At 40.9% G+C, this 66478-nt stretch overlaps 1 protein-coding gene across 1 annotated transcript; it reads left to right on the top strand.

The window, feature by feature from the left end:
- Window positions 1–21041: 21041 nt before the first annotated feature.
- LOC124257532 (multiple epidermal growth factor-like domains protein 10) lies at window positions 21042–66464 on the top strand (the record flags this gene model as incomplete). Its single annotated transcript, XM_046691625.1, has 16 exons — window positions 21042–21363; window positions 22073–22174; window positions 33709–33957; window positions 35774–35959; window positions 36537–36674; window positions 49218–49355; window positions 50171–50266; window positions 55432–55683; window positions 57217–57402; window positions 57740–57877; window positions 59826–59963; window positions 60128–60265; window positions 61980–62117; window positions 64342–64476; window positions 66064–66201; window positions 66373–66464. Coding segments are annotated over exons 1-16 (2340 nt in total), but the record flags the coding sequence as incomplete, so codon positions are not given.
- Between the last annotated feature and the right edge of the window lie 14 nt (window positions 66465–66478).

Genomic DNA, 66478 nt, shown 5'->3' with positions numbered 1-66478 from the left:
CACTTAAAGAACGACTATTATGATACGTTGTCACAAAAGTGGTATATTACATTAAATTTGAGCAAGAGTTACCTCCCTTGAGTGCCGTTACGTTGCTTAATTAATCGTCATTAACTCACTTAAACGCAGATGTACAGTTTGAAATTGCCTTATAATACGCACAATGTTCATCAAAATATCACTTTGCGATGCTAGCTGATCGGTTGATAGTATGAGTCACTGCAATAAGTTGACGTAACAGTGTCTAAGCATCTTCGTTTTGAGCGGAATTCTCATACAGCTAAACTGTTTGAGCGGTACTCTCATACAACAAGTCAAATATCGAATTTAAACAGACAGAAAGTATTTATCTACACTTACCAGATCTTCGCTATGTTAGGAAAATGTATGAAGAGACATCAGCCCCTTGACGTGACGGCGATCGAATGTCAACGTAGCGTTGCGTAAACATATCCATTGCCGATGACTGAGATACTGTTTGCTGACAACTTATTCATATGATAAAACAGTTATGAGGCTGAAATGACTTTATATAATATTGCATATTTGCTAAACGGGATGATTAAAATCGGGCACACCCGTGCCGATTAATAAGTATTGATGGTTTCCTGATGTGTGCAAAGTGTGATGCTTTAATCCGGCGTGTAACGATTTCGGCCAAAAATGGAGCTAAACCACTGTCTTGACTATTTTTCAGAAGTCACACTGAGCGAAATGTCGTACAATCTTCAGTATGAAGAGTTTTCAGTTAGTTGATGAACAGCGCCCTTTTATCCCATTCTAACTTAAACCTCAAGTTTAACATTTTGACTTCTAAAAGACATTATAAAAACATCATAAATAATGTTAAGAGATTTGTAGGGAAAATGTATACAACAATAATTCCCCCCCCAACCCACGCTACCAGAGTACCCCTTAACTGACAGCATTCCAGTTAATGAGACGCCAATAAAAACTTAATTTTGGTACAATTTATTGCAACAGAAATTAGTTAAGACATCACCTGAAGTTGCAAAAGACATATGGAGACCAATTATGAGTTTACCGCTAGAAAATATATTTAAAAAGCTCCATTTTATAATTTCACACTCTATTGTTCTATGTAATGTTGACTAACATAAACTTAACATTAATGATACTGCTAAGTGTGAGAAGTGTGATTTAACTGATACTGTTAATCATTACACGTTTTATTGTTCATCAGTCATACCTTTTGGTAAAAGTTTATCGATTGGCAACAGCATAATTTATGTAAACATTTCAAGCCACAAAGCTACAGAGAGAATGTAATGCTTGGATGTCAGGAAACAGATTCTTTAGATAAAGCTATAATATTATAAGTCTTAAATTTGTCTTCACAGTAACAAAATGTTATGTTTACAGGTGCAATTTGTCAAAACACTCAACACTTTATCAAACAGCTAGAAGTAATAAATCGTAGTTCTTATAAATAGATATTTATAATGTTTACCACTTTTGACTTTATGTTACAGTAAAAACTGGATAAGCTTGTATTCAATGTATGTCGAATGAAGCTATGTCTGAACACGACCGTGGTTCCCTGGCAGGTGTAGGTCGACATGTAACAGTCGTGGTCGTATAGTCGTGCTAATAAAGAGTGTGTGTGCGTGCGTGCGTGCGGGCGTGTGTGTGTGTGTGTGTGTGTGTGGGGGGGGGGGTTATTTAGCTGTATACCAGGTGTTGGTGAATCCAACATAAGGACGTGCTTCTTCATGTCAAGAGATTTTTATAGTTTTATACAATATTGCTCACCACCTAAGTTTCACATGTGTACCCATTACAATATACCTCTGTCAGACTTTGAATTATTTGTATTTGGCGACCCCTGTATGTGAGTTGGATTGCACTTGTGTATCGGAGTACAGGCAATAAACATATTTTGAGCTCAGTTGTATTGTGACATTGGTTTGAAAGAAACAAAACGCATGCTTGAATACCGAAAAACACAAATGCTTTCAATCACTGTTTATTCAGATGAATTTACAGAGTCAGATGGATTTTTCTGTCCATCTTTTTCAATGACAACAACGTTTACTGAGCTCGGAACGTTTATAAATAAAACGTTCTTACTTTGTTCGGCAAAATGTCAGTTTTGGTTTCGCCTACTGTTTTACTCACATGTTCCTGGTACACCAATGATTTCCGTCCGCTTTGTTTGTTGTTATTTCAGGTTGTTTTGTTTGCCAGTATGATTCAACAAATTTCAGAACTTTGAGGACTTTTTGAGCGTAGGATCGAAGCTCCAGGAAATATTTGAGAATGGACTGTATGGTCCACACTTGATGATTTCAGACCGCCGCCATACTGCTGGAGTATTGCTGAGTGCGGCGTTAACAACAACCGCCACCACCACCACCACAACAACAACAACCAGCTTTATTGGTTAAATGTGGGTCACTGGTTCGTTGCCAAGAACTGTGAAATTGGAAGTAGTGGCATTTATGAAAAAATACTGAAAACTAGCTCATCTTGTTTTGATAAATATTATTTTTCCACGTTGACAGCTGTTACACGTGTTCGTGCTATAGTACATTCTCGAGAGAATCAACAAGTCAAGGTTACACGTTTACTTTATTGGTTTGATGAGATTAAAGTGCGATTAGTATCAACATGTGAGAGAAATTGATAAGATATGCATAAGATTTCTTGACTTTTTCATCTATTTCAAAATTTACCAAAAAATGCCATTCCCATTGCAATCTGCAATCTGATTGGTGAGGTAAATTAATAACTGCTTGAGAACTGCTTAACTGTGACGTTTGTGTGAATATTTCCTGAAGAGGAAACTGAGGAAAGTTGATTCCATGCTTTGTTAATTACACACAGGACATATTATTTAGGGTGCCCTTAACACCTTTAATTTTCTTATAGTGAGTGAGTGATTGAGTTTAGTTTTCGCCGCTTTTATCAATATTCCAGTCAGAAGAGCAAATGTGACTTGAGTCGGTGGGTGTGGTTGATGGGCACTTGGATGATAGTCAGTTGTCCTTTCTCTAGTGCTAGTAATCGATATCAACATATTTGGTGACTGGTGAGCTATGGCATCAACTCGCCATGACTCCTTGTTACGCGCAAAATGTCTGAAATGCAGTGACCGCCTACGTGGTGTAGTGGTTTGAGCGTCCGCCCGGAGAGCGGAAGGTCGCAGGTTCGATCCCCGGCCGCGTCATAATAAAACGTTAAAATATGGTACTTGTTGGTCCCTGCCTGGCACTCGACATTCACTGGCACAATAAGGACTGGTCGGTTCGGAGTCAGTATAATGTTTCTGAGTGGGGTGTTCAGCGGCGTGGCATCTTACGTCTAGGCTACAAGCAGCCACACATATACACACATGCACGTCGTCATATGAGCGAACTATTCTTAAGTACGACCGACTTTAAACCCCATTTCACCTCACCTCACCCCGGTTACAAATGCAGTATCGAGATACGTATGTATCGTATTATGAGGCACCTGTATCAATATATCCATAATGGGAAGGATGAGGACGCGATATGGATTTATCACATAATGGGAAGGACGAGGACGAGATATGGATTTATCACATAATGGGAAGGACGAGGACGAGATATAGAGAATACTACACGAGGTCTCATTACATACGAATTATACGAAACGAGTGTCCTTCCTATGGTATCTGACCGAGCGAAAGCGAGGTCAGATAACATAGGAAGGTCACGAGTTTCGTATAATTCGTATGTAATGAGACCGAGTGTGGTATTTTATTTATTACCCACGTCTTACATGCATTAAATTGACAAAATAACGTAGTTTTGTTAAAATTTTGGTTTCAAACCGAAACCGGTTTCATAAAGAGGTTGCGGAAGAGTTTTGCACTGTAGTACAATATTTGTATTACGTCACTGTAATGACGTCACTGCCTTGGTAACCGACGTCACGATGCATGTCAGTTGTCATCGCCTCGTACAGCCTCCTACAGTAAACTACTCCGTAGCACCCCGTTTCTTGGTTTGCAGTTGCTTCATTCGGCTAACATCACTGGTGGAAACATTGCGTTTACGTTTCTCGACGGGTATAATGTCTCAGTTCGGCTCACAATTAAACAGCGACACGGCAACGTTCGCGATGTTTACATTCCCACAATGCATTTAAGTTGTAGAATGAATGGATTCACGTGTTTGTTATGAATGAAAAAATAGTTACGTCAGAATGTGACCTAATTGAGAGGTCATCGGTTATCCAATCAAATTGTTAGAATCTTAGGTCAAGTCGTTACGACACAGGTCAACGCAATACGACACACGTGTGACGTACGAGATTAGTATGCAACTACCCATACGTTGACCACGTGGGTAATAAATGGATTTATCACATAATGGGAAGGACGAGGAAGAGATATTGATTTATCACATAATGGGAAGGACGAGGACGAGATATGGATTTATCACATAATGGGAAGGACGAGGACGAGATATGGATTTATCACATAATGGGTTGGATGAGGACGAGATATTGATTTATCACATAATGGGTTGGATGAGGAAGAGATATGGATTTATCACATATGTTCGACAAAACTACCCACGACAGTCACGTGTCTGATATGATAATACGCTCAGCACTTGAGATGAGAAAGTATATCAACGTAAACGTAAGTATCGCCTACTTCGTAGATCTAAGTATCTTCTTCGTAGACGTACGTACAGCTAGCTACCGTTCGGATATCGTGGGAATCGGATTATCGGGATCCGGACTACCGCGGCCTGACTGTATCATCATCGCTGATGATAAATGTTTTAGGCTGTGCTACTTACACGCTTTTGCTTTCGTAAGGAACCGCCCGTTGACACAATGATGTTAAAAATGTCACATTTGCGAGGATAGATCCACAGCGTTTGAATCTGTTTACGGATTCCCAAAATGAGGAGGAGCCCTTGATGGGCCCCCTGATATTATCTTCATGGGAAGGTTTCTATCCAGTCATCTACAAGCCTCATGTGACCACAAGTACATCTTCCAATAAGTCAACATTGGCATTCCAGGAAGAGTAGATGAGGCCACCTTTGGCCAAGAAAACATGACACCGAAAGTATTTTACCATTTACCTTGGTTTCTGGTGTTGCGTATCCTCTTCAAACCTGTTACTTAGCAGCAAGCGAAAATGTTCAACCCCAGGTTTCAGGTGACATTCCACAGTGAACGCATGCAAATGTTGTTCACCATAGAGCTGATGTCACCATGTCTAGTCTTCCATTCATATCATACATAAAGGTTTTAATCATGTATAAAGGGATGAATAGAGTATTGAAATGCACTATTGGAATATATAGAATTTTGTCATGAAAAAACCCTCAAGATATAACTAAATTAATTATGTGTATGGCAATATATAGGGTACGTTATTAATTTTTCTATGACAGTTTTGTGATTTTCAGTGACCTGTATGTAGAATGGCAATAGTGATTGGTTTAGAAAACGTCTGGTTTCAATAAATCAGTTATGTTGTTTTTTTCAAATTTGTGGGCGTATTGTGATTAGTTTCGGAATATATGTTCACACCATTGAACAGCATTACTTTGATTTCATCAAAAGTGGTAGTTTCTAGTTTTGGCACTGGGCGTTCAGTTTATGTCCAATATGGATCAAAAGCAGAAGATGGTGCACAGTCGTCGAGAGTGAAACAAGGATTACGTCGCTTATAAGAACATTCCAGCAATATCACGGCGGGGGACAGCAAAAATTGGCTTCACAAAGTGTACCTAGATAAGGGGATCGAACCCGGGTCTTCAGCATGACGAGCCAACGCTTTACCTCTTGACAACCCCGCCACTCCGTGTGTGTATATGTGTGTGTGAGAGAGAGACAGACAGACGCGGAAACGTGATGGTATGGTGAGCCATATTGTATATCAACCAACTTGGTGAACATCACTTTCTTCCGAGAGAGTGAGAGAGAGAGAGAGAGAGAGAGAGAGAGAGAGAGAGAGAGAGAGAGAGAGAGAGAGAGAGAGAGAGAGAGAGAGAGAGAGAGAGAGAGAGAGAGAGAGAGAGAGAGAGAGAGAGATGGGTTTTTCGCCGCTTTCAGAATTATTCCAGCAATAAAGAAAGAGAGAAAATATATTTTATTTACGTGTTACATGCTGTACATATCAAATACCAATAGTACTAATATGAATCAAGTATCAGGCCCTGAGGCCTACAAGACACGATATTACAAATTTATAACATTAAGATACCAGAAATCACGGTTGGGGGTTACAAGCTCTAATATAAATAATCAATTATCCACTAGCCTACCACTGTAACGTCCCAGTTCCTCCTTAACCGTTGGCTTCGTCTATCCTGATTGTTTTATATAAACAAATGTCAGCGTTGTATATTTCACACATGTTCGCCAGCATTGTCACGTGATGTCATGCCGTCGAGAGCAACCAATCAGGGCAGACTTCCGATGCACGAGTTTGTAATGCGGGTTAATTCAGATTCAACGAGTGGCAGCAGACGTGGCGCATGCTCAGCAACTGCACCGTTCTGTCAGAATATTTCAACAGGCTGGTGAGATATTATTTAAAGCTGAGATATATATTTAGACAACCATTTAACACAATGAACGGTTATTAACTATTGCATTAGGAAACGTTCTTCAGCGGGATTCTTGTCCTGTTGGAAATACGCCCAGTGCAAGTGTATGTAAACAAGTATCCCACCGTAACATGACCGTCTCCTGTTTTCGGCGATCGTACTTCTCGCGTGAATTCGCCCGAACGCGCGCGAGGTCAGGGGTCAGTATGCAAATTTCCTGAAAGGAGGTCACGTCAACTCGCTCCGTGAAAAAAGTTTTCAATAATGGAAATCAGGAAGGTAAGAAAAACAAAAAAATAGCAGTACCTAAATAATAACATGAATTATCTTAATACTTTATTTTACCTCATTATAAAGCTGTGTAAATAAGGTAAATGAGCCGACTATCAATCTTCGTTTGCATCGTCTGCTAGCCGATGATGTTTGTCAACATTATATCACGTGACTTGTGACGTAAGATGCCGCTCGATTAAAAAACTACGGAAACATTTTCGGGCCATCCTTATCCAATTTCTCCGTAACGTTAAACAATTTCTGATAGGTTTTTCTTGTATCCTTTCAGACAAATACGACTGTGCGCGGTCCGTATAGGTCCAATTACACCAGAGATGATCTAGATAATGCTTACAGACTAGTGGTAGAAGAAAATGTGTCCGCACAGAGAGCAGCAGCCAGGTGGGGGGGGGGGGGGGGGGGGGGATCCGGTTTCTACCCTTAAGGATCGTTTGTTGGGCAATATCAGCGTAGATACTGTCAAGTCGGGTCCCATGCCTCTGTTCTCCTCACAACAAGAATCCTTTTTAGCGAGCCATATCAGAGTTATGGGGGAGATTGGCTATAGTTATACGCGTCAGGAGACCGTTAATCTTGCAAGCGATTACGCTGTCAATCAAGGACACAGAGACAGAGATCATCCTTTAAGTCTCCGATGGCTGTACAGTCTCTTAGATAGATGGCCGGAATTTAAAGTACAGAAACCGCGGAAACTTGAAGCAGCGAGGGCGAGATCAGCCACCAAAGAAAACATCAGTCGGTATTTCACAGAACTCTCCAACGTCATGCAAAAGTACAACTTTCAAAGTTCACCCCAGGCAATTTTTAATATCGATGAAAAGGGACTATCAACTGATGTAACACCACCCAAAATCGTCGCCGGGATACATTGCAAACCACAGACCGTGACATCTGGGAAATCACAAACGGTAACAATGATTGCCGCTGTTAACGCAGCTGGTGGCAGCGTTCCCCCCCTTACTTTGTATTTCCTGGACATCGTATGAGAGATGAGCTGTTATCAGGAGCTACACCCGGTACTGGAGGCACAGTTTCAGAGACAGGGTGGTCTAATACGGAAGTATTCAGCACGTATATGAAAACGCACCTGGTCCGACACTTGCCATCACGCAGCGCCGACTCTCCCGTTCTCATCCTCTATGACGGACACAAGAGTCACGTTTCCCTTGGATTGATAGAATGGGCACGGGAAAATCACATCGTCCTATTTGTTCTTCCCCCTCATACAAGCCACCTCCTACAGCCACTGGACATCAGATGTTACGGGCCTTTTGAGACGACATGGATACGATCATGTCATTCATTCTTAAGAGTGAACTCTGGAAAAGCTATCGGAAAGCATGATATATGCAGCATAGCATGTCGTGTTTTCAACTCAACGTTATTTCCTGTTAACATTTTGTCATCTTTCACAAAATCCGGAATCTTCCCCCTCAACCCCGAAGTGATTGATGACTTGGCTGTAATGCCGGCCCGATCTTTCTCTAGACCGACACCCGCGGTTTCAAGTTCAACGGGTACGCTCGTACAGGACACCGACGACAGACTGGATACTGCAAGGACATTCTTGGAATGTCGGGGTGGAGAAGTTTTGAGAAATGTTCAAACATACAAGCCAAGGAACACCATCAGTAAAATCGTTGGCGGGAACAACAGATCAGGCAGTTGTTGACAGGATAGCCGAGCACAAGAAACAGCATCCAGAGAAACGGAAGGCTGATAAGGAAGTCGGCAAGGGGAAGAAGAAGTCAAGCGGCACTACATCGTTGTCCACATCGTCCCTGTTGTCTAAAGGGAATTCTGCCCAGAATAAGTCAAAAGGGAAAGGACCTGCACGAAAGAAACGCAACGCTCCGCCCCCATCAACAACCTTCTCAGACAGTTTTTCCGACAGTGCAACTGATGACGACGAAGTTTGCTGTGTGTGCGAAAAATTTACACCCGATGCATTGCATCGTTGTGACTCAATCACGTCTGTGAAATGGGCACAGTGTGACAAATGTGGTCACTGGGTTCACCTTGTCTTTTGTACAAGTGTCACCGTTTTACGTACACATGCGGCATTTTTCTGTCCACACTGTGATCACAGCCCAGTGGAAGAGTGAACTGCATTCATAAACTGTCATCAACAGTGTATATAACCTGTTTTGATTTCATCGTTATATGTGCTTGAAATTGTTGAACTGACATTTTATTTTAACTCTTAAAGATTGACAAGTGGCTAGAAGACACGAATTTGCCTTGATGAATTATATTCACATTGGAACACCATAGATATTCTGTGTATAACGTTATCGCCGAAAACTAGTGACGTAATGCCAAATATAGAACGTTACGGTCATGGCGGCATTGCTCAACCGACGAAGCCGAGAGAATCATAAGAAAGTAAGAGGAAACACCTTGGCTAACGTACTTTGTCTTGAATGTAAAATATTTTTATTACGATAGCATGGTTACATATGTACCGCGAATCGCTGTTACGTCGCCGAAAACAGGTGAAACTGGGATAATCGATCCGCGCCCACGTACACGACTGTCAATGGAGGTGGGTGGGTCAAAGTTTGACACCACTGCACTTTCATTGACTGACATTGCATCTTGCTGTTATTGTTGATACGGTGCACATGCATTTGAAGGACGCTGTTGATATGAACTCGCTGGCTGAAAACAGTCCACCTGTCAAAATGGAAAAGAGGATTTAAATCTAGTATGTAGGGTAGTAGTAGTAGTAGTAGTAGTAGTAGTAGTAGTAGTAGTAGTAGTAGTAGTAGTAGTAGTAGTAGTAGTAGTAGTAGTAGTAGTAGTAGTAGTAGTAGGATATTTATATAGCGCTAATTCCACAACACATGGCCATGCTCAAAGCGCTCAAAGCAGGTATACTATTCGCACGTGTCCCATGTATTCATATCGTCATGAACCCGTGCAGATCCGGGTTAGGATTGGTCTTCAGTAACCCATGCTTGTCGTAATATGCGACTAACGGGATCGGGTGGTCAGGCTCGCTGAATGGGTTGACACATGTCGTCGTATCCCAATTGTGTAGACTGATGTTTGATCCCTGGATTGTCTGGCCCAGATCTGATTATTTACAGACGGCCGTCATATAGCTGGAATATTGCTGAGTGCGGCGTAAAACTAAACTCACTCACTCATATCGTCATGGCATTACGGTAGGGAAAGCGGTCGGCTTATACCCACATATGCGTATATGAAACACTTCCTATGGTATCCTGAATATTTTTAACGTCTTGCAAAAGCGTAATATTTAATTTAGTAGGAAACGCCTTGAGGTTGCGCTGGAGCTCTGCTCAGCGCACTTATGTATGAGCCGTTGCTGATTGCAGTCTGTTGTATTTGTTTATTGTATAACCAACTAAAGAAGTTTGGACTATGAATTTCTTCGTCTTCGAGTGTCTGAGCTAGCTACCCTGCCGACATACACATATTGTGTGTAATATAGGTCTTCAGCAAGGGGCGGGTATGGGGGATCGTTTGACTGTTTGACGTATGTCCTGTGCTTACACTAAGGTCTCCATGAACATCAGTTGGACATTTTGGATATTCCAAAATATGTGTATTATTATCATATTATCATAGTCTCTTTATATAGCGCCGAGTTCCAGCTAGGCTGCTCACAGGCGCTTTGTTTTTCCCTCGATCATAAGATGTCAGTCTCAACGGCACTTCGTATTATCAATCTCAACTCCCTGGGGATCATACGACTCTTGCAGCCACTTTGTTATGTAGCAAATTTGACACATCCTAGAATGAACAATGGACTCTCCTCACATCCTCAGACTCTCTTCATTGCCCTGGACTCTCTTCACATATTCCCGGACTCTCATTATTGCCCTGGATTCTCCTCATACCCTGAACTCACATCAAATCCCCGGACTCACTTCATGGCTCTGATCTTTTCTCACATCCTTGGACTCGCATTATTGCCGTGGACTCTCATCACACCTAAGGACTCGTCTTATTGCTCTCGATATTCACATCCCCTCTCTTCATTACCCTGCATGGACTCCCCTAACATCCCCGGATTCTCTTCATTTCACATCACATAAACGGACTCACATCTTTGCCTTGACCACTAATCACATATCCGGACTCTCTTTCTCTCCCCCCCCCCCTCTCCCCATTTCATCCCACCGGACTATCTTTACATCCCCTATTTCATATTTGACCTACACTATCCCCGGACTTTTTACATTCCAAGACTTCATTGGCCTAGATTGAACATATACTTCTCGTATCTCCTGTACTTGAACATAGACTTCTTGTATCTCCTATACTTGAACATAGACTTCTTGCATCTCCTATACTTGAACATAGACTTCTCGTATCTCCTATACTTGAACATAGACTTCTCGTATCTCCTATACTTGAACATAGACTTCTTGCATCTCCTATACTTGAACATAGACTTCTCGTATCTCCTATACTTGAACATAGACTTCTCGTATCTCCTATACTTGAACATAGACTTCTCGTATCTCCTATACTTGAACATAGACTTCTCGTATCTCCTATACTTGAACATAGACTTCTCGTATCTCCTATACTTGAACATAGACTTCTCGTATCTCCTATACTTGAACATAGACTTCTCGTATCTCCTATACTTGAACATAGACTTCTCGTATCTCCTATACTTGAACATAGACTTCTCGTATCTCCTATACTTGAACATAGACTTCTTGCATCTCCTATACTTGAACATAGACTTCTCGTATCTCCTATACTTGAACATAGACTTCTCGTATCTCCTATACTTGAACATAGACTTCTCGTATCTCCTATACTTGAACATAGACTTCTCGTATCTCCTATACTTGAACATAGACTTCTCGTATCTCCTATACTTGAACATAGACTTCTCGTATCTCCTATACTTGAACATAGACTTACGACCGTACCAGCGCTAAGATAGCTTTGTGACACAGGACCCTGGGTTCTCTATACGTTTCTACTCTGTACTCCCTTCAATCCCAGCCTCACTTTACTCTCCCACACTCTCATTGTTGCCCCCATGTCACACTGTGGTCGAGCATAGACAAAAGCGAACTCATTGTCAGTGAAGGACTAACACAAATTGTATCTCGTTGTCGTCCGATTCAGAATGAGATTTTGTTGAAGCGTTGAAAGATAAATGAGTTTACTTTCCACTAAACCTGTACCCACAGCCTGCATACGGGACCCTGCATCCGCATCAAGGCAAATTGAAACAAGGAAAAAAGGGGTTTGTGTTGTTGTAAGTAACCGATGTCGAGCTCCTGGCGCGTGATGTGTTTATCTGCCACACCCACCACTGAGGCAGAGGGATGTGAAACAAAGCTCGTCAATCTGGTTCTCATCACAGCCATGCACCTTCAACAGGCAAACGTGAACTGCAAACGATTTAACACGTCACAATTTAATTCTGGACTCACAAAGGTCCATAAACTCTTCGCACTGTGGCCACTTTCTGACAAACATGCAGTTGTCATGAATATATATGTTGAGGATGAAAAAGGTATTGATAAAAACAATGGTTTGCTTGTTTACCAAACCAGATTCTTTGAGAATAAAAATATGTTTAAACCCCATGTACAAAACTGAAATACAACATAAACATGCACACAATAGCTAACTGTTAAGGCATATCGTGCAAAACAATGTTTTCAAGAGCACGTACACATAAATTACAATGTCTTTTAACAGACTAATATATGCACGTCTTGGGAAAGGTCAAAGTTCCTATTCCTATCTTAGTAGACAGGGTTGATCAATCACACATATACATAAATACCAATATAGTTACACACCTGTTATGCATGACAAGTAATGTTGAACAGGATAGTTTCTTTGGTTATAATGTAGCTTGAAAATTAATGTGACATTACGAAAAGACTAGTGTATACAAAACAAACAAATATATACGTATGGGGAATTGAGATGATTACTGAGACTGTAAAGCCAGTTCTACACTGCCCTAATTTATGTACGAATCAGCCCTAATCCACCGTCAGTAAACGTCATGGATCCACGTTGAGAGAAATTCCACTCCAAGGTCTATGAATGGCTCGACTTTCAGTTGGGGGTTAAATGACTGTTGGTGCACTCAATGGAAAGTACTTTTTCCAAGCAAGCGAGATCGTCAAGCTTCTATTTCAAGCATTGGGCGGTGGGGTAGCCTAGTGGTTAAAGCGTTCGCTCGTCACGCTTAAGGCCCGGGTTCGATTGCCCCCATGTGATATTGCTGGAATATTGTAAACCGGCGTAAAACCCAACTCGCTCACTCACTATTTCAAGCATTTCACATGGGTGTCTGACTGCCATTTTAAAGAACATTTAATACTGTAACAGAAAAAAAGACTACTAAATAATCATAAAATATAATAATAAGGAGCCAAGAGACTTTCCTCATTTTCTCGGGGCGGTGGGGTAGCCAAGTGGTTAAAGCGTTCGCTCGTCATGCTGAGGCCCCGGTTTCGATTCCCCACATGGGTTCAATGTGAAACCAATTTCTGGTGTCCCCCACCGTTAAACTAGAAGCGGCGTAAAACTAAACTCACTCACTTCATTTTCTGAAACTCTGGTAATCTACACTTGGCAGATGACCTTGGCTAAATTACGTTTGTCACCATACAATATTCTCAAGATGCTCACTCACTCATTCATTCAGAAACCATATTTTGGCCCCATTGAATGGCCTGTTTCAAGAAACTGATAATTATAACGTATACGAAATTGCGTTGACAACAGCTTTCTGCTGATTCTGCCCCATCCAAATGTGACTGAAATTATGTCCAAAGTTGCTGTAACTAGACCCACTCACTCATGCTTTCAACTGTTCACGACAGGGAACATCTCACTGTATGCACAATAAGTACAAAGAAGATGTGTTTTTCTCGAACATACCAAGAGATGGAAGCATTATTTTCTTCCTAAACTAGACCAGGACGTCCTGCACGTTCAGCACAACACTTTAACCAGGATGCGCAATGAGAGGCAACATCCGGCCCTACTTCACAATGTCAGACTGCAGCATCAAGTTGTATCGTCGCAAGCACAGTTCGCTTTTAAAGAGAAACGACGCAGGATTTGACATAACTTTCCATCCACAATTTAGCGATGGGAAATATAATGGCTGAGGTCCTTTCTCGGGAATGATATACAATGTATACTCACGCGAAATGCATGTACATGTACTTCTGGATGTACTTTCTGCTGGCGATGTGTAGATGCATCGTATGGCTTTCGATAGTGATTAATATAAAGTATAATACTAAAACTTAATCATTGCTTTTGGCATTATCTAAATGGGGAACAGCCAATGAGCCACAATCTGAATCAGACTGAACGAAGAAATTAGTGAGCTGTCGGAATGCAGAACGCTGAACTTTGAACTGTATTCGGCGTGACAAAGCGGGAGTCTGAAGTATTCAGACCATTATCAAATAGACGAAAGCAAAAAGTACCTGTGGGGCACTGACAAACCTCGAACTAACAACAGCGAGTCATGGATTCCAACCTTGGATCACATTGTAAGTTTCTGGCACGCCAAAGGATTATTTCTGCACAGAAAATCATAGCGTCGCTGACGACTGGGCATCCGTCCCCATCCTATTCCCAACTCCCGCAACAAATCTTCCATCCATGGGGCCTTGTGGTTAAAGCGTCTGCTCGTCACGCCGAAGACACGGGTTGATGCCCATCGTAGGTACAATGTTTGAAGCCCATTTCTGGTGTCCTCTGCTGCGATATTGCTGTAATATGGCAAAAGTGGCGTAAAACTAAACCCCCTCATTCACTTTCTCCCATCCCAGTTGTTTTCAGTTGTCCTGCTTTAAGTTGAATGCAGTTTATACCAGGTCAGCTCAAATAGACAAATCTGGCTTGTTGAGGTCGGCTATACATTCTGGGCGTTTCTACATATCGGAATTCAGTTCCCATCACGGATCAAATAACAGCCGGTGACAGTCACGAATTAGCAGTATCAGATATACGAGGTACAGTCAAAAAGTAGTCGGCCTGACCTAGTAAATGATACAAATTGTTTTTCTACATATTATCTGTCAACCTCAAGCAAATTGGTTTTGCTACGTTCCAGCCTTACGATCCCCATTTTGTTTGAAATTTTATCTTGGTAGCCCCCAAAAGCGCAAAATCTGCAATAAATGCACCACAAACTTCAGGTAACAAAATATGCAAGAAACATTTTGTGTGTTTGAGATGGTAGACGTCCGCTGGAATCAAACTTAGATATTAAAGTGCATAGAAAAGCAATTTCAAAGTATCCTCGCTTGTTAAAGTGATTCTCCCTTCATGTTTACTGAAACAGCTTGTTTTGGGAGACACTACCAACCTCCTTTCACAAATGTAATATTGAACAACTGGAGCAATATCTGCTAGCGAATCTCCATGACTGTGCTGAATGTCACACTGTTATCTGTGGTGATCTGAATGCCCGTACAGGAAAACAAAACAATGTGTCTCCTAGTCTTGATGATGATAATATGAATCATATATTCCAAGCGAGCGCTGATGATGACCACTATCCTATTGATGATCGTAATTTCACGACACTGTTGTTAATAATTTTGGTAATCTGCTATTAGATTTATGCTATACCTTCAACGTGTTCATAGCGAACGGTAGAGTGTATGGAGACTCACGTTTCATGGGCAACAGGGATCAAGTGTCAATGACTATTTTATTGGTTCACCAGACTTTTTCCAATTTATTAACTTGTTGAATATTGGAGACAGAGTAGACTCTGAACATTTACCATTAGAACTGACATGTCAATTTCCAAATATGAAAAACTCAAGTGATACAAACCATATTGATGATTATAAAGAAAAGATTGTTTGGAACGACGCCTGTTGCGAAATATATTTAGATAATTTGAAAAGTAAGACTTCATTTTATAACGACCGTCTCTTATCGAAACTTGAGTTCGATCTAAACGGAGCTTTAGATGAATTTGTCCATGTCATATTAGATTCAGCAGATTGTATGAAGAAAAAGACTAAGCCGTTCAAGCAAAACTATAAAACACCCTTAAGTGACGAGTGTAAATCTGCGACGAGACGCGCGCAAAGCACTTAGAAGTTTTCGGTGTAGACGCTCAGAGAGAAACAGAAATTATTTTTGTAAAATGAGAAACAAATACAAAGCTTCATGTAGAAAATTCAAATCTAACCTCCGTAATCAAAGATTGAACAGATTGAATGATTCTATTCACAATCCTGCTATGTTCTGGAAACAAATTCGTTCATTTAGAAAGAGATCAAATCTTAAAAGTAATATTTCAAAATGTGAATGGATGACACATTTCAAGACAGTTTTTTCTAATGATGCTGTTTTTTCAAGCGATGGTTATTCCTTCGACGATGATATTATCTCTTCAAATGACTATGACACTGTTGATCAAATGATTTTGGAAACACAAATTTCAGTAGATGAGATAAAGAATGCTATAAATAACTTAAAGAGCGGAAAAGCAGCTGGTCCCGACAATATTATAATCGAAATGATTAAATGTTCTCAAATCGAGTTAATGCCCTTCCTCCATAAGTGTTTTAATACTGTATTTGAAGGTGGTTCGTTTCCAGAAAGCTGGTCTCGTTCAATTATCGTCCCTATACATAAAAAGGGGGCTCAAGAAAATCCAGATAATTACAGAGGCATATCTTTAATGAGTGTTATTGGGAAAATATTTACAACTGTTTTAAACAACAGAATCTCAAACTGGTCAAATCTAAGAAACTTAATTCCTGAATGTCAGGCAGCTTTTAGAAAAGATTATTCAACTACTGACCATATCTTTACACTATATGCAATAATACAAAAGTGTCTATCACGTAATAAACACAAACTTTATGTAGCATTTGTTGACTTTAAGAAAGCTTTTGACTCTGTGGATCGTTGTAAATTATGGCACTGCTTACGAAAGTCTGGTTTACAAGGGAAAATGTATTCTATTTTAAAATCTATGTACTTGAATATTAAATCATGTGTTCGTTGTGGTGATGATCTCACTGATTTTTTCGACTGTCCCATGGGAGTTCGGCAAGGGTGTATTTTAAGCCCTGTATTGTTTTCCTTCTTTATAAGCGAACTGTATTATGATATTTCTAATGCAGGTAAACATGGTGTGCAAATGTTTCCAGATATGATTGAAATTTTTATCCTCCTTTTTTGCCGATGATGTAATTTTAGTGTCAGATACTATCGTCGGTCTACAAAACCAACTGAATATTTTGGAACGTTATACAAATGAATGGAAATTATTTGTTAATTTTGAAAAAACAAACATAGTTATCTTTAGAAGAGGTGGGCCTGTCGCCTCTAAAGAAAAATGGTTCTTGAGTGGCAAAAATGTATCTATTGTTAATCAGTATACCTACCTCGGGCTATTGTTTTCCCATACCATGAACTTTAAAAAAGAGTGTTATAGACCTGACATCACGAGCTAAGAAGGCTCTTATTAACGTTATGTCCGTTTCCCAGAATTTTGGAATTTTAACCCCGAAAATATATTTTAAATTGTTTGATGCACAAATCCAACTGATTATGCTTTTATGGGTCTGAAATTTGGGGATATCAACGTCATGAATGTCTAGAGAAACTACACCTTTTAGCATGTAAAAGGTTTTTAAATGTAGCGCAAGCAGCACCAACTTGTATGGTTTATGGAGAATGTGGTAGATATCCGATATATATAAATTCACAAATCAGATGTTTAAAATATTGGTTAAAGATCCTTGGAATGCACGAACAAAGAATCCCCAAACTAGCTTATAACATGCTTGTACATTTAGATGATAGGGTAAGACAACATGGGCGTCTCATATTAGAACTCTTTTATTTTCACATGGCTTTGGATTTGTGTGGCTAAATCAAACAGTTGGTAATATCAATCTATTTCTTAAGCAATTTCGAGAACAATCTGTTAACATGTATTATCAAGAATGGCATTCCTGTCTAGACAACAGTTCAAGATACCAGTTGTACAGATCACATAAGAGCTTAATTCAACCAGAACTATATCTATCTGTATTGACATCTAGAAATACAAGACGCACACTTGTCAATTTTCGATTGGGCTTGTTAGACTTATCAGTAAATAAGGGCAGACGATTTTCAATAGAGAGACGTTTAAGGATATGTCCATTATGTAACTCGGCTATAGAAGATGAAATTCACTTCGCTTTTGTATGCCCACATTATGCTGATTTAAGAAAAAAATATATCCCAAATAATTACCTGTTAAAATATCCTAAATCTGCTTTTGCTTCCATTCTATCTTCCAAAAATGAAAATGTAATACGTAATCTTGCGCTTTATGTAAAACATGCTGTTTTCCTTAGAAGCAATATCTTATCTGAACTGTAATTTCTTTGTAAAATGTCTGTAACATGTGCTGTATATGTACTTGTATTACTTGTATATGGGCCGGAGGCCTTAAGTACAATAAATATCTTTGACTTTGACTTTGACGACAAACAGCGCAGACAGCAAACAATGTAGACATTAAACAGCACAGACGTCAAATAATGCCGACATCAAACAGCGCAGACGTCAAATAATGCAGATATCAAACAATGCAGACGTCAAATAATGCAGACCTCAAACAATGCAGACGTAAAATAATGCAGACATCAAATAATGCAAACATCAAATACCGCACCCTAAAGAAAGCTATGACTGTTGGGTAAGACTTATTTTGCGTCTTCCAACTATTACTATATGGCTTGCGTTATTTGACTACTCTATATTTCCTTGTTTTGATTACAAATTAATCTTCTTTACAAAGTTGGTATTATCTGCAGCAGATTCTAACTATTTTGTGAACATATAGACTCCAGACATCAGTCGTGACACTAAATTCGGTCGACATTACTCGACTGTTTGTAGTAAAACTATATACTGGAACCGCTTTCAGTTGGCTTTGAAACTGTTTAAAAATACGCGCTTTTGTACTTCTTTCTCTATATCGGGGCGGCGGGTTAACCTAGTGGTTAAAACGTTCGCTCGTCACGCCGAAAACCCGGGTTCGATTCCCCACATGGGTGCAATGTGTAAAGCCCATTTCTGGTGTCCCCCGCAGGAATATTGGTGGAATATTGATGAAGGCGGCGTAAACTTAAACTCATTCACTCATCCACTGAGGTGATGACAAATATATTTTTGTATGATGTTAGATGTTAATTTCCAGTTCCTTCATCACTCCGTACATTAATACGGCGTAAACCCTCACTCACTCACTCTTGTCTAAATCCTTACTAGTTTTATGAAGCTTTAAGTGTAACATATGTTATATACTCTCCCCCAAAAGACACGCATCATGAAAATAGCAATTTCATGTAGCAATGAATTAAAACGGGATTCATTTTACAAAAGGTTTTGTTCTGTTTATGAGTCATATGGTGTTTATGTTTTGAAACATCACAACCGAACGCACCATCCGTAAAATACCCGTATTTAACAGCATGATTTTCGGCGTGTAGTGTCACAGAATACACAATTCACATGCAATGCACGTGAAAGTTGGGGATCAGATAGTCTCAGTGATGGGTATAAAAGGTTGATCGCTGTCTGTCGATAATTCACTGTACTTGGAATTTTGTTGACGAACGCAAAATGCCACGTCTAAGTGAAGCCAACCGTCATATCGCCATTGGTTTGCTTGAAGCTGGCCAGTCTCAACGTGCATTTGCCCGACGCATGAATGTTCACCAAAGCACCATTTCACGGCTCTGGGAGATATATCGCCTGCAGAATTCGGAAGCAGATGCCCCTCGTAGTGGGCGACCTCGAGCGACCACTGCGGCGCAGGATCGCTACATCCGGGTACATCACCTGCATCATCGATCAGCTACGGCGACCAGTACCGCTCGACAAATACCCGGATTGAGGAGGCTTTCTGCCCAGACCGTCAGGAACAGGTTGAGAGAGGCTGGTTTACGTGCCAGAAGACTTTATTTTGGCCCTGTGCTTCGACAAAAACATCGTCGACATCGAGTTCAATGGTGCACCAACGTTCAGGCCTGGAACCTACCGAATTGGCGTAGAATCTGGTTCAGTGATGAATCACGATTTCTATTGGAACGACGCGATGGAAGAATGCGGGTGTACAGACGTCGACGTGAACGTTTCGCCGACGCTTGCGTTGCCCAGGTGGACAGATTCGTCCGGGGAAGTGTTATGATGTGGGCAGCGATCACCTGCCGTAGGAGAAGTGATTTGGTGATGATCCAGAGCAACCTGACAGCTCAACGGTACTGTGACGAAATCCTACGCCCACACCTCCTTCCAATCATTGATCGCCAGAGGGAGTTGTTACAACAGGACAATGCCAGGCCCCATACAGCACGTCACACTAGAGACTTCCTCCAGAACCACAACATCAATGTGCTCCCCTGGCCCTCAAGATCACCGGACTTAAACCCGATCGAACATCTGTGGGATGCCCTGGACAGACGGGTGCGACGCCGTAACCCTCAGCCCCAGACACTTCAACAACTCGCACAGGCACTACAGGCAGAGTGGGCTGCGATTGGGCAACACGAGATTCTGAGACTTATTCGTTCGATTCCGAGGCGATGCCGTGCAGTTGTGGATGCCCACGGTGGTCACACGAGGTATTGACTTCAGCGCCACCACACGTCTCCATGTGACACTCAAACTGACTTTGCTCGAGTTTGTGCCAAAGACGGATAAGTCTGCATTCCCAGTGTGCAATTTCGCTATATTTCATTGACTCATAAAGCCTACAAGATGTTTCAAAATAAACATAGAAATAAACTTGAAATTCCTATATGCGTTTCTTTTTTGGAGAGTATATTTAGGATTACACTTTCTTAGTAAAGTACAAATTCTAGTTCTTTTTTGGGTTGAGTCCCATTGGGGATTCGAACCCACACCCCCAGAGTTAGGCACCTTACTTGTCTTGACGAAGGTATAAGTGTAACATATGGTATATATGGGATTACACGTTCTTAGTAAAGTACAAATTCTAGTACGTTTTTGGGTTGAGTCACATCCAGCATTCGAACCCACACCCTCAGAGTCAGGCACCTAATCATCAGCACAAAAAGTCAGCCGCCTAACCCGCTCAGCCACCGCGACGTCCACAGGTTTAAGTGTTCCAGTTATGTCACTACGTGTCAGCTCAATGTGGGAGGAAATCCCGTAGTCAGACAGATAAAAGTCGTTTACACCTTATAGGAAACCCAAGAGCGAGCTGAGGTATTGCAAACCTGGAATCATAATGGGAGCGGTCGGGATTCGTACACGTTCATAATTTTTTAAAAAACGTCACGATATATCACGAGGAATATGTAATATCAACTCCCCAGCGACTGACAACACTGTATACATACATCCTCTTTGTAAATCTACTTCCTTGTGTATGTGTGTGTGTTGGTCGGAGACATGGCGACGACTGATGCTCCGTGCATGCTACATCTTTTGCTGGTCTGTTTCCTTCAGGCATGTCTTTCTCAACACGGTAAGTTATTTACTTTGATTTCAAGGTTTGAGAATCGTAGCGTGTATCCTCCTGTCAAACACCATGTCTGTACGAACATATTTGTATGTAAGTGCGTCTGTCCATTCTCTATTGTATAACGAGGATCACAATTACGTTGTGTCCAGCATTGTATATATACAGCCACACAGAGAGGTATTTCAAACAGAGATCATGTGATATATCCATATCTATAAATATGAATGCAGTGTGCATTTATGAGGACTGTCCACATTGTTGAACCAAAATATACATATGAATATGTCAACACAACCTGACGAGGGGCGTATCATTAAAAAGAATACATGCGTCACAAAGTCACCCACTATAACAATGATCAGTTATTTCATAAGACACTTCCACCTCGCATATTCGACTACGCTCATTGGCATATAGCAGGTCAGCTGATCAGGGGCTTTCAGTCGTGATGTTCTCAACTCCCTGGGGAACCTACGTCGTCATCTGCGATACTATCTACAGAGACTGGTCATATCCCATGATGCCCCATGATATTTTATCCAACACATGAAACATGGATATTTCCATTTGCTTCTAAATACTGTAGACGTACGTGACACAGTTTGACAACGTCTGAAATGTAAATTTCTTTAAGAGTGTGTTTTTTAAGAGTTTTGTCTCCAAAGCGTACACTGTGTCTTAAAACAAGCTGTAACACAATGTTATATTTCAGCATCAGCCTTGTGGCAGTGTCACTGTACGAGCGGATGTGACGTCAACTTCCGGTGCTCTAGTGACTGTCTCCAGGGCTGGTCTGGCCCCACTTGTGAGAGACGTGAGTAGAACACTACATCTGTATTCAGTACCTGGATTGTTAGCAAATCATCTTATGTCGGACTTTCCTCTAATATTAGGGGGATACGGAGAAAACGGACACCAAAAAAATCGAGAAAACGGAAACAGCGCTGGAGAAAACGGCCTCTGAGCCTAAAGAAAACGGCTTTTGTGCCTGGAGAAAACGGCCAGCATAGTTGCACCAAGATCTAAGGAGATTCTGTTTAACCTAAAAGATAGAGATTGGCTATTCCTAACACATTCACTCACACACACTCCGCGGAGAACACTTCTTTATGTTTAGAACTCCATCAAACATTCTGAAGCTAATTCTTATTACGACATAATTAGTACCAAATAATAACTTGACAGAATGCCATTAATCATACATGGATTTGCCAATATCGTAGTTACTTCGATACTCAATTTCAGTTGATATACAGGTCACCGACCCTTTACAACATGGATAAATAGAGGATACTAAACGACCTTTCGTGTAATTCCATTCTTATTAAACGAGGTAATGATTTGGTATCGATACTAAAACTTCCACGAGTTTAATAAAAATGGTATTTCACGGAAGTGAGTTTCGTATTCTGTTAACAGGCCGACCAAGTCTGTCAATCAAAACGGGCATATGCGTCAACTTTGGCGCGCTGTGTGGATTTGTCAGACTTATTTCCGGGGTCAATCGATGCCTCCGAAGCGATGAGCTTAGAATTACACTCGCTATATCTATTACATATTGCTGTAATTTGATGTGTACCTTTAACAAAACCATTACGATCAAGACAAAAGATCTGAGGCGGATCAAGGAATGCGATAGGCCTAACGAGCAGTTAACTGTCGGCACCGACAGGTTTGTTTACATTGTGTCACTGCTTTCTCGCCTGTCTCATTTCAGGTTTATGGTGTACCAACTCAATGCCCAGTGCTACTAGGGTCGGCCGAAATAGCAAAACTTGTTACATTAAAGAACAATGTGGTTGCCTTCGCCCTAGGTATTCTTAAATTTGTCACACATTTTAGGATGTTTGAAAATTTCAAAAGCACAATCTGAAGGCCTATGTACAGTACAGTATCTGTTGATAATGCAAAATATTCGAGGAGTAATACTTTTTTCTCCAAACGGAAATATTGTCAATGTCAGCAATTGCCTATCACGCAATATCCAAATATCAAAATTAATTCAAATGAGTATCTATAAAACCATATCTTAAATACTTCAGAATTTCTATAAAGAGATGGGACCTTGAATTGATTTAGCTTTTACTCCATGTGGATCGGAGACGAAAACTATGTGAGAAGAATAAGTGACTTTCTGGAATATCGGACGGAGTGAAATATAAGTTTATTTCCTATGAGAACATTATTTGTTTTGAATTTTTGTTACAGCATAATTTTTTTTACATTTAGGGGAGACACATTGGTATATTTTAAAAGTAATAACATAGTTCTGTCCTTTTAATTATTATTCACTGGAAATGATAGCAAGGTATGTTTTAAGAATCTTGCCTCCTTCAGGAAAGGTGGAAAGGTAATAAAATAGGTAATAATCAAGTCAATTATAAATAACTACTTACTGACTCACATATCAGATTAATGTGAATTGCAGGCAGAAATAGGCAAACAAACACTATATACATATCATGCTGAACAATCACTTAGGACTAACTTAGCTAGTTTGTTTTAAGATACATTTGGTCTTTAAATAATATATTTACTAATAAGATTATTCAGAGAGTGATCACTAGTATCATCACTCATAATAAAGTTATTTCAACATCCAGAGAATTTGAAAAAAAAAACAAAGGCTACGTTTTGGTCACACTGTTAAGCGTTTTTTATTACAATTTACCGCGGTATTACAATTTACCGCAGTGTTATTACAATTTGCCGCAGTTTATTACATTTTACCGCGTTATTACAATTTACGTCGTAACACACACCCAGGCATTATTCAGTCTTTGAACCAAATAACTTACAGAATTCTAAGTTGACTATTCATGTAACTGGAATGAATATTGAAACATACATTAAACCCAGATTTGATGTAATACTTCTTAGAAAACATCAGCTTTTGAGGAGGTTACCAATATTTGAAAACTGAGCCAAAGTAGTGTTTATTAAGATGTTGGTTTTGGACAAATTGTTCGAGGTTTGTTGATGCTTATTTGGAAAAAAAGCTTAAATTCATATTAAAATGCACACTGGTTTAATTGCAGGAGGTGAAAGGTTCAGGACATTTTCATGTGTGTTTTCCTAAACTTTTCTTATCACTTTACCAAATTTTTAAGCAACTTTAATATAATTTTGATGACACTAGTACGTATCTCAGAAAAGGAAATAGATCAGAATTAGTGTTATGTCCTAAGGGGATATGGTCTCAGATCTAATGAAACAAAGATTATCATTGTTTAAGAAGCTATAATGTCAATATGTAACTTTATTGACAAAAGTTTTAAACTTTGAATATATACTGAGTCAAAAAAGAAACTTCACATTCTTTCTTCAGGGCACTATAAAAGAACAAGAGATGGTAAGATGGTTAAATTGTTATTATTTCATTGCTGAGATCTGTGTGATGTACTCGATACACTGACAGTGCCATAATCAGTTCCATTAGGATACACCGCCATTCCAAAACATGGGTATACAGAATGTCAAGTCACAAGAATAAAAATGCGAAATTTCTCAGTTCAATATCGTGTATGGCCGCCCCGCGCATTCACCACTGCCAAACACCGTCTCCTCATCGACTGCCTGATGGTTGTGAACACGTGGCTGAGGTTGGTTCCTAAGACCACGAAGCCTTCTCCCAAGTGCATCCCAAACGTGCTCTATTGGATTAAGGTCAGGGGACCTCGATTTTTCACATGTGCAAAAGTGTGGACATTCGTGCAAATTCTCATCTGCAGGCAGACGTAGGTTTCGTGAACGATGGTGCAGACATTTAACTGATCATTAGGCCTATAGCGCTCCTTGATCCGCCTCAATTCCTTTTGTCTTGACCATAATGGTTTTGGGAAATGTACACATCAAATCGCAGCAATATGTAATAGATATAGCGAGTGTAAATGGCATAATTCGAAGCACATCGCTTCGGAGGCGTCGTTTGACCCCGGAAATAAGTCTCACACAGCGCGCCCTGTCTGCTGATTGGCCAAAATTGACGCATGCGCCAGTTTTGATTGACAGACTGGATCTGTCTATTACTCTCCAGCATGAATTGATAGAAACTGCCTACAGTCTGATGACTCTCAGCTTTCTGCGAGTCAAGCAAGGTCTCATACCATTGTGACAGAGGTATTAGCATTGTAACGTCATGACTGTAACTATTATGACGTCATATGTCTAGCGGTATTACACTAGTGTAATATTGCCGTAAAGATATTACAGTGCAGTAGGTCGAGTAACAAAAACATTTATTACTCGCACGTGGAAGATACTGCAGTACTATGCTGGCTGGCCGCATGGAACTCTGTCTGGGTAGGAGAGTGCTGAGAGTCATCACACTGTAGGCAGTTTCTATCAATTCATGTTGGAGAATAATAAACAGAATACTAAACTCGCTTCCATGTAATACCATTTTAATTAAACTCGTGAAAGATTTAGTATCCAACTCGCTCTCGCACATGCATCAGTTTCGAAGTAGGTACAGATTTCTAAATTTGAAGGCATCGTATTTATACATAGCTACATTCTGTATTGTATCAGTGTTGTAACTGGACATTAGAAGCGCAAACTGTTGCCTTGACGGATCCCCAAACGAGCTGAATTCGACCTTCTGGTGATTTCGACGATTGCTGTGCTCGCGCTACATCGGGGAGTGTTCAACAGTTTCACTGGTAGGGCGGGTGCCTAGTCGCTGTCGTGAGAAGTTTTATTGACAATGTAAATCCGGAAGTTAAGTGATATAAAAAGCAAACAAACATCAATATTATTTAGCCGAGATCGTTAATACCACTTCAGATGCAAAATCAATTGCCTATAAAACCAAAAATAGCAAGCAAAAATTCAGTAAGATCAGATAAATAGGAAGCAACGTGATCACAACACTCACGCGCAATGGGGTGCGAAAAGTGTTGCTCATCGTCGAAAACCCATACAAAATCCCCGAATGTGGAGAACGGCAGCAGTTTCACCGGTACGATGTCATCAGCGCAATCTTTGTAGGAAACACTTGATATTTTTGTGTGAAATAGATGAATATATCCTATATTGCCACTCAAGGTTAGTAAAATAAAAACTTTGAATGATATCAAATATAAAACTTACGTTTTTGTCTTGCATCGTCGAAAAACACTAATACCGGGGTATATATTTTTGTAAGAACGCCGCACCCAAAATTTGCCAAATTGCTTCTAAATTTATTAAAACCACTTACACTGATAAACCTTTCCGGTTTAAAGATGCTTTTAAAAAGTTTCTAGTTCTGTAACGTGGACATACTATCAATAGCTGAACAACAATTTGTTATAAATATACCTTTCATCCTTTGCTTAACCACACAAATATATATCCTTGTGTACATAAAATATTTCTAAGTTTAGAAACCCAGTTTCATCTACCATCACTATCATATAGTATAAAAACATATTATAAGTCTTCCTAGCCAACCTTTGTTCTGGCATCATTAAACTTTTTAACTAAGTTTAATTTTTTAAAAATCTTTTGCATTGTGTATATGAGTACAGTAATACAGCATAAGTAGGTGCCTTCCTAGCGAGCTGTAGTTGTCTTTTGCACGGCCATAAGATTGGATGGATAATTGAAAGTTTGATAGGTGTTCGGGCAACTGGGCCCATTTACACCTTGCCCATCATAAAGGTTTGCTACGTTGATAAATGTTTACAAAGTAGTAAAGCTGCCATAAGCTTTAATGTAAGCAAGAATGACATTCTGAACATCATTGCGAGTGATATTACTTGTACACAACAATCCAGTCAAGGAGAGGTCAATATTAAGCGCTGTCAAAGATCCCACCATCGCCGTACGATGAGTAACATATTTTTGACAATGCAGTAAAAAATGAGCAACATCATCTAGCTGATTACACACTGTGCAATTTGCAGGAATATCATTATTAATAATGTTTAGATATGCACCAAGACCACAATGCCCAAGACGAAGTCTGGTTAAAAGAACCTCTTCCCTACGATTGTTTCTAGACAATTTTGCTTTAGCTATATACGGCTCAATGCCATAAAGATGGCGTCCTTTTAAGGATGAGGTCCATCTCTGTTGCCATTTCGCTTGCGCATGGGTCTTACTGACTGTGCATAATTCTGCAGGAGAGGGCAATATTGTCTCATCCTGGTCTGAGACATCAAAAGCTAATGCAGCTTTTGCCAAATGATCAGTTTTTTCATTTCCAAAGATTCCAACATGAGCTGGTATCCATGAAAACTCAACATCTAACATGTCTTTACTTAATTCATTAAAAAGATCAAGGATAATATTGATCAAGTCTTGTCTTGCTGAGGAGGCACCTGTCTGGATTGCTTGCAAAGAACTGACAGAATCACTGAAAATGACCGCTGATACAGGTCTCAAAAAATGAATCCACCGCAAAGCTTCAATGATTGCTGCAAGTTCAGCAGAGAATACAGATAAGTGATCAGCTAATCGTAGAGATATTTCTCTTTTATCAGTGGCTATGAAGATACCTGCACCAACACGACCGGACACTGGGCACTTAGATACATCAGTGTAAATCTGCATTGTATCGATCCACTGTAAACTTCGGATATGTTCCTCGGCAAGAGCTTTAACAAGAGGCGCCGGATCAGATTTATTTGCTTGTTCCAGAACGTAAAGATAAACTGATGGAAGGTCAAGCAACCATGGTGGCTTCTTTGGCAGAACACTAACATCAGCTGTGGCAACATCACGTACATTATGATGGAAAGCAGTTCTCTGAGAACGCATCCCATAAGGCCCCATGCCGTCTTTCCAAGGATCTAGGAAATACTCAACACAATCTCCCAATACAGCTGAAGTAGGGTTTTTCATTCCAAAAGATTTCAATTGAAGCATGTACCGAACTTCTAACAGTTCACGTCTGAGATCTAAAGGCAGTTCACCAGATTCAACATGGAGAGCCTCAACAGGGGTAGTTCTAAATGCTCCAAGGCATATTCGTAGGGCTTTTGACTGAACAACAGCTAGTCTTGCCTTTTGTGTAGCACATGCAGATCCATAGGCTTGACAGCCGAAATCAAGTCGTGATCGAATGAGGGCACGATACAACAGTAACAAACACTTCCTGTCTGCACCCCATTTGGTACTGGAAATACTTCTCAGAAGGTTCAGGACTTTAGTGCATTTCTGAATCAAATAGTCTATATGAGGTTTCCAAGTAATCCAAGGAGTCCCAAAAACTTGACTTTATCCACAAACTCCAAAGGAGAACCGCACAAAACCAATTTTGAATTATGTGGAATCTTCTTCCGAGTAAATATGATTGCAGACGATTTAGAAGCTGAAATCTTAAAACCCCAATGGACACACCAAGTCTGTACAAGATGAAGAGATTGTTGAATGCCGTTAAAGACTGTGTCAAAATTACTGGACCTTTTCCACAACGCTCCATCATCTGCAAACTGTGATGTTTCGACCATTTCACCGATATTCTCAAACAGGTCATTAATCATAACATTAAATAAGGTTGGGCTGATGACACTACCTTGAGGTGTTCCATTCTCTAACATGTATACATCCGACAGAGAAGTTCCAAGATCCCTCAAGAAATCTTTTATCCAGTCAAGCATGCGGCCACTAACTCCAAGCTTATACAGTTTTATTACTAAACCGTCCGTCCATAACATGTCATAGGCTTTCTCAATGTCCATGAAAACAGCCAGTAGAAATTCAGTGCTTCCCAGTGGCTTTTTAATTTCGGTTTCAAGTCGCACTAAATGATCAGCACAAGATCTGTTTTTTCGAAAGCCTGACTGGACACCTGAAAAGAGATTGTTCTTCTCCATGAAGTAAACCAGACGGTTATTTACCATTCTCTCCATTATTTTGCACATGTTGGAGGTAAGAGCAATAGGCCTGTAGGATGTGGCTTGAGTAGGATCTTTACCAGGCTTTGGAATAGGAACTACAATTGCCTTTTCCCAAGAAATGGGAAGTTTGCTTTCAAACCAAATGTGATTAAAAAGTAAAAGCATAGTGTCAAGGCTGATAATTGGCAGATGTTTGAACATATCATAACACAATAAATCGTCACCTGGAGAGGTATTTTTTCGTCCAGAGATGGCATTCCTTAATTCCTGCAAACTAAATAAAGAGTTGTAGTCTGCGATATGATGTGTGGGACAGTGTAAGATATCAGAATACTCTGATTCAAGTGACTTTTTAATGAGCCGGAAGTCTGAATTAAAGTTATCTGTACTAGATACTTTTTGAAAGGACTTTGCCAGTGCATTACTCATGTCAATATTTGTTGTTGCTGGTGTGTCTTTACCAATAGATGGAATAGCACGGTTAGAACAGGAACTACCAGAAAAAAAATTCACTTTTCTCCATACCTGAGAAAGAGGTGTATTTTTGTTTATTGAACTTGTGTACTTAGACCAAGACCAACGTTTAGCTTCAGTAACAGTTCGTTTGAGGAAAGCGGAAACACGCCGAAACTCCATCAAATCAGATGGTAAAGCTGATTTTTCAACCAGTTTTTTTGCCCTCTTCCTAGCATCATGTGCTGATTGACACGCATCCGTCCACCAACATACTGGCGGTTTAAGAGGACGTTTACCTGAACTTCTGCCTATGGTTCTAGTAGCAGCATTAATAATGTTAGAAACAAAGCAGGTATGAAACTGGTCAAGGTCAAGCGAATTTATAGCTGGCGTGACAGTGTCAGAGCACAAAGCAGTAAATGCAGACCAGTCAGCTTTAGAGAAAGTCCATCGCTGAGGTGTTACTCTTAATTCTATTATCGGGTCAAGTTGAAAGCTGGTAAACACAGGATAATGATCACTGCCAAAAGAATCCCAAAAATACACTTCCCAATCACAGTGTGGAGCTAGTTGTGGACTGACAATGGTCAAATCCAGGGCTGAAAATGAAGCAGAAGCCAAGTCATACCGGGTCATAGAGCCATCATTCAGAAGGAAAAGATTCTGTTCATCAAGGAGTGTCTCAATGGCCTTACCTCCAACATCCAACTTAACAGCTCCCCACAACGGATGATGACTATTAAAGTCACCACATAATACTTTAAGATTATCTGACACATTCAAAAGAGAAAAGTAATCATCGCTGGAAGCATGAGCTTTATTGTAGATATTAAAAATCGAGACCGATCTCATATCCTTCAAATGGATAGTAACTGCATTCGCTTCTGTTTCGGACTGTGGCAACCTAAGTTCACTAAATGATAACGAATCCTTTATGAGTATAGCACAACCACCTCTTGACCCGATCGGACGGTCTTTACGTAGACAGACATATCCTTCCCAACGGAATCGCTGATTAGGATTCAAAAACGTCTCCTGAAGACATATAACATCTGGCATGGGATCAAGATTGTTGACAAAAACTTTAAACCCTGGACCATTAGCATTAATAGACCTAGCATTCCACTGAAGGATTAAGAGAGCCATAATAAGGATTATGACTTCCATTGTTGACCCTTAACCATGCTCGTCAGATCCTCAGAGGACAACTTTAACCCCAGCAGAGAATGTGCAGCTGATGCTATCGTCTGTAGACCATCAGACTTGAAGGCACGATTCGTTCCAAGGTTGGCAGCCAGGCAAATAACAAAATTGAGAAAATCAACTGGAGAGACATTGTTGAACAGAGGTGTACAAGAAGGTTCATGCATAAGATCAGTAAGAGAGTCAGTCTGACATTCAACCTCTTGGGTGTCAGTCTGCGTACTTGCTGTCACCATGACAGGACGAGATACCACAGCAGGAATGGGAACAACCGGAGACTGTGGTTGAGCAACGGAAGGTGGTTTTTGAACCATTGGAACCTTAACAACATCTGATTCTCCGCGCACCTTTCGAACAGCCTGAGAATAAGAAAGTTTCCCCTCAACTCTAACTTTCTGGATTTGGACCGCTTCTTGATATTTAAGACAACCTCTGTATGCAGCAGAGTGAGCTCCACCACAGTTTTTACATTTAAGAGAACTCTCATTGCATTCCTCATATTTGTGCTTCCCTCCACATTTAGCGCAAACATGATGAGTGCTCCTACACTTAGCAGAGACGTGGCCAAAGGACTGACATTTAAAGCAGCGCAGTGCAGGGGGAACATAGATCCGGATTGGAAATCTCTGAAAGAAAAGGACAACATGATCTGGTAAAGACTGACCAACAAACGTGAGCAAAACGGATTTAGTAGGGATTTTATCAGGTCCACGAGTCAGACGCACCGCAGAGTATAGTAGAGGCAAAACAGGTTTTATTTCTTCCTCAATTTCACTCATCTCAACATCAAGGTCGACACCATAAATAACTCCTCGAGATCTCATTAGTGACTCAGGCTCATACGGTGTAACATAATGTTCAGCAAGTTCTGTAATTTGCATAAGCTTATGGGCTGCCTCAACGGATTTAGTTGTTACACAAACATCACCCCTGGCCATCCGCTTAACACTATCTATCTCAGTTGTAACCTTAGCCAGAGCTCTAGCCAAAGCCCGCTGGGTCATCAGTTGACAAAGGGTTGGAGAATTATCATCATCATCAACATCTGCCTTAATGATGACAGTGGTTGACTTCATCTGAACTGGCTCATCATAAACAAAGGTGAGATCTGACCACGCATGAGAGGTAGTAGGTGGTTGCTTAACAACACAAGCTTTCTTAGAAGAACCATCCGGTATGCGACCGATTCGCTTCCTCCCTGAAGACACCACTTTAAAACCATCCTCACAGTCCATTCTGTTGTCAGACATTGCCGAGGAAAATCCCCAACAACTGACTGACTAACCCACGAAAAATAATAAAAGTAAAAGTTTCAATACACTCCAACAGATGAGAAAAGCAGAACACAACCAAAAAGGAACAACCATAAACCATCAAGTATGCCTTGCTACTATTCAATTTGCTGACAAGCAAAAGACGTCCGCACTCAACGGCAGTCAAGACCGAACTCCGCCATAAGATTGGCAATATTTTAGTATAAAAATATGGGAAAAGATTTTACTCTGTATAACGTTATCGTTATTGTAAATGCGTAAAATACTACCCAAAGCAACTTTTGACTCCACAGCAGGTTGGCTAACAGCATATTTTTATGACAAAGATGGAGTAAAACAAATTTACCTAAACCTGGAGAGGTTTTAAAAATGACTCGATAAAAGGTTATGATACAAACTAGAATCACCAATTGCATCAAACTTCAACATCAAAATAAAATTTGAGCTCCACAAAACTTCTGCCATTGGGAGGAAGTCATCAGCAAAAGGACCAGTTAGCATGTAATATTTTACTCAAGGGAGATAATTATTCATGTCACAAGTTTATATTCGTTACACCACTGACTGTAACATTTTGGACATTCATTGTTTTCATCGTAATTAGGTGATTTTCTTTTTCAATATTTCAAGCAGGGATGTGTTTTTAATATTGGTATTTCATTTTAAATCTGTAATATATATACATATAAATGGCCTGGGATGTAAACTTTATAATACTGCAAAGTAATGTCGCTGTGCACTGACAGTGGTTTTCTTTCAAAATGATGATAAAAAACCCAAATTGTCCCAAAAATAGCAAACAGGTACATTTCAAATCATTATGAGGAACAGAAAACATGTTTCTTTGATAATATGACTTTTGAAAAAAACACGAAGTAATTTTTTCAGAGCAATGTCCTACTGACCAAAAGTTGGCAAATTTTGAGACACCCATATATATGTTAAAATTATAGAATGTAATTCATACATAATAGAAAACCCCCTTGGAAGTAAAAATGGAGTCTAAGAGATGTAAACAACAAGGATGGCGGACCCAAGATAGGTGAGATCTCGTGAAATCTTGGCAACTACACGAGAGTATATTTCCACGACGGCGAACGTAAAACGTTCTCCAGAAAGGATAAAGGAATACATACAGATGATTCGTGCGACAAGACTTTTTCTGAAAAGGCATCCCATGATATTGAAGCATGAATACCCCACTGTGTTTAAATAGAGCTTGTGGTCAGTCGGAAGTGCCAACAATCTCAGTCAGGGGATTATCTGGTCCACACCCAATTATTCACATGGCGCCCACATATAGCTGATATGTTGTCAAATGCGAGATTAACAACACACTCTACATGCACACTTTGTGACCCATGCAATGTCACAATCGGATGTAGAATAGTACTACATTTCAATTTGTGATCCCCAAAACGCCGACATGCCGACATTCTGTTAGTCTGTTAAAGTCTGAGAAAGAAGAACCTTCCTTTAAATGTTGTGATCCGAATGTCAAATCTGCTGTTCATTTAAATTTTGTGGTAAAACACTGTCTTATTAAGGAGTAAATGTCATTGAATCACAAACAATGTGTTTCTGAACAGGGAACATAGCTCTGAACAGACCAACACAACAAAGCAGCACTCTCAATGACTGTAAGTGGGCGAACACCTCCAAGGGAGAGGTGTGTGGAGAAAAGAATTCCTCCTTGGCTGTGGACGGTGTGGTCAGCAGCAACTACTGGTCAGGGACTTGTACACACACCGCACTTAACCAGACATTAGCATGGTGGACAGTGGACCTGGGAGAGACGCACCTCATCACTAACCTCACAATATTCTTCTTACGTCAAGGCAAGTATTATAAACACAATGTACCGTTATAACTCGTGACTGACCACTTGAGAAATGCTTTATCTGTAGGATAATTAGACACCAAAAATTAAAACTGAAGTATTACATTCCGTATACAAAGGTTTATAATATACGCCGTAAGGCAACAAACAACTTTTGTATCATGGAAACGTAGTGAGAGTAGTGGGTGCAACCAGTAGGGCAGGACATATGAACACCCGTGAATGTGATGGATTGAACCAGTACGGAAGGGCACGTGAACACCCGTGAATGTGGCGGGTGCAACCAGTAGGGCAGGGCATATGAACACCCGTGAGTGTGGCGGGTGCAACCAGTAGGGCAGGGCATATGAACACCCGTGAGAGTGGTGGGTGCAACCAGTAGGGCAGGGCATATGAATACCCGTGAGCGTGGCGGGTGCAACCAGTAGGGCAGGGCATATGAACACCCGTGAGAGTGGTGGGTGCAACCAGTAGGGAAGGGCACGTGAACACCCGTGAATGTGGCGGGAGCAACCAGTAGGGCAGGGCATATGAATACCCGTGAGTGTGGCGGGTGCAACCAGTAGGGCAGGGCATATGAACACCCGTGAGAGTGGTGGGTGCAACCAGTAGGGAAGGGCACGTGAACACCCGTGAATGTGGCGGGTGCAACCAGTAGGGCAGGGCATATGAATACCCGTGAGTGTGGCGGGTGCAACCAGTAGGGCTGGGCATATGAATACCCGTGAGTGTGGCGGGTGCAACCAGTAGGGCAGGACATGTGAACACCCGTGAGTGTGGTGGGTGCAACCAGTAGGGCAGGACATGTGAACACCCGTGAGTGTAGTGGGTGCAACCAGTAGGGCAGGACATGTGAACAACCGTGAGTGTGGTGGGTGCAACCAGTAGGGCAGGGCACGTGAACACCCGTGAGTGTGGTGGGTGCAACCAGTAGGGCAGGGCACGTGAACACCCGTGAATGTGGCGGGTGCAACCAGTAGGGCAGGACATATGAACACCCGTGAGCGTGGTGGGTGCAACCAATAGGGCAGGGCATATGGACACCCGTGACTGTGGTGGGTGCAATCAGTAGGGCAGGACATGTGAACACCCGTGAATGTGGCGGGTTCAACCAGTAGGGCAGGGCATATGAATACCCGTGAGTGTAGTGGGTGCAACCAGTTAGGCAGGTTTCCAAACCATTTGCCAATTTACGCCCAAAGTAATCTGTTTGGGTGGATAACACGGTGTAGTTTTTCTCCAGCGTTGACGCATAATGTCAGTCTGTTTATTATTTCTTTCGCGCGGAACAGGTTTGAAGTTTGTTTATTGTACTGACAATTGATAATTGACTCTACAATTAATGACGGCTGAGTGCAGTTTCTGTTTTATGTATAAATTTCGAACATTTGTTCTAATTGCGCTAATATGAATTAAATTGAACCTGGGCCCTTATTCTCGAAACGTTCGTAGCCCTAAGAATTCTGAACTTTGATCGTAGCCAATGTGTTAAGAATGGGGCTTAAGAAGTTCGTAGAGCTCCGAACGTTTCGAGAATAGCTAGCCTGATTCGTAGTTTTCTCGCAGATGGTGCAGTTGGTGCTGTCTATATTGATGTAGTAGTACGCTCGTAAAACACCATCTCTCGCCCAGTATGCATATAATACTATTAGCACATGCGCCATACCTCATTTACCATCATTGATGCTATAGACGTTAATGCACGTGGTTTCCAAAGTCTTACTTACAATAGCATCCCGCATCGTTTGAACCGACCGCTTACATTATACCGTTTGTAAACATCTCCCTGTAGGTTGTTTTATGTTTGTTTCTAGATCGATTCCGAAATTTCTTGGTACGGGTTGACGATCGTCCCTGCTATCAGAGCCAGACCAACAGTCCCAGCTCCCCCGTCAACATCAGCTGTGACACACCCACACGTGGACAATATGTCACTGTCCAGCTGCCAACATTGGCCGGCTCACACTACATCCTCAATCTCTGTGAAGTGGAAATATATGGTAAACAATGCATGCTGATATTTTCTGTCTGTTTATATTGTCGACCACAAATAGATATATGTGAAATATTTATTCGATTAGAATAACATATGTCATAGTAATTTGACGCCACTTGTATAATAATCGTACCGTTATTATTATTTTCAAACTTGAATCTGTTAACTCGCCGCGTGCAAAAGAAATTACCAATAAATGTCTACACTTGGACAACGCACCGCTGTTGAACTGCCAACAGTGGACGTGCGAAGTAAACTCTCAATCTCTGTGAAGTGGAAATCCATGGTAAATCATGCATGCTGATATTTTCTCACTGGATACTGTGTGAATGGGTGCCGTGATGGATACCCTGGGACAGGCTGTCAGGAAAGCAGATTGCCCAGATACCAACCAATAAGGGCTCGATGTGGTAATGTGTGTAGTGATAATAGTAAACAAATCAGAATAACATCATGTATTTGAACATGACATATTTGTTGAATGGATTGAAGTTTATTGTTATAAAAATTTCGATTATGATATTATATGTGAATGTAACATTCATCAGTTACACCAAACTACCAATATGTGTTCTTTCCAGAGTGTGCTGACGGGAGTTTCGGGTCTGGCTGTAGTTCCTGGTGCTACTGTAGGAACACATCTGAGGTGTGTGACAAAACCACTGGACACTGTGAGAGTGGGTGCAAGGATGGATACACTGGGACGGGCTGTCAGAAAAGTAAGTGCATGTTCACCCAGTGACAAACCCATAACGGGTGTATTTTTGTGATGTTGGTTGGTTGTTGATTAACGCCGCACTCAGCAATATTCCAACTATATGGCGGCGGTCTGTACATAATCAAATCAAGACCAGACAATCCAGTGACTAACAACATGGTCGATCTACGCAATTGGGATACGATGGCATGTGGCAACCAAGTCAGAGAGCCTGGCCACCCGATACCGTTAGTCGCCTCTTACGGCAAGCATGAATTGGGTTCTTACCCGGATCTTCACGTGTTTTTTGTGATGTGAAGTGGTAATATTTTAGTATACTAAAATTTAGGTGACAGATGTTAAGTGAGACCATTTATCAAGGAGCCGAAACGAATTTTTAGTTTCAATTAAACGTTCTCAATATTTCAGCCACAAGACTGTGGCCTTCAAAACGTGTATATATATGGTGCCTCTTTGTAACATCCCTTTATGTCACTATTTGAGGTTTTATATGTTATGCAGTCCGGTTCTATCGTCCATGTTTAGTTCTGTCAGTATTAAATAAGTGTGTTACTAAAACCCATGTTTGTGTCGTCAGCACCCTCATTACACCTACGACTGTTGATTTACCTGACAAAACGCCGACTTTGACTTAGTCGCTGTAGCGTAGGAATATATTGTCGTGTGTAGATTAAGGAACTGCTCAATCTGCGGATTACTCAACTGCCCCGTCCAGAGTCCAACATCCTGCTCAATTCCATGGAATGATCAACTGACAGACAGACAGACAGACAGACAGTATATTTTCAGTACTTCAGACTCAAGGCCCCTTGTACAAATGCAGATAACAAATTAACATTTACCCCGTGATATACAAATTACATATTGAACTTTGATGATATTTAAAAAAACAGAAACAACAAGGATCAGATCTGGATTATTTGAGTTTAAAAGATTTATCATTAGCTGACGGTGTTTAAATCTATCCCGCACCATAGGCAGACATTTATACCTTACATTAGAATATGTTTCACATACATTTGTATTATTAAGACGCCCTCTACTTCCCGTAAACGACAGTGTTTCAGTTTAGTTTAGTATTCTGTTTAATAGACAGTATAGAAGAACAGGCATGTTTTTTCCTTAAAAAATGGAACTCAATGTGAGGAAAGATACAAATCTATTTTCGCTAATAAAATATAGGGGCATAATGCATTTATTTGCTTAGGTAGCTATTTGCTCACATACCACAGCGATATCAGTCTAGAAGAAAACATAAGACCTAAATATTTGTAATAAGTGACTACGTTTAAGACAGATGAACCAAGAAACCATTTTCCATTTTTTGCAACAACACCATCATTTTTAAAAAAACATAACATTGGTTTTGCTAAGATTTCCTTCTAAAGCCCATTTGGTATAATAGGATTGTAAGACATTCAACTGTCTTTGCAAGCCATTAAAACAAAAAGAGAAAACATTACAACATCACCAGCAAAGAGTAATTGCATTATGTCCATAATTTCTTCTGTAACAAATATCCCATGACTGTTACTATTTTGTACTTCAGTTGCAAGCTCATTTATGAAGAATATAAACAGTAAAGGACTTACAATAGAGTCCTGTCTTACACCACTGGGTGTTGAAAGGCAGTCAGTTCGTATTATTATCACAGTCAAACGTTTTATTATAATCGGTTTCTTGTATAGGGTTAAGTAGAACCCTAAAGTAAACAGGCCAGTCACTTGGGGATATATAACTTCTCTGTGGACCACCTCCGTGGTGTAGTGGTTAGAGCGTCCGCCCGGAGAGCGGAAGGTCGCGGGTTTGATCCCCGACCGCGTCATACCAAAAGACGTTAAAATACGGTACTTGTTGGTCCCTACCTGGCGCTCGGCATTAATGGGTACAACAAGGACTGGTCGGCTTGGAGTCAGTATAATGTGACTGAGTGGGGTATTCATGTTTCACTGCGGCATGGTATCTCAGTGGGCTAGCACTATAAAACCAGCCTAAGTCTGGGCTAGTACAAGCAGCCACACATACACATACACACGCATGCACGTCGTCATATGAGCGAAATATTCTCAAGCACGACGTAAAACCCAATTTCACCTCACCTCACCTCTGTGAGCGTCCCTGTGTTGATTTTTTTTCTGTCTTCCACAAGTGTTTACAGTCAGTTTTCCCCGGCCAAATTGATTTCTTCATTTAGCTTAAAGTTACAGTCCATTTTCTACTGCGTGCAACAATTCTCATATATATTTTTGGCAGTAATATATTCCCTTAAGTTAGAATCACATTTGCAGCTTCTAAATTTAGCCAAATATCTGTATATCTCTGACTTTAATAAATCAGACTCCTTATCAAACCATGGAGGCTGATATGTGTTCCTAAATGCAAATCCATTGGAAATGGCAACAGCTGACTTTGCTCAATATAATATTATATCTCTGAGCGTGTGTAGTGCTGCATTCACATTAAAAGATATTCTTCAAACACATCTTTACAAATATCGCTACTGAAATGCTTAACATAAGAGGAAACATGTTAAGGGCTTAATTTAAATTTAGGAACATGTGAAAGTAATAATAACTGAACTTTCTTTGTAATCCCCAACAGCAACAATATCTTTGAAAGTACACGCCATAGTTAAATGATCCGACTCTGTATGCTGTGTAACTGACATATCTAAAATCTTTGGAAAACAATCTGTAGACACAAACAAAAAACAATCAGCAACAACACTGCAACCGGAGACAAAGGAGATGGAGGTATAATTAACATTATTATCCATCTCCCATTCAAAATATGTACCCCATATAGCTTACAGATGTCCAATAAACTTCTACCAAAGTTGTTCACATTTGTGTCAAATTAGTTTCGTATCTTAGACACAACTAAAATAGTCAGAATTATAATTTCCATCCGCTGGTAAATATTCAACCCCATCACCTAAAATATGGTTCAGTTCACACCCAGTTCTAGCAGTAAAGTCTCCACATATGATAAATGTACATGCTTCCTTGTAGTCATGAATGATGTGCATCAGCTGTTCTAAATAATCAATACCATTTTCTAAACATGAACTGTATGTGGGTGAACGCTCAGGATGAATATAAACAAACACCAGGAAGATGGTAAAGGGAGGCAACTTATCTTTAATAGTGAAAAACATGTAAGCATTCCAATGGTATATTTGAAACCTCTTCCCATGTGTACATAGTGTCATCAGTTATCCGTTTATCATAGCTGAAGTAGGTACATCTGTTATCCTCTCCTGTCTTTTATCATCAAGGGAGATAATCGAGAATATACCTTTCCCACTGTCTCCGTGAAATCCTCAGTGACTCGAAAGTCAAGTCCTTTCAAGCATTGCCTATCAGCCTTTAAACTTGATATTGTTCTTTGAAAAACGAAAACTTTAAGATACTCTGGCAAGATTACAGAATACCGGATACCTATCCGCCATTTTTATTTTTGATTGCGCATTTCTTTTTGCGCACTTCCGTTTTGTTTCCTTAGCAACGGCACGCCATGAATGAAGGCTGTGTCGAAGCAGCGTTCAATATTAAATATTAAATATTAGACAATATTAAAGCTAAAAAAAGGTAAAATATTGGGGGTAAAGGGGGTACCCCCCTTTATTTAAAAGCCTTACCTACCTTACCTTACCAATCAAAAAACACTTACCATCAGAGTGTTCCCGCACTGTAGAGTTCCTTTTCCAATATGCATTTGAATAAAATTTTAACACACGATTACTTTTTACTCTGTTTACGTCATTGAACGCTGTTAAAATCCCCTGTTGAGGTTTCCTAAACCGGAAGTAAGGTGAGGAATTCGATTTTAACCTTATTTTTTACCTTAAATTCGTATTTTTATTGGATCGCTCGCAGGCTCGCGCTCTCTGTTTCTTCTATATATAGGAGCCTCACGCGCACAATAAAATGTACAATGTATATAATTAGGTATCCGGTATTCTGTAAGTGTACCGTTCACGATGGTGTGAAGTGGACATAAAATCTGGAACATTAAGCGATGTGATCTGTGCCAGAATCGAACTATGCGTTACAGCGCGATCAGAGAGAGTGACTGACTGAATGGATCTGTCAAAACAAACTGCTATTACATTTTGAGCAGATAGTCTGCGCTGGACACGATCTCCCGGTACAGAAGCTGTCTTAGGGGGTCCGAGATTAGGTTCAATATCTCCAGTGTCAAGTAGCAGAGTTAGTGACAGCAAAACTATGCGGAGACCGATCCGTATAATACCTCATACCTGTGTACCGCGACAAAGTGAATGAGGTCGCTTGAAACTCCCGATCGATTCTTGCCCTCCAAAGATGGATTTCCCCATGTTGATATATACAAAAGTCTGAATACATATCTGCCTGTTCTCGTTGGAGTTCACACCAAAATCAAAACAACCACCTTAGAGGTGATCAGGTGACTAGGAGAATGATCAACGGCGTCTGCTGGTGAACATAAATCTGCACATTTTCGAGTCAATTTCGAGTCATCTGCGTACATGAACACGTCATAGACGTGTAGCTTCTAAAATGCCATACCTGATTGACTGGGTGGGCCACACACAGATTAATGGAAACATGGTGATACATAGAGGATACTAAACTACCTTACGTGAATAGCATTTTTATTAAACGAGTTAATGATTTGGTACTAAATCCTTCACGAGTTAAATAAAATGGTATTTCACAGAATCGAGTTTAGTATTCTGTTTATTACTCTCCAGCATAAACTGATAGAAACTGCCTACTAATAGTGTGATGACTTTCAGCTTTCCACGAGTCATGCCAGGTCTAATACCATTGTGACAGAGGTATTAGCATTGTGGTGTCATAACTGTAAAACATTATGACGTCATATGTCTAGCGGTATTACACTAGTGTAACATTGACGTAAAAAAAATTACACAGCAGTATCTTCCACGGGAGACTAATGTCATACAATACGGGAACTCGTGAACTTGATATTGGGGATTTATTACTGATTCGGTAACTCAGCAACATGTCATTCGTCTGGTGCGGTTTCGCACGGCGTCACACTCCGGCGCAGTGATGACTTGGCATAACATCACTGCCATAGGCTAATTTGCATATCACTTGACCGGACTTTTCTCTTGTTTGTATACAAACGCGCATATTCATAATAAGAATAGACCAGCCTTACGCAAGCTTTTCGGCGCGCTCTTCACAATGTTTTACATTGTTACATGTATATTCTTCCACAACTGCAACATTATATTTATGACTACATATTTAGATATCAAACTGGCTGCATCGTTTGCTCTCCGTCCGCTTCGAGGACAGCACGTGGAGCCGTACAATCTATGTAAACAAAGGATCGCTACGCAAATCGAAATAGTGGTACATGTTTTAGGATATTTTCTCAGTGAAACTAAACCATTCTATCAAAGATGTTTAATTAGACGTGTAGACTCGTCAAAAATAAAAGAGTTAAGAAATATGTAGATTATATTGAATCAGGGGCGGATACAGCTTCTTGAGAAAGGGGGGGGGGTGCACACTATTGAGAAAAGGAGGGGTGCACACTTCATTATTACCCGAATTTCAATAGTCAGTTAACAAACTTTCAGCACAAAAGGGGGGGTGCGCACCCCTGCACCCCCCCCCCCTCTGGATCCGCCTATGTGAATGGACGGTGCAAGATGTGGCGAAACGTCACATGTTTCTGGCCTGTGGCAGAGGTACTATGCTGGCTTGCCGCATGGAACTCTGGGTAGGAGAGTGGGCGTCTGCTAGCCAGTTACATCCGCTCTGCGCATGCCCGATAAGGGAGCATTAGTTAAGAATGGAGTAATCCTTGTGTCAATATGATACTATGACATCTCCCCCTTTTCAGATAAAATAAACTCTTTAAACAATTTTAGCCTTCAATGTCACTTGATGGTGAACATTTACTTTAACTGGCAAGAGATAAAGAAATCTCTGCAATATTCATTCAGTCTCCCGTGACGATTGCAGCCAACTTCCATCTGAACTTGAAACAGTCCATAATAAACACAACTTTTCAGTTTTCACATAATTGTGACTTAACTGTCCTTTGAAATAAAAGTTACTTCACTGAACATGAACTTGAATGTCACTGATCACAAAAAATATTTCTTGGCACATACAATTAATTACAAGTCAATTCAAGGAATTATTTCACATTATTGTCACTTCACATCCAGTCTCCATACTTCTGGGGAGGCTTCCCCGTTAGACCAGACCGTGTTGTGTACTGGATAGTGTCAGACACAAGATTACTGACACTGCACTCAATTGGAGGCGACTTTTCAAATCTGCGTTTGTGTGCGAGTCTTGTGGAATGTCACTGTCTGTTGTCTGAGATTCATCGAACCTCATATGACGGCGATTTCTTCTTAAGTTACCCGCTGCTGTCTTGATATGGCAACTCCGAGGAGTCTGTGCCCTGGTCTGAACAGTGCCTGGAGTCCACCATGTCTTCTTCTCACCGCCAAGCTTGACTCTAACTGGTGCACTTAGTGGCAGCTCTGGCAACCACTGCACGCCATGTCTGCGATTGTAGAAAGTCTCGTATGAAGACTTATTTGCACTGTCTCTCTTTTTCACCTGTTTCAGATAGGCCACCTGGGGACCAGGTTTTCCGGTAACGTTGGTAACGTTGTGCGGATTTGTCGGCCCCATCATCAGCTGAGCCGGAGATACCCCTGTGGCGGTACTAGGTGTGGATCTGTAGGCCATTAGAGCTAGATAGGGATCTTCCTGGTTAAGAATCCTCTTCACAATGCGCACTGCACTCTCGGCTTCGCCGCTAGACTGAGGGAAGTGCGGACTTGATGTGGTCAATTCTTGTGCAAACTTTTTAAAGTCTGCAGACGTGAATTGTGTTCCATTATCTGAGCGAAATTCTTCTGGTACGCCTCATCGAGCGAACATTGCCTTCAACTTGCCCATCACTTGTGAACATGTTATATTGGTTAAGTGAGCAATTTCAAGATACCTTGAGTAATAGTCCACTACTACAAGACAGTTCTATCCCTTGGCAAAACACAAATCAGCAGCAATCTTCTGCCATGGTCTTTCTGGAAGTGGGGCGGTCATAAGTGGCTTCTTTCTCTGAGTCGGATTATGAGTCTGACAAAAGTTACACTGGCTAACTTTCGTCTTGATATCGTTTGATATCCAAGGCCACCACATACACATTGCTGCTCTTTCCTGGCACTTATTTACTCTTTGGTGTCCCGAGTGAATTTGTTCCAAGATTTCCTCTCGTAGAACTTCGGGAACGATGATACGATCGCGGAACACCAGTAGGTCATCAACTACTGACAGTTTTCCACTCACGACATAGAACTATTTTACCTCAGATGGTATGCTCTTACTGTGCTCTGGCCATACTGTCTGGGTGAACTGCATTGCACGCTGGATGATTGGGTCATTGGCCGACATCATCTTTGATGTGTTGACTTTCTCGTCCGAGATGGGTCTCTGAGTAGATACAGACTCCAAGTAGGTTTCTACTGTTGGGTCTTCATCAGAACATTTCATGGGACTTCTTGATAACGTGTCTGGGACGACTAGGTTTTTCCCAGGAGCATACTCTGCTGTGACTTGAAATCTTCTCAAGCGCATCAACAGTCTTTGACATCGGAGTGGCACGTTGTTGAGATCATACGAGTTGATGAGTGGAACGAGAGGTTTGTGATCTGCTTGCAGTTTGAATCCATCCAAACCTATCAGGTAGCGATTGAATTTCTCCCACGCCCATACACCAGCTACAGTCTCCTTTTCGATCTGCGCATAACGGCACTCCGAACCCGTTAGCGTTCTTGAAAAGAAAGCCACTGGCCTCCATGTGATTCCACCATGCAGCTGTAGCAAGGCACCTCCTTGACTGTAGCTGCTTGCGTCCGCACTCACCATGGTTGGCAACTTGGGATCATAGAATGCCAGTACCGGTGCACTGTTTACCATGGCTCTTACTTTGGAGAAAGCCGACTCTTGATCTAGGCCCCAATACCACATAGTATCGGCATGTAGTAGATCAGTCATTGATTTCGTGACAGTGGAGATATCCGGCAAAAATTTCCCCAAATAGTTCATCAGTGCCAAGATGCGTCTAAGTTCCTAAATATCCTTCGGAGATTCTAATTCAAGAATGGCACCCACCTTGCTTGATTCCAGACTGATTCCATCTTTGCATATTCTGTGTCCGAAATATACAATTTCTGATTTCCGGTACTTGCACTCGTCTTTGTTCAGCTTAAGTCCCGCTTTCTGTATGGCGTTAATTGTGTCGTTAAGTCTTTTTTCATGTTCAGCATTTCACGAACCGTGAATGAGTACTTCATACATTATGACTTCTGTACCGGGTAGACCGTACAAGAGATCTGTCATGTTGAGCTGAAATATCTCTGGAGTTGAGGTCACTCCAAATGGCATTCTCTTGAAACAATAACGTCCAAAAGGGGTCATGAATGTAGTACGTTTCTGGCTATCTTCATGTAGAGGAATCTGATAATAACCACTAGAGGCATCCAGGGTTGTGTATATCTTGGATCCACATAGCTTTGAAGCAATATCTTCCAATGTTGGCATCATGTAGTGTTCTCTTTCTACACCTTCATTTAGCTTCTTCAGGTCAACACAAATCCTTACTTTTCCTGATTTCTTGATTACAGGTACCATTGGTGCACACCACTCTGTTGGCTCGGTTATTTCTTTTATGATACCGGCATCCTTCATACGTGTCAAATCTTCTTTCACTTTGTCTAACAAAGAAAATGGTACTCTTCGTGACGTTGCAATACTGAAGGGAACTGCCTCAGGTTTCAGTTTTATCATCACTGGTTCACAATTCACAAGTTCGAAAGGACCAATACACTTGACTGTACTTTGTTTATCTCTGTGCTGATTTCATGAATGTTCGGCTTCACCAAACCCATCTTGTATGAAACATTCCTACTCAGCAGATTGTTATGTCCGTCTGTGACATAAACGTTGAACTTGTATAATTCACCATGATATTTCACCTGTGCAGGAAACAATCCTGAGCACCCTATTATGTGTGAATGTTCTGAAAGTTCACGATCTGGTGATAATAACTTTGGTTTGTTGAAAAGTTTGTCATAAGTTTCTCCTGAAATCACCGAGGTGTCTGCACCGGTGTCAACTTTGAATTCAACAGGTGTGTCTTGAACATACAATGTAACCATCCATGCATCATTATCATCTTCACAGCTGACAGATCCAATATCGAATCCACTTCCCTAATCATCGGACAAAACGTCTGTCTCTACACTGTGAACATTTTGTTGTCTATTGCTTGTACACATCTTGGCATAATGTCCTTTCTTGTTACATACAGGACATGTCTGACCACTAGCGCGATAACCTTCCTGAATGAAGATTACCACAAAGTGAACAGGGCTTATTCAGACCGTATGATTGATGATTCCTTTGGTTTCCATGGTTACCATTACTTCCATGATGAAAACCTCGTGGGAGACCAAATCTTCTACCTCTATGGGCATTAAAGTTCATATTTCTGGAATTTCTACTCCTTATCTCTTCTTAAGTCTGAAAATTGTCTTGATTCTTAATTTTAGACCTGACTAGTTCCGTTTCCCTGGCTATCTGTATAGTCTGATCCAATGTTAATCCAGGAATTAATTGCATCCGTTCTGAAACTTGTCTGTCAGAAATTCCAATGACAATCCTGTCACGAATACTTTCATCACGCATATTCCCAAATTCACAGTACTCTGCAAGTTCATACAACGAGCGTATAAACGCTTCCACACGATTCACCCGTTCGTTGATTGAGTTGGTGAAACTTGGTTCTCTCGTGAATCACATTCCGTTTTGGAACAAAATGTTCATCGTATTTCTGAATCACTTTGTCAAATTTCCCCTCATCACCTTCGTCAAATGTAAAAGAGTTCATAATGTGTTCCCCTTCCTTTCCCATTGCGTAAATGAGTGAGCTTTTCTGAACATCTGACTGTTTATCCACCTTTTGTCGCGGAACGAAATCTCATGAACCGTTGCCGCCATTGGGGCCATTGGAGAAATCTGGAGACGAAAAACGTGCCATCTTTCTTAATTACGTCTTCAGTACTTTACTTCTGACACCATGACATAGAATACGGGAACTCGTGACCTTGATATTGAGGATTTAGTACTGATTCGGTAACTCAACAACATGTCATACAAGTTCGTCCTGCGCGGTTTCCCGCGGCGTCTGCTAGCCAGTTACATTCGCTCTGCGCATGCCCGATAAGGGAGCATTAATTGAGAGTGGAGTAATCCTTGTTTCAATATGATACTGTGACAAGTAATAGAATACAGATCACACGGATAAGATACGAATGGGCTCTTCTAACAGATCCTCACTGTCTGGGGTATATGGTGACTGTCTCTACAGTTTTGGTAATGAACCTTCCAGGCGTGGGCAACAGAGTGTAGTTGAAGTCTAGTCTAGTCCCTGCTATTTATTACTGCAAGGGGTGATGGGAAATCATACTTTGATTGGAATGATAAAGTGACATTATTAGTGGTGTTAAAGTAAGGGGCGGTGGGGTAGCCTAATGGTTAAAGCGTTGGCTCGTCACGCCGAAGGCCCGGGTTCGAATCCCCACATGGGTACAATGTGTGAAGCCCATTTCTGGTGTCCCCCGCCGTGATGTCGCTGGAATATTGCTAAAAGCGGCGTAAAACCAAACTCAGTCAGTCAGTCAGTCAGTCAGTCAGTGTTAAAGTAAGTTGAAAACGATTTTTGTCTTGCTTAACATAATGGTGCAGGCAAGTGAGTGGATCGGCCCACCAAACCTGTTCCAGGAATTTCAGTTCACGACTCCACTTACATGTATTACTGACTGGATTTTAAACCCCAAATACAACACAAGTCCAGTCTTTAATTCGCTGTCTCAGAAAAGTGTATTGAAACAAAGTACAGTGTCGCATGAACTCTTTTAAAAAGATAAAGAACTTGGACCCATGTATAAATATTCTAGGGCGAAACTAATATTTTATTACAATACATACAGGGGAGAGCCAATAATATTTCTTAAATATGATACCATATCACACTGTTCCGGTATCTTATGTACCAAACTATGACGCCCCGTTGTCTTGTCCAAAACGTATTTTGAAAATGGAATGCTAAAAGGGTATGTACGCCCTCTGATTTTATGGTCTCAGTTTGAACAAAGTTGGGAATACCGTTTGTTAGTATAATTATAACTCTTTTCGAATTATTTACGTTGGGTTTGGTGGGTTTTTTTTCGGTTTTCTTTTTCATTTTTGAGAGAAACACCAAGACTAGGTGTGTCAGTTTAGTTTGAATATATAAGAGCAGACATACACGGATTAGCCCGTATGTCAATCATTCACACACATAAAATATGTCAGATTTTCAACGAACTCTCCCTTATATTTTCTCGTTTAGTCGTTGTTCAGTTGAGATAAACTAAACTGTACATTGTCTCTAATTTAGGGTTAATTCTTTAATGGACGTCCTACTTGTCTCTTAATAAATTTAAAGACACACCCAAAACCTGTTACTGGGTTCGAATCCCCGTTCGCCTTGATTTTGTCTCTAGCTATATGTGTGTCTGCACCATTTTCATTTCACCAAAATTTCAAACTTTTGGAAACTATATGAATTTTGGCAACCTCTCAGTTGAGGTATATCTGGAACACTTATTGTGTTATAACTGGCATCATGGTGGGTGTGTAGATGTGTCTGTTCACATTTGGGAGCTCTGTAGAAGCACTGGCCAGTTACTCTCTGTGCTGGTAAACATTGTATATTCGCTTTTAGAGGTACTCAACCTTTGTAAATACAACTTGTACATGTTTACATTTAAATAGCGTGGATGGCATTGTCTAGTGTTTGAAGTACCTTAAAATCCATTTGCTTTGTCTTTGGCATTGCATCCTGCTGCATTACGTTTGTCTATTTTTAATAAACATGCATGTAGTCACGTCCGCTATAAAACAATTGGACCGTTTCGAACCCTCTCCTCTGTAATAGAGGCAGTAGTCGCTTAAGCGGTGTTAGTTAAGCAGCCTTCGGCAGAGACATCTTTCTGTAAAGATGCCATTAGTATTGAAAGTACTTTTGTCCATAACTTGCACAAAATCCAATCAGAAATTTAGTTTTAAATAGTATTTTGAAGAGAAGGACAATCGAAAATTCATATCGTTATGTGTGGCCGGACCTCACAATAGGAAATATGTATTTCGATGTTGTACTTGTATGTTGAATATATTTCACCCTAACAGGCATCTGACAACATATTTTAAAAACATATAATATATTACCCGGGCACGGAACTCAGATGGGTGGTTGGTGAATTAAAGGAAAGGAAGGAAAAAAGAAGGAAAGTTGAAATTACCGTAATTTATCAAATAATTTTAAAACTATATTTATTTGGTGTCTAAATATAGAGCATGCTGACGAACACTTCCTACTGTTACAGAAGCTACTGTTGTGACGGGTCTTGGTGTAGGAAAATACACAAAACACGATGCTACAAATATCGTTACAGCTTGTCCTGAGGGACGCTATGGTTCTGGCTGCATGGAGACGTGTGGACATTGTACTGGAGGAGATCAGAACTGTCACAATGTGAATGGGACTTGTAGACATGGCTGCCAGGAGTACTGGAGTGGAACATTGTGTAAAGGTTTGTATTTCTTTCCTGGGCACTCACTGTATAACTCTCTTTAAAGAGCATAAATTGTACTCATAAAAGACAAGATGCAGGAACACGTTCTAGCAAATATCTTTTATAAACATGTCCTTACTGTTTTACTGTTGGAACAAATAGCGTAGATTATATCATGATTTAGTCACAATTGTACAATCAACTCAGCTTATAGCAGAGATATCTTATGCATGTGGAAAGGGTTTTTTCGCTTCCATTATGGATGTGGAAAGAGTTTTTTTGCTTCTATTATGGATGTGGAGAGAGTTTTGTCGCTTCTGTTATGGATGTGGAGAGGGTTTTGTCGCTTCTGTTATGGATGTGGAGGGGATTTTGTCGCTTCTGTTATGGATGTGGAGAGGGTTTTGTCGCTTCTGTTATGGATGTGGAGACGGTTTGTCGCTTCTGTTATGGATGTGGAGAGGGTTTTGTCGCTTCTGTTATGGATGTGGAGAGGGGTTTTGTTACTTCTATTATGGATGTGGAGAGGGTTTTGTTACTTCTATTCCATTTGTAGCTGAGTCAGTATAGATAAAATTCTAAATTTATTATGAAACATTGATCCATTTCAAGAATACATGAAACATAAAGTAGATTATACAATAACTATATGAATAGACATTCCACTTCTTAGCAAATATCCCATAGATTTGGGCGTTTCTCAGTACATTAGCGCAATACAATGTGATTAAGAGCATGTGTCGTGTGTTCTGACAGCACGTTCTGTAGTTACTGTAGGTTAATTCAAATGTGTGCAATAACTGTTTCATCCGATAACATTTTTTTATGATTAGCTCGTGAGTGTCACTGTACAAGCGACGGATGTGATGCCGACTTCCGGTGCCCAAGTGGCTGTCTCCAGGGCTGGTCAGGCCCCACTTGTCAGAGACGTGAGTAGAACACTATGTCTGTGGTTTGATTTGAAGCTATGCTAAGATCATGTTGTGACCCGGGATTAAACATTTGCTCGTCTACTCTTATATATCATGCACATATGTACAAGGTTTCTCAGTACGATAACGGTTCAAACGGTTCCAATGAGATCATAAAGGGATGAATATTAATATTAAAACGCGAATTTTGGGGAATCAGCTCGCTTGGCAAGAGGTCTGCCAATACCAACCCACACACAACACAACACCTGAGTAAATAAACAAGGAGTTTATTACACAGCAGTCACTTAACGATTTTACATAATCAGTCAATAATAGCATAGTTTACAATTAATTAATAGAACATGTTCACAATGCAATCAGATATCAAAGTACATAAACATCACATGTAGATTCGTTATACACGACACATACTACATTAATCGCGATACATATTCCAATGTACACAACAATAGTTCACTACACTACACATCACCCCAGTGGGGGTTCATACAATCTACATTCTGCAACGGTCCCAAACAGCATAGTATTCACAACGTAATACAATAGTTAAAATATCCGACACACTCTATACATTCTATAATAGTCACAAAACAGTGTAGTGTCAATCAGTATTAAATAAACAATCCTAAACTGTAAAACAGTAGATATGAGACACATACTAAGGGATGCCTCGTTCCACATAAACCTGAAGGTACTGCCAAGGGTGGTAACTTATAGTTAATGTATTTACAATAGATTAAAGTTAACATAGAATAACAATAGTATGTCATAGGAAGTAAAGTTTCTTACCTGAGTGAATTTACTAGACAGCCTCCCCCTGATTTGTGACTGTCATCCGTAATATATATCTATTCTAGCTATCGCAAATAATCGCGTTTAAAGATAAAACTTACGATAACGTTGTTATTGTGAACGTGAGATGATGTCATTTAGTTGGACCGAAGCATTGATGGCCAGTCGCGAGTATGCCACGAAGGCATATGTGGCACGCACATGATTTGACCAACGTGGAATACAAACAGCCGTAAAGACAGATAAACGTAATGCACCTTGGTTCTGTTAGCTTTAGAGATACTTGTCCCGTATTAAGTCCGATGCTCGTTATCAATGTGACCCTTGGCAGGTTTAAGATTGAGGAACGTAGTTGGTTAGTCTGTAATATTTCCAGTTTTCAATAACGCATATCGTTATAAAATATTGGTAAAACTTTGTCTAGTTTTTCCATGGTAATAGTATCCCCCTGTTCTTTTAAAATTTCGTCTCGAAATTTCATTGAACAAAAATGACATCATACAGTACATTACGAGTGATGAGTAAACTGCGGTACGGAAACAACTGGTACCGCGGATCCATGATGGCTGACGAGAACATGTGTACAGGCATTGATAAATGGTCAAAATGATCGTAATGGTTTTAGATAAGATATACAGGAACGTACAAGTAAACATATAAATCGAATTGCCAACATCGGCTTAGCAAAATATAACAATAACAAGTTAAACGGAATTTCTGATGTGTACACACAAAACACAGGTGAGCGGCTTTCCAGCCCGTACAAACAACACACTGGACGTTTCCACCGAGCGGCAAAATCCTGCTCGCGGTTGACCATATAGTCGCAATACCTGACTGATAAGTACATATTATGACATATAGAAACAAAAACATAATGTGCGCAATGCGTCGTCGTTTGCATATAAATGTGATATATTCATGGAAACTGTAAGGTCCTTGAAGTTGGGAGTCTAGACTCGGCAAGGCTAACACATATTGTGATCTGCTCTAAACAAAGTATGGACATGAAGAGAAGGGAACCTAACCAACTTCAAAAGCCTAAACTGACATATCATGAAAAATTCATTCAAGTGAATTTGGCTCGACGATATTTCTACGAATCGTTTATATGAGCCAGGGACCCGAAGTTACTTACTTCCGCCCGTATCATAGTTAAGGGTAAACTGACAGAGGCGAAACGAAGTACATGTAGTACGATACAAACTGGGTATACAGTCTCCACTAAATAGCTCTGTGAATATGCCTAGCAATGGGTCTCCATAACATGGGCATTCTTGTATAGACGATGTTACGACAGGGAACGATATGTCATATCTTTCATAATGAGTACTTATAGATTTGATGCTTACATGTTCAAAATGGATGACATGAAAATGTAATCAGGATATCATATAGTATTGAATAGCTTATGGAAAGCTATGATCTATTTTGACGGTTATAGACCTACTAAGTATAAGGGAAAACCCTTGAAACCGGGAGTCTGGTTTGTGTGGGAAGACTCGGATCCCGCAGATAACGTTGATCTGCACTAAATGCATACATGTGTAGGGCATAGGGTGTGACCAGATCCTACGGTAGAGTAGGACCCTAGCCGATTTCAACAACTTAATCTGATAAAGATGTATGTCTGATAACATCACATAGATTACAATAAATACTCAGTATATGAAAACATGACAAATGTGAACACAAGGAAACAATGAACGGAGAACATACAACATACCTCACATGCACAAGAACGTCCTTGAGAAGTTCACGTACACAGTTCACGGTGAGAGTCAGAACCAAAGTTCACAGATATTGTGACACCCATCGGAAGAAACTTGCAGATGATTCGTGATGTATGCCTAGGTTGACTTGAACCTGAAAGTTAGTTCACTCACATGAATGTTGGGTTACCGATGATGCCCTGATTGTTGATTATCGGCTGACATCTTGATGATGACCGGGTTGTCTGGGCTTCTGCCACTGGTCATCTTCTCTGATCCATGATGACGACCGCCATGACACTGCCTTTGTCGTCCATCATGTCAACTACCGGTGCTTTACTGCGATATGGACCGTGTAGGAAGTGGGACCCCATATATAGTGACTGGAGGAGTACCTGTAGTGTTGGTACCTGGGGCATTGGTTTGTGGGGTCCTCCAGTTGCTCGTCTGTTCCGCCCGGTTCTGTGGTGGAGTCTTGGGTTGTCTGTGGAAGGGTCGTCTCGGTCCTGCGTCAGGTGTTGCCATGTTTGTGGGTTGGTGTGTCGCCATTGCCACTTTCGGTCCCCCGCCACTTATTAAGAGCGAGCTGAAGTTTCAACTCGCTCAGCAGAGGTACCAGTGGCACAACCAACCCACGCAACACCCGAGACCCGAGTGAATTTACTAGGCAGCCTTCCCCCTGATTTGTGACTGTCATCCGTAATATATATCTATTCTAGCTATCGCAAATAATCGCGTTTACAGATAAAACTTACGATAACGTTGTTATTGTGAACGTGAGATTATGTCATTTAGTTGGACCGAAGCATTGATGGCCAGTCGCGAGTATGCCACGAAGGTATATGTGGCACGCACGTGATTTGACCAACGTGGAATAAAAACAGCCGTAAAGACAGATAAACGTAATGCACCTTGGTTCTGTTAGCTTTAGAGATACTGGTCCCGTATTAAGTCCGATGCTCGTTATCAATGTGACCCTTGGCAGGTTTAAGATTGAGGAACGTAGTTGGTTAGTCTGTAATATTTCCAGTTTTCAATAACGCATATCGTTATAAAATATTGGTAAAACTTTGTCTAGTTTTTCCGTGTTAATATTAATATGCAAATGAAAAAAAGTCAGCTCGGTACTACCTTCAGTTTTTACGAAGAAGCATGGCATCGACCTTGTCGGAAAGACTACCGCCCGTATCCCCCCTTAACCCTAGCCTAACCCTTACCCTAACCCTAACCCTAATCCTGATAATTTAATGTCTGTATGAACAATGTCCTTTATTTTATGGCTTCTAGTCAAATCATATTACCTGAATATATACAAATCTTTTCCCTCATCGTTAAAATGTAGGGAGATACGGGCGGAACTCTTACCACCTTCTCTACTGGGGACCTAAACAAAGTCCCATAGACTTTCCCCAAACAAGTAAATGGGACAATATTGATGTGCCTACTTTAAAAATCGTCTATGCACAACAATCAGTGTGTTAACTTCACACATACAGGCTTGTAACACAGAGGACTGGCACCAAGGTACATACTGTCACTGACGGGACCTTAGCTTATCAAAGTACATGCTTTAATACCTTACAATCACCTGTGACTTCATATGAAGGCAAGGCATCCCTGGAGATGTAATTTAGCAAAGTCAAAACAGTGTTGATAGAGAATGTTCAGGTAATGATGAGCGTGTCCAGGTCGTCGGCTTCAACACCCACAAAGGCAAGCCATCTGAACAGAACAATGTCAACATTTGGTTCAACTTACAATAAGGAAAATATTTGTTTTCAGCCATTTTAGATAAATATACAAATGTCATTAATTGAGACTCAAAATCCACTTCCGAAAAATGATGAGAGTCCTGATCTGAACTCAGCAGAAGATCTTTGGGATAACCTTGGCTAAACGAAAGAGTGACCTAGAGACCCTTTAGTTCTAAACCTAAATCAGCTGACCCAATCAGTGCACCGGAAACAGCAGAGGATCGAAATGTTGGAAATATGACTTCTGACAATCATGAGGGGACGACTTAAACGCGAGAGTTGTGGACATTCCAGATACTGATTGTAGGTTGATAATACGTGCCCATCCTACATAATATGACAGTCCGTATGGTAGTGTTGGTTGGTGTTGCTGATACTATTCATGGAGGTTTTCAAACATTTGGTACCCATTCTGGGATTCATAATTTGAGTTGTGGCAGTGTCGGTCGTTCTGTTTGTCAGTTTTCGCTTTTGTCGCATTTCATTCAAGGAATCACCAGATGTTTTCCATGTAACTTGCATGGAAAAAAGTGTCTGTAAGGGAAACCACTCAATGTTTATTTCTACACCTACACGATGCCGTTCATTAAGACATAGAGGATAAGACGGTACAGTCACTAAACGAACACGAACAAAACTCTCAACCCGTTTTAATTGTGTACCCTGCTCATAGACACATACTGTAGATAGTGAACTGAATTGTTCGTTATTGTGTATGTTATTGTCTTATGAATCAATTGTACTTCATTCTCAGTCATTGTCATTTTACAATAATTATCTGTCGTAATACGACAAATTAGCTATATCAGAATAGTTAATCATGGAATAGTTGATTGACTAGTCAGAATATGATAACCTCCTAACTGAAATGATATAACAAACGTTAAATGTCTATTACCAGGAAACATAGCTCTGAACAGACCAACACAACAAAGCAGCACTGTCAATGACTGTAAGTGGGCGGACACAGCCGCCAAGAGAGGCGTGTGTGGAGACAAGACTTCCTCCCTGGCTGTGGACGGTGTGGTCAGCAGCAGCTACTGGTCAGGGACATGTACACACACGGCAACAGGCCGGACATCCGCCGGGTGGAGTGTGGATCTGGGAGAGACACACCTCATCACCAATCTGAAAATATTCTTTTCACATCCAGGCAAGTAGTACAAACACAATGTACCGTTATAACTCGTGACTGACCACTTGAGGAATGCTTTATCTGTAGGATAATTAGACACCAAAAATTAAAACTGAAGTATTATATTCCCTTTACAATATAATACAATTACAATTCCGTTTATAATATACGCCGTAAGGCAACAAACAACTTTTGTATCATGGAAACATAGTGAGAGTAGTGGTAGCAACCAGTAGGGCAGGACATATGAACACCCGTGAGCGAGGTGGATGCAACCAGAAGGGCAGGGCATATGGACACCCGTGAGCGTGGTGGGTGCAACCAGTAGGGCAGGACATATGAACACCCGTGAGCGTGGTGGGTGCAACCAGGGCAGGGGCATATGGACACCCGCGGGTTGGTGCAACCAATAGGGCAGGGGGCATATGGACACCCGTGAGCGTGGTGGGTGCAAACCAGAAGGGCAGGACATATGGAACACCCGTGAGCGTGGTGGGTGCAACCAGTAGGGCAGGACATATGAACACCCGTGAGCGTGGTGGGTGCAACCAGTAGGGCAGGACATATGAACACCCGTGAGCGTGGTGGGTGCAACCAGAAGGGCAGGACATATGAACACCCGTGAGCGTGGTGGGTGCAACCAGAGGGCATATGAACACCCGTGAGCGTGGTTGGTGCAACCAGAAGGACAGGGCATATGAACACCCGTGAGCGTGGTTGATGCAATCAGAAGGGCATACCCGTGAGAGTGGTGGGTTGCATAGGGCAGGACATGTGGACACCCGTGAATGTGGTGGGTGCAACCAGAAGGGCAGGACATGTGAACACCCGTGAATTTGGCGGGTGCAACCAGTAGGGCAGGGCATATGAATACCCGTGAGTGTGGTGAGTGCAACCAGTTGGGCAGGTTTCCAAACCATTTGCCAATTTACGCCCAAAGTAATCTGTTTGGGCGGATAACACGGTGTAGTTTTTCTCAAGCGTTGACGCATAATGTCAGTCTGTTTATTATTTCTTTCGCGCGGAACAGGTTTGAAGTTTGTTTATTGTACTGACAATTAATAATTTACTCTACAATTAATGACGGCTGAGTGCAGTTTCTGTTTTATGTATAAATTTCGAACATTTGTTCTGATTGCGCTAATGTGAATTAAATTGAACCTGAGCCCTTATTCTCGAAACGTTCGTAGCCCTAAGAATTCTTAACTTTGATCGTAGCCAATGTGTTAAGAATGGACTTAAGAAGTTCGTAGAGCTACGAACGTTTCATGAATAGCTAGCCTGATTCGTAGTTTTCTCGCAGATGGTGCAGTTGGTGCTGTCTTTATTGATGTAGTAGTACGCTCGTAAAACACCATCTCTCGCTCACTATGCATATAATACTATTATCACATGCGCCATACCTCATTTACCATCATTGATGCTATAGACGTCAATTCACGTGGTTTCCAAAGTCAAACTTACAATAGCATCCCGCATCGTTTGAACCGACCGCTTACCGTTTACCGTTTGTAAACATCTCCCTGTATGTTGTTTTATGTTTGTTTCTAGGTCGAATTCGAGGTTTCTTGGTACGGGTTGACGATCGTCCCTGCTATCAGAGCCAGACCAACAGACCCAGCTCCCCCGTCGACATCAGCTGTGACACACCCACACGTGGACAACGCGTCACTGTCCAGCTGCCAACATTGGCCGGCTCGGAGTACATTCTCAGTCTCTGTGAAGTGGAAATATATGGTAAATCATGCATGCTGATATTTTCTCACTGGATACTGCGTTTGTGGATGCCGTGATGGATACACTGGGACAGGCTGTCAGGAAGGTATTGGCAGGTTGCCCCGATTACCAACCAATAACGACTCGATATTGTAATGTGTAGTGGTAATATGTGGTAATTTATATTTCTGTCTCTATCCACTGTCGACTGCTAAGAGATCTATGTGAAATATTTATTCGATTAGGATAAATTTGACATAGTAACTTGATGACACTGAAATTGTTATTATGCTTGAATTTGTTTACTATTCACTTTAGTAAAACCAGTACCAATAAATGTTTGTTTGTTTCTTACCAGAGTGTGCTGACGGGAGTTTCGGGCCTGGCTGCAGTTCCTGGTGCTACTGTAGGAACACATCTGAGGTGTGTGACAAAACTACTGGACACTGTGAGGGTGGGTGCAAGGATGGCCGTAACGGGACTGACTGTCAGGGACGTAAGTAGATATCTCTTCAGAGTCAAATGAATGAGTATTGCACTGGAGAAAGATAGGTCTATTAAATTCCTGAAGGATTTGCTTAATACTAGATAGGTTTCCTTACGAATAGCATGGATTTGTATATTTTAAAGTGAACAAAAGAAAGGATAATTATGAATGTTTCCGTGTTGGTTGTCCCACAAGTGAAAAACGTCCTAGATGTCACAAACATATATATTTCAGGATAATCACGATTTTAACCTAAATATTTGGAAGGACATGGCAAATGTGACGGCGGTCATATTACAAGTCCATGAAACCAACTTTACGAATTTTAACTTTCGAAATACTTGATCCACTTCTTTATTTTATCCCTGAACATATCATTCGGCACGACAATATGTTGGTTGGTTGGTTTGTTGCTTAACGCCGCACACAGCAATATTCCAGCTATATGGCGGCGGTCAGTAAATAATCGAGTCTGGACCAAACGTTCCAGTGATCAACAGCATGAGCATCGATCTATGCAATTGGATACTATGACATGTCCCAGTCAGTGAGCCTGACTACCCAATCTTTCAGTTTGGGACTTGGCGATATCATGTTGGGGAAATTCTTAAAGAATGTTATTTCCAATAGATTTTGCATTACTTTCGCAGGGCTCCAGATAAGGGCCGTATCGGCGTATGAACGGATAAAAATATGCACGATACGGTAGGAAATAATTAAGAAAACGTAGCAGATACGCACCACAGCAATTCCGTACTGTCTTAGAATCATTTACAGACGTATTTATCTTGAAAAAGTATTGTTTTATTGGTTATTGACCGTTTACACCAGAACGGCAATGCTGCCGTGCATATATGAAAGGAAGCACTCTTATTGTTTTCCAGTACTCATATATTGAAAAAATAAGGAGTACGTACTCCTGATGTTGAAAAATTATCTGGAACCCTGCTTTCGATATGGTATCAAGCAATGATTTACTTTATGAATCAAAATAAAATTTGTTTTGTCACTGTAACAATGATTTTCTTGTATTTTACCTAAGTCCTTCAACAAAGAATAGCTGACCAAATGCGGGTATTAATATTTTCCTGATGCTTATTGCCATGAGCTGGTGTTTTTGTATCAAAATACTGACACCGGAACATGCGTATGTCTTCACCCCCAAGGTTATGGTTAAGGTCCCTGACAGGGGCATATTTACCATTATAAAAAAAGCCCTGTCTTGCACATGATTGTTGCTAAAAAGGTTGGGCAAGTCCTCAATACTATCTAAATATAAAGCTTTGCAACCCATAGGGCTTACACGAAAAAACGTACTGCTCAAGAACTCTTGTGAAACTCAATGTTAACAATCAGCAACGGTTTCACCTTCTGCTCACTCTCTGCTCACTCTTTCACTTTCTCTCTGCTCTCGCTCTTTCACTCACTCTCTGCTCGCTCTTATACTTACTCTCTGCTCGCTCTTTCACTCACTCTGCTCGCTCTTATACTTACTCTCTGCTCGCTCATTCACTCACACTCGGCCATTTTCATACACACGAAAGCCACATGAAATTCGTTACCAAAATAAACGCAGTACAATTTTCTTTGGAAATAGAGTTGTTGAATCGTATAAATAATTGTGGATTTGAAAGAAGCACGTAAGAAATAAGCATTTACTACACTTATAAATATACTGTATATCAATGTTGAGTATTTCGTCGGATCGAAACAGATGAAAACTACCTCATAATGGATAACAGGTTGTCTTTACTGACAATATGTCATTCGATCTATCACTTGTTTGACCCGTCACAAATGCTTTAAGGCAATCCTTCATATTCACTTGACCATGTCATCTTCCTGTAATTCAAAATGCACTTATTGAAGTAGACGCGTAACAGAGAGCTACTGCTGACATGGACCAGCTGTCGATGTATGTATTTTAGGAAATGTATTTGTTTTTTCTGAAAACTAGTGTGCGCTGACGGAAGATTCGGGCCTGGCTGTAGTTCCAGGTGCTACTGTAGGAACACATCTGAGGTGTGTGACAAAACTACTGGACACTGTGAGGGTGGGTGCAAGGATGGATACACTGGGATGGGCTGTCGGGAAAGTAAGTTTATGATGCCCATACCTGTAACGGGTGTATTGTGTCAAACATATTACAAAGGGTGTGTGAGGGATGAAATTTATAAACTTGTAATGTGATACAGTATCCATGTTTTCATTTCATCAGGCTCGCAACAATATGGCCCAACCTATACACTATCGTTACAGATTGTCCCAAGGGACGCTATGGTTCTGGCTGCATGGAGACGTGTGGACATTGTGCTGGGGGAGACGGGAACTGCTATGAGATAGACGGGTACTGTACAGATGGCTGTCAGGACAACTGGAGTGGAACAGTGTGTAAAGGTTTGTATTAAGATCTATGTGTATCTTTCCTCCACGTTTCTTGAATGTGTTTGGCCAGGATACGTTTACCTCTTTGTGCACACCTGTTTAACAGTAATTCGTGAACACATGCCTTTGGTATTGTTGAACTCATAGACCAGCATTTAAGTCGTTATGAAACGGTGCTCATGCTAGTATCTGTAGCAAGTCATACGCCAAGTATCATGTTATATTACAGAGTGTATTGTTACGACATGATGGCTTACCAGTAAATCCGTTTGCACAGAAATAAATTGTTCATGCAGCAAATGACCTCATATAGTTACTTGATAATCTGCAAACCAGTGGATAACAAATAACAAGTTCGTATCAATACAAAGGATCAAAACTATGGTTGAAATAATCGACAGCAGTAGTAACAGTGGCAAGAACTAAAATATGTAAATTACCGAATTTTCTGAATATTGACGATGAAGAATACCTTCATGGTCAGGGAGATCTGCCTCCGTTCCTGAATCAGGAATAGCGTCGAAATTTGGCACGAATTCAGTGTTTACATGTAGACACCGAGATCTTAATTTTCAAATTGCTGTCTCGTTGCTCTTATAAGACTATAGCCAGTCTGCTAGAAATGATTCCATCCAGGTACGTTGTACCTCCGCACGACGACTCGTGTTAACTGCCAGGCAAATAACCCAAAAATGTTCGGTTAAAAAAACATCTGGTTAAGGCTTCACTGGCACATTCAACAGGGGTACTAATGGGCCAGAGAGCACTTGGTATTTCTTCACCAGCTACCACATACACACCTGGTCTCCACCCCCAATAAAATAATTGACCGTGTCTCCCTTTTGATCTGTCAACATTCTATACATACAATTTATGAGTATGACATAGATGATTCCTCGTGTAGACATCCAATCATGGGAGGTATACCAAACAATGTTGCACAAAACTATCCGGCCTGCTTTGATTTCTGTATCAGCACTTTGGGTGAGTGAGTTATATTTTACGCCGCACTCAGCAATAGTCCAGCTGTATGGCAGCGATCTGTAAAGAATCGAGTCTGGACCAGGCAATCCAGTGATCAACAGCATAAGTATCGATCTACGCAACTGGGATTCGATGACAGATGTCAACCAAGTCCAGTGAGCCTAACCACCCGTTATCGTTAGTCGCCTCTTACGACAAACATGGGTTACTGAAGACCAATTCTTACCCGGATCTCCACGGGTAATCAGCACTTTGGTTTCCAAAGAACAGAGAAGAGCCCATGATATGTGAAGTAGATAGCTGCATGGGGGAATGGCTTAGTAATTGTTGTCAAGTGCACACGAACCTGTAACTCTTTCGTAATGTTTTTTTTCTTGTTGAAAAAAGCGTGGAACATAACCTTCATGAGTCTAAAAGGTAGAATTTTTACTCTTGTGTGTTATTGTCTACAATGGTTGGATTCCGCCAGTAAAACCTGTTCCATGATTTTCAATTCACGGCACCACTTATATCTGGGATAGAGAGAAATGATCCGGACAGCTTTCATTTCTGTATCAGCACTTTGGTTTCCAAAGAACAGTATGTGTGAATTAGATAGTAGCATTGGGAAATAGTTGAATAGTTGTTGTCAAATACACACGAACCTGTAACTCTTTGTAATGTCTTTGGTTGAAAGTACTTGGAACACAGTCTTCATGAGGCCACTCTCGCGTGGATTGTTGTCTGTTGTGTGTTATTCCAGAGTGCAGTGACTACTGGTTCGGTGACCAGTGTGACAGGGAGTGTAGATGTAAGGACGCTTATGAAGTGTGTGACAAGAGGACTGGCCAGTGTCACTCTGGATGTGAAGACGGATGGACAGGACTGGACTGTCAGACACGTGAGTAGTGTGGTCATTGTGATCACCGTCAGCTGTCAGACCTGTTTATTATACATTTATTATGTTGTGTAGGTTACAAACTAGAGAGTTGCTGGCTAAAACCAAGGGGTGGGGAGAGGAATTCACTATTAAAGCATAAACAAGATGTTAATGGACCGATGTGAGTTTACAATACAAAGCGCCACTGAATGCCTGACGGTTACGTTATATCTACGGTGTGGCGTCATATTATACGTATTGGTTTACTGTGTATCCAGGAAATAGCTGCTTAACAAATAGCTGTGTTACACACAGTCAATGCCTTTCATATACGTAACTTAAGTATTTTGGTGTAAAAATACAACTGCTGAGTATCAACATCATTCTAGTGTTTAATGATTGATAATATAAAACGTCAAACCTACATATAACATAGATTTACACTGAAAACGTAGCTTTGTTCTATATTCCTAAGAATGACGTTATGTCTGTTGGAATACACTGAGGGGTGTGACGTCACAATATTACTGTTTATTACCCTGAAGATAAATTTGTCGAATTCTGATTAGTCAATAGCAAAAGCATACCAAATCACGAACCGTATACACTGTCAAATCTGTCATGTGACACACTACACAGGGGTTTACGAATGACCTTGACTTTAGATGGAATGTGGCTGCCATACGGCTGATCGCTTTGAAATTTGAGAGTTGGCGTATAAAATAATGAGTATAAACAGAGCAATAAAATTGTTGTCATAATTTTTATTTGTTGTGTCAATAAATATATCCAAAAAATAAAATGTTTTTGTATTTCACTTGTCGTTTTACAAAACCTCAAATTCAATATTTTTATCATAAACTAAGCCATCCCGAGTTATCTCCTTTATGACCGTTCAGGAAAATCCATGGCGAAAGGTCTTGCGTCTCATTCTGCCGATGATTGAATGTTGTTGTTTACAGACAACCTAATAAGAATATCTTAAGGGTAATAATTTCATTACACGGTCTTTTGAAAGGGTGTACTGGACTGTAAGACCCGGACTGTAAGACCCGTACACCCTTCAAAACACCGTGTAACTAATATTGTTTTATTTTATTTAGGAAGATGGGTATATACACTGAACTTTAAATACTAATGTATATATATATGTGTGTGTGTGTGTGTGTGACATGATACAATACATCGATTTACAAATTATACTGATGCGTCGATGAACAGCCTGTCCCCTTAACTTTATGCCGGGTTCATCTAGCGTTGACATCTCATCTAAAAAGGTTGAGAACTGATTATGATCACTTCAGACAATGGGTACATACAAACTGCAATTCATAGGCGTCTTCACAGATTATATTTGGTCAGTTAAAAGTACCAAGTATAACCGTATTGGTGAAATACCTAGAATATTTTGAGCTCTATTATTATACTAAATGCATCTTCCTCCACGAACATTCTGATGTAATTTGACAGCGTGCCAGGACGGACCTACGGCTTCAACTGTAGAGGCAGATGTGGGAGGTGTCAGGGTGGACAGCCATGTGACAAAATAGGAGGAGATTGTCAAACATGTGCCCCGGATTCAAGCCTCCGTTTTGTCAAGGTAAGGAAGAACGAATAACGTTCAGCAACATTGCAGGATAGTATTGACAATATCCGTGTAATAATCAATTCATGGAATCAGTATGTGAAGGTTTGCCTACTTTCGTCTAGGAGTACCATGTTCATAATGTAAAGTAACTGTCTGTCATGCAGTGTGTGATGACTACTTCTATGGGGAGCAATGCAGCTCTAGATGTGGCCATTGTCGTGACAACGCCGTCTGCAATAACGTGTCAGGAGATTGCCCGGATGGATGTCAACCAGGATGGCAAAGGATGACGTGTCACCAAGGTAACCAGATCGTTTGTCGTTCACTTTCACTTAAAGGAAAGCTATCTTCTTCAAATAATTCGTGTTATAATATTTTGGAATGTTTTATAATTATGTTTGCACCCTGATGCACCTCCAACCCACTATAACAATTGTAAAGTTCTTTTTAATTACATCTGTTATGGAAACGAGGTGCTTCGTGACAAGTTGAGTATGTCAGGTAGGGAGGTATAACAGCCTTTACTGCCTGACTGTGTTTGCAGAAGGCATTTCATACAGGCAGTCTACTGCATGGTGAGATTAGCTCAGTTGGATAATGTTGGAGGATTACTGTTTAGATTTTAGAGACTGTGGACAACTAAACTCTTGTTGACAGAATGTGACGAAGGCAGATATGGTGACGGGTGTTCAGAAGCTTGTGGTCAGTGTGCAGGGAAGTGCAGCCCTGTAAATGGATCATGTGATCAAGAAGGATGTCGTGATGGATGGAAGGGGCAGAGATGTGACGACGGTAAGTCACCTGTGTTCAGGGAGGGTGAACAAATTGGAGTGTGGCGAAGGTAAGTGTTGTCAGGGAGAGTGAACAAGGTGGAGATGTGACGTAGGTAAGTGTTGTCAAGGAGAGTGAACAAGGTGGAGATGTGACGTAGGTTAGTGTTGTCAAGGAGGGTGAACAAGGTGGAGATGTGACGTAGGTAAGTGTTGTCAAGGAGAGTGAACAAGGTGGAGATGTGGCGAAGGTAAGTGTTGTCAAGGAGGGTGAACAAGGTGGAGATGTGACGTAGGTTAGTGTTGTCAAGGAGGGTGAACAAGGTGGAGTGTGGCGAAGGTAAGTGTTGTCAAGGAGGGTGAACAAGGTGGAGATGTGGCGAAGGTAAGTGTTGTCAAGGAGAGTGAACAAGGTGGAGATGTGGCGAAGGTAAGTGTTGTCAAGGAGAGTGAACAAGGTGGAGATGTGGCGAAGGTAAGTGTTGTCAAGGAGGGTGAACAAGGTGGAGATGTGACGTAGGTTAGTGTTGTCAAGGAGAGTGAACAAGGTGGAGATGTGACGTAGGTAAGTGTTGTCAAGGAGAGTGAACAAGGTGGAGATGTGACGTAGGTTAGTGTTGTCAAGGAGGGTGAACAAGGTGGAGATGTGACGTAGGTTAGTGTTGTCAAGGAGGGTGAACAAGGTGGAGATGTGGCGTAGGTAAGTGTTGTCAAGGAGGGTGAACAAGGTGGAGATGTGGCGAAGGTAAGTGTTGTCAGGGAGAGTGAACAAGGTGGAGCTGTGGCGAAGGTAAGTGTTGTGGAGGGAGGGTGAACAAGGTCGAGTATGGCGAAGGTAAGTGTTGTCATCGAGGGTGAACAAGGTGGAGTGTGACGTAGGTTAGTGTTGTCAAGGAGAGTGAACAAGGTGGAGATATGACGTAGGTAAGTGTTGTCAGGGAGGGTGAACAAGGAGGAGATGTGACATAGGTAAGTGTTGTCAGGGAGGGTGAACAAGGTCACTCTTTCACTCACTCTCTGCTCACTCTTTCACTCACTCTGCTCACTCTTTCGCTCACTCTCTTCACTCTTTCACTCACTCTCTGCTCACTCTTTCACTCACTCTCTGCTCACTCTTTCACTCACTCTCTGCTCACTCTTTCACTCACTCTCTGCTCACTCATTCACTCACTTTCGGCCATTTTCATACACATGAAAGCCACATGAAATTCGTTACCAAAATAAACGCAGTACAATTTTCTTTGGAATAGAGTTGTTGAATCGTATAAATAATTGTGATTTGAAAGAAGCTCGTAAGAAATACTACACTTATAAATATCAATGTTTACTTCAGAAAGTATTTCGTCGGATCGAAACACATGAAAACTACATGCGGACCTCATAATGGATAACAGGTTGTCTTTACTGACAATATGTCATTTGATCTATCACTTGTCTGGCCCGTCACAAATGCCTTAAGGCAATCCTTCATATTCACTTGGCCAAGTCAACTTCCTGTAATTCAAAATGCACTTATTGAAGTAGACAGGTGACAGAGAGGTAATGCTGGCATGGACCTGCTGTCGGTGTATGTATTTTAGGAAATGTATTTGTTTTTTCTGAAAACTAGTGTGCGCTGACGGAAGATTCGGGCCTGGCTGTAGTTCCAGGTGCTACTGTAGGAACACATCTGAGGTGTGTGACAAAACTACTGGACACTGTGAGGGTGGGTGCAAGGATGGATACACTGGGATGGGCTGTCGGGAAAGTAAGTTTATGAAGCCCATAACACCAACCTGTGACGGGTGTATTGTGTCAAACATATTACATACGATGTGTGAGGGATGAAATTTATTAACTTGTAATGTGATAAAGTATCCATGTTTTCATTTCATCGTGCTCACAACAATATGGCCCAACCTATACAATATCGTTACAGATTGTCCCAAGGGGACGCTATGGTTCTGGCTGCATGGAGACGTGTGGACATTGTGCTGGGGAGACAGGAACTGCGATGGAATAGACGGAACTGTACACGTGGCTGT

Source organism: Haliotis rubra, unplaced genomic scaffold, assembly GCF_003918875.1.
Source record: "Haliotis rubra isolate DU_JTF1 unplaced genomic scaffold, ASM391887v1 Scf664, whole genome shotgun sequence".
Classification (NCBI taxonomy): Eukaryota; Metazoa; Mollusca; class Gastropoda; order Lepetellida; family Haliotidae; genus Haliotis; species Haliotis rubra.
This window is presented reverse-complemented; position numbering and strand designations above follow the sequence as displayed.